This window comes from Geotrypetes seraphini, chromosome 2 (assembly GCF_902459505.1).
Source record: "Geotrypetes seraphini chromosome 2, aGeoSer1.1, whole genome shotgun sequence".
NCBI lineage: Eukaryota > Metazoa > Chordata > Amphibia > Gymnophiona > Dermophiidae > Geotrypetes > Geotrypetes seraphini.
This window is the reverse complement of record NC_047085.1, coordinates 399,714,798-399,786,886: the sequence shown is the minus strand read 5'-3', so window position 1 is coordinate 399,786,886 and position 72,089 is coordinate 399,714,798. Positions and strand designations below refer to the sequence as shown.

At 44.5% G+C, this 72,089-nt stretch overlaps 1 protein-coding gene across 1 annotated transcript; it reads right to left on the bottom strand.

Annotated features, from left to right (window-relative positions):
• Positions 1–18,005: 18,005 nt before the first annotated feature.
• Positions 18,006–54,267, bottom strand: POLR1F (RNA polymerase I subunit F). The gene is made up of 4 exons (XM_033930928.1): positions 53,868–54,267; positions 43,728–43,869; positions 30,325–30,533; positions 18,006–18,373 (listed from the first exon to the last, which is right to left on the bottom strand). The coding sequence occupies exons 1-4, from the start codon at positions 54,191–54,193 to the stop codon at positions 18,142–18,144; spliced, it is 909 nt and encodes a 302-aa protein (XP_033786819.1). The 5' UTR covers positions 54,194–54,267; the 3' UTR covers positions 18,006–18,141.
• Positions 54,268–72,089: the final 17,822 nt, after the last annotated feature.

The following is a 72,089-nucleotide window of genomic DNA, read 5'->3' as shown; positions in this document are numbered from 1 at the left end:
AGTAAAATTGAATCTCTTGTAGCACACCCAGAATTTCTTCGAGGCACACCACTGTGCTATGGCAAACAGTTTGAGAGACACTGGCATAGATTGTCCATAAGATAATACATAGAAATCAAAAGCTAAATTACCCATTAATATTTGCTCTAGTATAGTAGTTCTTAATCCAGTCCTTGAGGCACACCAGTCAGTTAGGTTTTCAAGACATTCACAATGAATATGCCTGTGATAGATTTACCTATTTGATTTGATTGTGAATATCCTGAAAACATGTCTGACTGAGTTCTCTCTAAGGATGAGGTTGAGATCCACCACTCTAGCAAACAACTAAAATCTTGTATTTTATTTCTTAAAAACTGCAACCCTTTGAAGCAGTGCACAAGTAGAGTGCCATTTTCAATAGTTCGTCTAAGTCCAACTTTGGATGTTTCCCGCATGATGCCCAAATGTTTGGGCCGGTAAACATCCATTTTTGAAACGCTAGACATCCAGATGTTTTCTTTGGAAAATTACTTATTTGGTCATTTTGGTCCTTAGGACATCAAACTTTTTTGGCCTTTTTCAAATACAAAGACATCCATGTTCAAAACGTCCAAATCAAGCCCATTTGGATGTGGGAGGGACCAGTATTTTAATGGGCTGCCATGCAGACATTTGAAAAAGGCAGTTAACTTCACAAAAAGGGTGCCAGGTACATATTTCACCATAACCTTCTTTTAGTGTATGGTGAGTCCTCCAAACCCCTCCCCCCCCAAAAAAAAAAAACCTTCAGTATCCACCTGTTTACGACCCCAATAGCAGGTGTCACCTATATGGTAGTACAGTAGGTTTTGGTTATGTTTGTTTAGGCTTTGGTTCCGTCCTGACCCACTGAGCCCACAACAGCGTCCCTCCCTGATGAAGAGCCGAAACTCGAGTCGGGGGGACAGGGATCATAGAATGATTTGATAAGAAAATATCATTTTAATTCACCAGCACCGCTATATGGCACTTGAACACCACTGAGGATTAACATTATTCATCAATCCATCCATTCCAGATAAGTCAAGTTTATTTTCATTGGTGCAGATGATTTATTGATTTATATGGATGGGCAGAGGACAGTGAAGGCAGTGATGGTCCCCTTGTTAACCTCAGATTGGTGTCATCATTGAATCACAGGTTATAAAGTCTGAGCACTTCACTATTAGTTATAAATTTTTTTAAAAAAATTTAAAATTAAACCAGAGCTGTGATTATTATTATTATTTTTTTAAATTCTGTATTCATTTTCAAAATTACAATAAGTGTTATATATATTCAATCACGTTAACAATACATACATCACTTACAAGCTATCATTGGTACATTACATAAACTCTTATCCCTCCCCCCTTCCCACCCCTCCCTACCATATATTCCATTATCATATAGAATGTGATTATTGATATTGTAGATTCTCATCACAGGATATTAGTAGTTATCTCCCTATTAGTTTGAATAGCAAGTCTAAACCTGCCCAGAGCCCATCCAAATGCCACCCATATCATGTTCATCCCAAATCTATGTCTCATCACTTCAAATTTACAGGCACAACTAGTACAAGTAGTGCCTACTTGTTCACTTTTCCATCCTTGAAGTGCTGTACCTACAAGAGATTACTTGATAGAATATTATTATCATGCCAAGCAGGCAAATGGAATAAATGTTTAACCGACTTTATTTCAAACGCACTTTCTTATCAAACTTTTATGAAGTCAATCAAAACTTAACTCTTTGATAAATTTCTCTGACCCCACTTCTGCCTTGATGAATTTCCTAATGACAAATTTGATTAACCTTAACCTGCTAATGTAATTTTGAAAGTTTTCTGTAATATCACCGTCTGTATACAGTCTCTTCCTCTGTAAACCACTCTGAACTGTTTGTGGTGTAGCATATAAAAATTAAGTTATTATTATTAATATTATAACACTCCTCCCAACAAGCCCCTTTGAGCTCTGGATGCTCAGCAGCTTAGAAGGTAGAATATTGGTTTCAAAATTTGGCACTTGTATGTCTTGTTGATTAGGATGTCCAAGTGCCAACTTAGGCAGGTTTTTGAATGTCTGGATGCAGTGGCGTAGTAAGAGGGGGTGACCATCCCAGGCATCATCTTGGTGGGGGCACTGGCACCTCTCTGCCCCCCCATGCCATGCTCATACCTTCCCTTTCTCGACCCCCGTACCTCTTTAAACTTTTGACCAACGCAACTACTCTAGCCTGCTGCTCGTGCAGGCCTTGCTCCCTCTGAAATCACTTCCGGGTCACGGGACCAGGAAGTGACATCAGAGGGAAAGCCAGCATGAACAGCGGGCAGAGAAGCTGCTCGCATTGATGATTTAGAGGTATAGGGTTGGGAAGTGACGGTGCAAGTGTGGTGTGGGGGCGCAGAAGGAGTGGAAGGAGCAGGGGGAAGCGGAGAAGAGAGCGTGGGAGAGCGCTATCGCCCCAGGTTCCTCCCACCCTCATTATGTCACCGTCTAAATGTTTTGATTATTAGCCCCTTAGTTATTTTTCTGTCCATGGAGGGTTCACAATCTAAGCTTGTACTTGAGGCAATGGAGGGTTATGTGACTTACCCAAGATCACAAGGAACCACAGTGGGATTTGCAAGTATCCATGAGTCTCAGCACACTGCTCTATCCATTAGGCTACTCCTTCACTCCATTTATTGTACCATAGCCTAACTTACAGCTGAAGTGACTAATCTACAGCAACTCAGTACTGCAGGATCACTCCCATGGTAAATGAATAACACAACTTTTTAATCAACCTGAAAAGCTGTTGTGTTCTTCTCCCTAGAAGTACTTTGCTCCCAGGGTGCTTTTCTTAAAGGGATCAGGGCACCGACGGAGCCTGGAAATTCTTTAGAACAGTGGTTCTTAAACCTTTCCTGGAGGACTCCCATCCAGTTGGTTTTTCAAGATATCCCTAATGAATATACAAATCTGCCTCATGCATATTTATTAGGGATATCTTGAGAACCTGACTGGCTAGGAGTCCCTCTGGACAGGTCTGAGAACCAATGATCTAAATGGCAACCAAGCCAGAATCAATATAATAATTTAAATAAAAGACTGTATTTTACCTCCAAGAAAAATAGCCTCTGCACATACAGAACACAGCTAGGAGGGGCCTAAAGTTTGGTGGGTGGGGATTCTGGAAGGGAGAGAAACAATGGGGATAAAACAAACATTTTTGGTTTCAACCAAACCTAAACACAGGGTCATTTTTCCATCAAAACCAAAAACATGGCCATAAACCACATATAGTTTCAGATGAAAATGAAATCATGCTGAAATAGGATTTGGGGCCAATTTCAGTACCAAAACCTAAACCCACTGGCATAGTAAGGAGAGGCAGACCACCCCGGGTGCTGTCTCAGTGGGCGCACTGGCACCTCTCTGCCCCTCCACGCCATGCTCGCACCCTCCCTTCCCCGCCAACACAAGCAACTACTCTAGCCTACTGCTTGCGCAGACCTGACTCCCTATGAAATCACTTCCGGGTCACAGGGCCAGGAAGTGACATCAGAGGGAATGCCAGCACGAGCAGCAGTCCAGAGAATCTGCTCGCACTGGTAAATATTTAAAGAGGTACAGGGCGGGAAGGGCGCAAGTATGGTGTGGGGGGCACAGGAGTAGGGTGGGTGGAGAGGAGGGCACAAGGGGCACCTCCTACCCTCGCTTCGCCACTGCTGAAACTCAATAACATAGCCTCCACGTTGCAAGTCAACAACACACCAAACAAAAAGTAAGGAAAGTGTGGCGCAGTGATTAAAGCTACAGCCTCAGCATCATGAGGTTGTGAATTCAAACCCATGCTGCTCTCTGTGACCCTGGGCAAGTCACCTAATCCCCCTATTGCCCCAGGTACATTAGATAGATTGCAAGTCCGCTGGCACAGACAGGGAAAAACGCTTGAGTACCTAAATAAGTTAATGTAAACTGTTCTGAGCTCCCTTGGGAGAACAGTATAGAAAACTGAACAAATAAAATCAGAAGTGACAATAGGACACACACACACAGAGTTGAAAGCACTCTCATATGTCTGCTTTCTTTCAAATAGTAAGCTGAAGATCACAGCGCTAATTTAACTTTTGTGTGTGGAACATGCAGCTGCCACTGGCATATAGACCTGTGTAGGCATACCTTATTTACACACAACTCATTTACATACAATTTGGTTGTTATACCGGGCACACATTTTTTAATAGGTTCCTGGAAGACAAAGGGATTGAGGGGTACAGATAAGAGCAGTGGAAGGTTTAGAGATAACTGTAGAGGTAGGCAATAAAATTAGTCAGGGACCGCTGACCAGGCAATATGCCTGATGGGCCGCCGCGTGAGCGGACCGCTGGGCTGGATGGACCTCTGGTCTGCCCCGGCGGAGGCGACTACTTATGTACTTATGTACTTATGTAATGCATGCATTAGGAAACCCTTCACCGAGCTTTGGTGCAGAGTAGAGAATGACACGGTGACAAAATTCATCACCGTTCCTGTCCCCGCGGGAAACCATCTTCATGTCATTCTTTAAGGAGAGAGGGAAGAATCAGAGTATGAATGGCCACAACCATTGACCCGCAAGCTTTGCTTTGAAGAATGCCGGTGTAGAAGGACTGAGGTTGAAACAGACACTACAGAATGACAGCCTCTGGTATCCAGAGCAGATATTGTGATGTCATAATGCCTCATTCCACCAGTGCCTAAGAGCCAATCACATCAGTGAGGTCACAATGGCTTCATTATCCTTGGCTCCCATAAGAATCAGAGTATGAATGGCCACAACCACTGACCCGCAAGCTTTGCTTTGAAGAATGCTGGTGTAGAAGGACAGAGGATGAAATAGACACTAGAAAATGACATGGGTTTATTTCCCGCGGTTATCCGCGGGGACGGGAACGGTGAAGAATTTTGCCACCGTGTCATTCTCTAGTGCAGAGCTCTAACACACCCCTTTATGCACTGGCCCCATAAGATCAGGCCGAGTCAAGAGTGCATGTTTATCTTAGCAGTGAACAGATCCTTTCAAACATGCACTCATTTTTCCTGAAAGCGTATTTTTAAAAGATAAAAGTTTAAAAGTACATGTAACCTGCTCAAAACTTGATTTATGGAAAATATGGGATTTTAATGAAACTTCTTGGCAGAGCTACTAATAAAGATAAATGAGGAGTTTAATTAGTGAGACAAAATATACATGTGCTCCCATGATGTAACCCTCCTCTTAGCACACATATATTTAAGAGTATGCATAATGCAATGATGACTAATTCAAAGGGCAAGCGGAACTTCGAGAAATTCTGTAATTAGAGAACGACAGAAACAGTTGCCCACATGAAATGTAGAAGAATATAATAAAGAACATCTCAACCAGCATGATATGAAATTAGTGTGTTAATCTTGCAAACACAGGAAGCCTCACACAGTTTGTTCTGCAAAAGTACAGAAATTTTTGTTTGGCTTTAATTAAAGGATCCACCAAGTCTGGCCTTATTGAAAGCTATTCTTGAATATAGGGCAAGCATCAGCTTAGTGGATCGTTAACAGTAAGAAAACATTGTACAGATGCAGTATCTCTATCCGAAAACTCTTCTGGATTTTATCCAAAATGTCCATATCTTTTGAGCAATGCAGGGTCTCAAATTGGACTTGGTACTCCACAGGTTAAATATAGTAAGAACATAAGAACAGCCACACTGGATCAGACCGATAGCGCATCTAGCTCAGTTTTCTGTCTCCAACAGTGGCCAATAAAGATCACAGTACCTGACAGAAATCCAAATAGTAGCAACATTGTATGCTACTGATCCAGGGTAAGCAGTAGCTTCCCCTAAATGTCTCAATAGCAGACTATGGACTTTTCCTCCAGGAACTTGTCTAAACCTTTCTTAAAAAGTTACACTAACCACTGTAACCATTCTCTTGACAAGAAGTTCCAGAGCTTAAATGTGTTTAAAAAGTATTCCCATATAATTTCATATCGCCTGGTTTTTTGTACTTTTTGAAAGGGTGAAAAATTGATTTACTCTTACCCATTCTACACCACTAAGGATTTTGTAGACCTCAATCATATCCCCTCTCAACCATCTCTTTTCCAAACTGAAGAGCCCCAACTTCTTTAGTCTTTCTTCATATGAGAGAGTTCCATCCCCTTTATTATTTTGGTCACTCTTCTTTGAACCTTTTCTAATTCCCGCTATATCTTTTATGAGATATGGTGACCAGAACATAATGTAATTCTCAAGTTGAGGACACACCATGGAGCGATATAGAGGCATTATAATATACTTATTTTCCATCCCTTTCCTAATAATTCATAGCGTACTTTTTGATTTTTTTGGCTGCTGAAGCACACTGGACAGATTTCAGCATATTGTCTTGGGTGCTGACTCTTAAGGTGGACCTTAGTATCTGGTAAATAAGATTTGGATTATTGATGGGGATATTGAGATTCTGTGGTATCTCAATATCCCCACCAGTGGCCCTGCGAGGTCTGTCCCTGTCCAATTCCTGCAAGCTTTGCCTTAACCACACAAGCCTTGAACACTTCTGATTTTAAAGTGTTTGTGGCCTGTGCAGATGAGAACAGAGCTTGCAGGAATGGGGCAAAGACAGAGCTCATGGGGACGGGATGGGGAAAATTTGTCCCCGTGTCATTCTCTATTAGATATTTCAGATGACAAGTATTAATTGGCTTAAATGGTGTTTCCATCAGCTGGGCAAGAACACTGAGGTCCCAGGACACTGCAGGTGGCTTGGTGGAAGGCTTCAATAGAAGCAAGCCATACCTTAGGCACCTGGGCCAACCAGAATCTTAGGCGCCTGGGCCAATCAAGCCTAAGGCACTGGGAAAGGACAGGCCCGCCATTCAGATGAAGGTGGGCCTGCCAATGCAAGGACCCATCCATCCAGCTATCAAAAAAAGGTTAGAGTGGTGTCCAGGGGGTCCTGGGGGAGTTCGGTGGATGGGATGGGCTGCTGGCAATCTATTGGGGGGGGGGGGTTCCGGCACAAGGGATTGGGCATCCCTCCTGCCGGCGATCTACAGGAGGGTGGGGTCCAGCACAGAGATCAGTATACCTTCCACATGATGATATTGAAACATAGTAAATGATGGCAGATAAAGACCTGAACCCTCCATCCAGTCTGTCTAACAGCCATACGCATTATTAATTCATGATTAAATTAGCTCTTTCACAGTTCTGGGACATAGACCATTGAAGTCTGTCTGGCACTGCCCTTACATTCCAGCTACTGGAGTTGCCATCAAAGCTCACTCCAGCCTATCATCCAAGCCATCTGGTCATTTGCAGGATACGAACTGTAAAAGTTTGTCCAGCACTGTCCTCATGTTCCAGTACTGGGATTTCAACAGAAGCCCTCTCCAGCTATCCTAAACCAAATTGTCAGATATGCAAGGCAAACTGTGCAAGTCTGTCCAGTACCAGCCTTAGTTCCCATCTATGCTCCATTCGGCACATCAAACACACATGCAACCATATAGGTTTTTTTTAAAATTCCATTTATAGCAACAATTACACTAAGGTGTACCCAATGGAATTAGTTTTAAGACCCGACTCTCTGTGATATAGAAGGCATCCAAAGCAGTTTCTGGGTGGGGCAAAAAAATAAACAAAGAGATCTATGGTCTTTCCATCATAGCAGATGGTGCGTCCCTTTCATTTAAAACTGTAGGACTTTGGGGGTGGGGTGGGGAGGGGGGGAGACAAGATGGAGTCTTGAGAAGCACACGTAGCTGAGTGCTCTCCGTCTACAGGGCAATTTATTTGAATAAATAAAGTTTTCTAGCCTTGCTCAATGCCCAAAAGATGTGGGAAACAGAGGGGATTACCTCCACTTGCCTCTGTTAGCTTTACTATGCCTCAAACTGTAATGACATCGTTTACAGTCCAACCTACCAGTTCGAGTAGATCTGCTGCTGAGTTTGGGGAAAGACTCAGCTTGGACGGCGACCTGATGCTGAGCCCGAGAGGACCACACATGCCCTCAATGCTTGGAAGAACTTCAGAGGACCGGTCGCTATTGGAGGGCTCCCCAAGTGTAGCGGGTGAGACACTTCCGAGATCCGAAGTTGACTCAGAAGTCCTAACATCAATGCCGACCCCTGCTGTGGAGTCGCAGCAAATTGGGAGCAGTACGCCTCGGGAAGCAAGCGGTGGGGATGGCGAGGGAATCCAGGGTTCGGCACCTGGAGAAAATGCTGAAGAAAAGCTGGCAGTTATTTCCCCCTCAAGCCACTTGAGAAACCTCAGGCTGTTACACTTGATTCCATCTGGACAGCGCTAAAAACGCTATCGCAGCTTAGTAAAAGGAGCCTTAAGAATTTGATTGCTAAACAAGTTTCAGATAAAATGATGTTCCTGAGGAAGATTGAAAACTTGGAGAACAGAAAAGTTTGAACTTGAGACTTTAAAATTTTCCAGTAACCAAGTTTATGTCACCCTGGGAACTCTTTAGAAATTTTATGTTAAGAATCTTTAAGATATCAGAATCTGATCTCCCCCCACTACAAAAAATGTATTACTTAAAGAAAATTCAAAATAAAGAATTAGGAGGTAGGGGTCAGATTGATATATCTGATATATTACAAACATCTGATATTGAAATAGAGGGTCGGGCTACATTATTAGTCTCTCTTGTGTTTCTTCAGGATAAGGAAATGTTGCTGACATTGTACTTTAATTTGAAACAAGTATCCTATTTGGGAGAAAGGGAAGACATGTTTCCCGATGTCTCAAAATCCAGAAGAAAAGAATTTCTATCGTACCGGGCAAAAGGGATTTCTTTAAGGGCAGTTTTTCAGTTAAGATTTCTCTGTGTTTCATTTCCCTTCAGGAAAATAAATATGTATTTCATGAACCTACCCAATTAAATTTCTTTTTAGAAGGTAAAGGAATCTCTACACATCCAGATTGAATCATGATGTGTGTGGTGTTAAAAGATTGGAAGGATGCTAACTGCTCTTTCCCTTAAAGTTCTGTATGATATTTCCCTGCCCCAAGGGTTTGTTTTTCCTCTTTTCTTGCCTCCCTCTCCTATTGTGGACTATATGAGATGAAATATTACTTTTGTAGGGTTTTGTTTTGTTTTTCCTTAGATCATCTTGTACTGATAATTTGTATTTCAGTATTTCCTTGTCATTGTGATGTAATGATAACTTGAAATGATAAATAAAATATATAACATATACAGTAAAACCTTGGTTTATGAGCATAATTTATTCCAGAAGCATACTTTTAATCCAAAGCACTCGTATATCAAAGCGAATTTCCCCATAGGAAATAATGGAAACTCAATTTGTTCCACAACCCAAAAAGTTTAATACAAAATACTACATACTTGTATTGCAAGACCTCACTCGTTTAGAACAGTCACTACACTCCTGCAGCGTCAGAGAGAGAAGAACCATTGGCTCAGTTGTGATGTGTGTATACTGTATGTACTTGCATTGCAAGACATTGCTTATATATAAAATTAAAATTTAATAAAATGTTTTGCTTGTTTTGCAAAACACTTGCAAACCAAGTTACTGTACTTGCAATCCAAGATTGTACTGTATATATTTAAAAAAATGTATGACTTTCTAGTAGAATCCCTTTGGGAAGCCAACAATGTCTAAGAAACACAGTCAGAGAAGCCAGAACTAACCTCAAAATCCAAGTCGTGTGGGCTTGTTGGAATGTAGCAATGTTCCCCAATGCTGAAAGCTCAGTATTAGAAAACATTCCAGCCTATTAAGACTCCTGAATTTGTTCAATATTTGCCTCAGCTAATGTGGGGCTATGAGAATCATGGTTCCCTGTTCCTGTCTGAGTGTCAGAAAAGTTCTTGTGATGAGAAGAATCAAGTGATATACATATATACAGAATTACTTGCTCCCAACAAAATAGGCAGGTATCTGAGGCATGTGTTGCCATCTTGGAATAGAACTGAGGAACCTTCCTGTTAAGAGGAGTGACAAAAGGAACTATCAATGGTGTCCCACTCTATAAAGAGAAATGTATTGGGGAAAACTTTCTTATCTAAAGACCAATCAAGAGGTAGTAGGGCTGGACTCGGTTCATCTTCCAGAATGTTATTCTTGCCTGAAGATTAATGGCCTGAGGGACAGCCGTTGAGAAATGGCCCAATGCTGTATTCTGAAGTCTATCAACATAGCCTTTTTGCATGTTCAGCTAGGCTTATGGCTGCTTGACTGTCTGAATTAAAAGATTAGTATTAACTCTCTCATGTATTTGGAATTGTGGGGCCTAAATTATGGAGATTCCTACATATTTGTAATGTATTGTTATTCTTTCTTTATAAGGCATCTTAAAACCTGATTTTTTTCATAAGTTATTTTAGTAAAATGTACATTATATTTTAATGTCTATTTATTGATTGTATATCAGAAATTGTATCGTGCATCTGTATTTGACTTTGGGCCCATTTTACAAAGCCTTGGTGATGATTTGCGCTGTGGCAAATGCAATGAAACTCAATCAATTGCTATGGATTTATTTGCATTTGCCGCATCAGGAATTACTACCTTGACTTTGTAAGGACCCTATATTTTACATCTGAATTTCTACTGGAAATATTGTCTTTTCTCATCAACCATCACTTAATCCTTCCCTATAAGCAGATGAGATAACTTTGCGTTTTGGGAAAGTGTGGCATAGTGGTTAAAGCTATAGCTTCAACATCCTAAGGTTGTGGGTCAAACCCACACTGCTCCTTGTGATCCTAGGCAAGTTACTCAATCCCCCCCATTGCCCCAGGTACATTAGATTGTGATCCCATTGAGACAGACAGGGAAAAATGCTTGAGTACCTGAATAAATTCATGTAAACTGTTCTGAGCTCCCTTGGAAGAATGGTAGAGAAAACTGGATGAATGAATCAATATTAGAGAAAGAAATAAAAGGACCCTCTAGTCTAATAGCTTGAGTGTCAGTTACTAAAGGTGCACAAAAGGATTTAGCACGCGCTAATATCAAAGTTACTTATCTGTAGCAGGTATTCTCTGAGGACAGCAGGCATATAGTCTCACATGTGGATGGCATCATCCAAGGAGCCTGGTGCAGACACTGCCAAGTGGACTGTCACTTTAAATTTTATTTCAAGTTTATTTAAAATTTCTTATACCGCCTAATCAAGCCTTCTAGGCGGTGTACAAAAACGTTAAAACCATTTATTGGTTAAAATACATTTTAAAAGACAAAACATATAAAAACATTGACAAACGGGAACAAAAGAGAAAGAAGGGCTAGAACTAGTACCTACACCACGCAGTATGAAAGCTAAGACAACTCCAAGGGGAGGAAAGTGATAATATATGCCTGCTGTACTCAGAGAACACCTGATACAGATAACTGCTTTCTCTAGAGCAGGGGTAGGGAACTCCGGTCCTCGAGAGCCGTATTCCAGTCGGTTTTTCAGGATTTCTCCAATGAATATGCCTTGAAAGCAGTGCATGCAAATAGATCTCATGCATATTCATTGGGGAAATCCTGAAAACCCGACTGGAATACGGCTCTCGAGGACCGGAGTTCCCTACCCCTGCTCTAGAGGACAAGCAAGTATAGTATTCTCAAATGTATGACACACTAGCTGCCAGACTCATGAATTTGTAAATAAGGTTAGTAACTGAAGTAGAAAGTGAGCCTGATGAAGAAAAGGGTTGGAGGGCAGAACTGACATTCAAATAGTAAAAAGATTTTACTGATCTGCTTAAACAAACTGGCTATCCTGCCTGAAATTTTGCTCTAGCAATGAGAAGTAATGGGGAAAGCATATAGAAAAATCAAGTACCCCCACACACAATGAAGAAGGAAAGCATTGGGGTTTCTTAATTAGGAGCATAGAGCTCCTTTTACAAAGCCACGCTAGGGTCTTAACGCGCAGAATAGTGCACTTTAAATTAACACATGCGCTAGCCGCTACCGCCTCCTTTTGAGGTAGATTTCCAGCTAGCGCACGCTAATCCAGAGTGTGCGATAAAACCGCTAGCGTGGCTTTGTAAAAGGAGCCCATAGTGTCTGAAGCAGAAGTGGGGAAGCTTCTTGTTCCGAGGAGATGCGCAGAGATCTATCAAAGGCACCCCACTGGAAAATATGGTAAAACTCAGGCGTGCCCAAGGACCATTCATGAGGTTGGATAAATCTGCTCAACTTATCTGCCACAGCATTTTGTATGCCAGCTAAGTAGACTGTTTTGAGGATTATTCCTTGAGAAATCAAAGTCCATATACAGATTGCTTCCTGACATAAGAACCTGTCCCTCCATTTATTCAGGTAACTTAGTTGTCCATGCAAACAAAAAAAACCCGATTTGAGGCGGTGGTTTTGAAAAATTTTGAGGGTGTTCCAGATCACTCATAATTATAGAGTGATGTTCTCTCCTGTTGGGACCAGAAACTTTCTGTATGACAGCCATCAAGATAGGCTCCTCAACCTGATATGGAGGTGATTGAAATTGAGTCCCCGAATGGAAGAGCACCTGCATAACTTGGGCACTGTCTGAAAGCGCATCTGTGGCTTGAGACCATTGAGAGGGTCCATTGAGATAATAATGGCACATGGACAGTTGAAACCATATTTATTTATTTGATTTTCTACACCATTCTCCCAAAGGAGCGCAGTCAATTACTCCAAATCATATCTTCAACTAGTTCAGTAATTGGAGTTCATTTGAGCACTTCTCAATATGATTCAGGGAAGAGTTTTTCTACCTCGAGTGGACAAGATAGTAAGTCTGTCCTGACATTGACATAAGAAACATAAGAATAGCCTTACTGGGTCAGACCAATGGTCCATCAAGCCCAGTAGCCCGTTCTCCCGGTGGCTAATCCAAGTCACTAGTACCTGGCCAAAACTCAAGGTGTAGCAATATTCCATGTTACTGATACAGGGTAAGCAGTGACTTTTCCCATATCTTTCTCAATAACAGACTATGGACTTTTCCTCCAGGAACTTGTCCAATTCTCTCTTAAAACCAGCTACGCTATCCGCTCTTACCACATCTTCTGGCAACGCATTCCAAAGCTAAACTATTCTCTGAGTGAAAATAAATTTCCTCCAATTGGTTTTAAAGAATTTCCCTGTAACTTCATCAAGTGTCCCCTAGTCTGTAATTTTTAACAGAGTGAAAAATCGATCCATTGTACTCATTCTACTCTGATCAGGATTTTGTAGACTTCAATCATATCTCCCCTCAGAAGTCTATTTTCCAAGCTGAAGACCCCTAACCGTTTTAGTCTTTCCTCAAACGAGAGGAGTTCCATCCCATTTACTATCTTGGTCGCTCTTCTTTGAACCTTTTCTAGCGCCACTATATCTTTCTTGAGATAAGGAAACCAGAATTGATGAGGTCGCACCATGGAATGAAACAGGGGCATTATAACATTCTTAGTCTTGTTAACCATCACTTTTTAAATAATTCCTAGCATCCTGTTTGCTTTTTTGGCTGCTGCCGCACATTGGGTGGAAGACTTCAATGTATTGTCTACGATGACATCCAGATGCTTTTCTTGGGCGCTAACCCCCAAAGTGGACCCTACCGGTAACTGTGATTCAGGTTATTCTTCCCAATGTGCATCACTTTGCATTTGTCCACATTAAATTTCATCTGCCATTTGAATGCCCGGTCTTCCAATTTCCTATGGTCCGCTTGCAATTTTTCACAATCCGCATGCTTTTTAACAACTTTGAACAGTTTAGTGTCAGCTGCAAATTTAATCACCTCACTCGTTGTTCCAATTTCCAGATCATTTATAAATAAGTCAAATAGCACCGGCCCAGTACAGACCCCTGCGGCACTCCACTGTTTACTCTCCTCAAGAAAAATGACCATTTAACCCTACCCTCTGTTTTCCATCCGATAACCAATTCCTAATCCACAACTGAACTTTGCCACCTATCCCATGACACTTTAATTTTCTCAGGAGCCTCTCGTAAGGAACTTCATCAAAAGCTTTCTGAAAATCTAGATACACTATATCAACCGGCTCACCTTTATCCACGTGTTTATTCACACCTTCAAAGAAATCAAGCAAATTTGGAAGGAAAGATCTCCCTCAGCTAAACCCATGCTGACTCCAAGTTTCTGCTCAACTATTGTGTCTCTTGGGCCATTAAGGGGGGAGTGTGGCACAGTGGTTAAAGCTACAGCCTCAGAACTCTGAGGTTGTGGGTTCAAGTACACGCTGCTCCTTTTGACCCTAGGCAAGTAACTTTATCATCCCTCACTAGCCCAAGTACATTAGACAGATTGTGAGTCACCAGGACAGATAAGTAAAAATGCTTGAGTGCCTGAATAAATTCATGTAAACCATTGGGAGAACAGTATAGAACATCAAATAAATAAATATAGCTTCAACTGTCCATGTTGTGCCATTAGCTCTTCTCCATTTCCAAGTATGCAATTTGGAGTAATTGACTGCAAACTCCATGAGTTCTAGGAGATAGATGGTGCAAAGGTTTTCTCTGAAACAGCAGTGGCACCAGTCCTGAGCCACAAACATCCCTCCCTTCCTCAAACCCCAAAGCACTAGAAGCGGCGGCAGTCCTGAGCTGCAAACCCCCCTTCCCTCCCCGAAGCAGGCGGCAGTCCTCAGCTGCGATCACCCTCACTCCCTCCCTCTCTTCCTTACCTGAAGCAATAGCCAGTCAGCAGAAGGTAGCGCTCAAAACAGGATGCTGGTGGCCAGCCCCAGCAGGGCCTTTTCTCTGACGTGTCCATGAATAATATGGTCCCATTGTATCAGAAACACTTTTTTGAAGCTACTAAAAGGTTTCTTCTAGAATATGTTGTCTAGTAAACTAGCCACAGTAAAATCAGACAACTAAAATGATTTTAAAAAAATACCCAAAGTGGGTGCTCAAGACCTGGAAATATAAAAAATAAAGGGCATTTCTAAACAAGGGGAGGAAAAAAAAAACCTAGTCAGGGATGCTTAAACTAAAGTGAAACTTTGCAAGTAAAAATGTTAGTAGTAATACTACTGAATTGTTGGTTCAGTCGTGAATTGATGATTGTGACTGTTGGGCAGACTGGATGGCCCATGCAGGTCTTAATCTACAGTCATTTACTAAATTACTAGGAAGAGTACTGCATCACATTGACAAGAACTTACAGTTTTTGTGAAATTTAAAATTAAAATACTACTACTGCTAATAATTTCTAAAATGTTATTAGACATACGCAGCGCTATACATGAAAACACAGAAGAGGCAGTCCCTGCTCTAAAGAGCTTACAATCTAGTCAAGACAGACAAACTGGACAAGAAGAAATACTCTACCACAATCAAAAGCGCATGCAAAGAGCTCCATTGAAAACCAAGACTAGAGGTATCCCGCACAGCAGCAGCAGGCAGATTGTGCATATGCATGGATGAGCTACCCTCAAAAGTCCTGTAACTCAGTGCTTGAGGAAGGCCATGCATGAGGTTCCCTGAGATGACATGAGATGTGTTTGGATTTCTATAACTGGTTCTTCATTTAAAATATACACTAGGAAAAAGAACTATTTTGACTTTTAAGGAGATACTAAATTGTTTCTTCCTCAATTCACTAACAGCTAATTTGTTTATAGCCAGATGGAAGGTAATTTTACAAACCTTCTAATGAGACCTCTTTTAGTTGGACCATTACGGTTTAATAAATATTGTTGGAGAAATAAACCTCATAGGTGGTGTCTCTTTTCCCGTCTGTGCACTCATGCATTTACAGACGTTCCCGCGTGCCTAATTGTGTCCAATGTGCCAAAAAAAATATCAAAACATAATAGCCTTACTGGGTCAGACCAATGGTCCATCAAGCCCAGTAGCCTGTTCTCATGGTTTGTTTTAAATCTACTAGTTAGTAGCTTCATTGGATGTCCCCTAGTCCTAGTATTTTTGGAAAGAGTGAACAAGCAATTCACATTTACCCTTTCTACTCCACTCATTATTTTAGACCTCTGTCATATCATCCCTGAGCAGTCTGTTCTCCAAGCTAAAGAGACCTAGTTGCTTTAGCCTTTCCTTATAGGGAAGTCATTCCATCCCTTTTATAATTTTCGTCGCCCTTCTCTGTACCTTTTCTAATTCCACTATATCTTTTTTTAGAGAATCCCGTATTAGTCATAAACATTTTCAACGATTCCAAAACAAGCTTCCTCGGAAGGAGAATATCCATAATGTAATTCTAAGTTGAACGCTCAACTCTGGACGAGTTTCTCCTAGGCTTCGTCGGGAGGAGAGTAATTAATCTCCGAGAGAGGTCTTGCTGCACAAAATGCATCAAAAAAAAAACTCAAAAAAATGACTTGCAAAACAACAGTTGCAAAGCTTAATAAATATATGCACTCTTAAATCCAATGTAGCAAAAAAAGAAAAATTCCTGAAAACTACTAAAATAATAATAGACCTAGGACTCACCAGCTGAGTCTCTGCTTTTCCCCGCGCTAGCAATGGCACTTCTACAAAGATGCCATGAAAAGTTCAAACTAACTAATGGGGATATGATGTTTAATAGGTCTGGAAATTACGTAATGAAATCATCCTTATGTTGACAACATCTCCTTCACTACATGGGCCAATCTATTTCATGATTTAAACCCTCAGGCTCTATCGTTCCCCATTCATATATAGATCTTTGTTCCCTATACAATAATCATTGGGAGATATCCCCCAATTCAGTATTTAATTGGAGTAAAACCACAACTTCTAATGAATGATGCAGTTGTATCCAGTGATTTGTAAGTGGGGCTTCAATCTTATTGGTCCGAATAATCCTCAGCTATACATGTCTTTAACGGACGAGTTGTTTGATCTATATAATATAGGCCGCATGGGCACATTATACAGTCTACAATAAGTTACATCTGTATGCTGATGCAGCTGAAACCACTTGATACCCCTAGGAATTCTAATAACTGAAGTTTGAATGGCATGCTTACAAAAAATACATTGATAACATATGAAATGTCCTGAATTAAGATCCTTCACTTTTTGGGGGGCTTTTAACATTTCCCCTAGATTCTTATTCCTGGTATATGCAAATCTAGGTGGCTGTATCAAAGAAGAATGCACATATGAACAGGGAATGATAGGGCCCGAGGGAATTTATCATGAAATAGATTGGCCCATGGTGTAGTCAAAATACTCACAACGAGGGAGTCGTGAGGACAGGGTGTCAATAGACCAGCCAAGGGTGTATTGTACCAGTGATCTTGAGTTTCGCTCCTGACACTAGTTTTCATTTTTGCTCTTACCGACATCTCTACAGCACATCTACCAAAACGCATGTATGCACTGTGCTACAATCAAGCCAGACTCTTGATAAAGGCACAGACGCCGAAACACTGCCAATGTCAAGTCTATTGAGCCATTGCGGCTTATTCATCAATAAAGTGATTTTTTGAACAATACACCCTTAGCTGGTCTATTGACATCCTGTCCTCATGACTCCCTCGTTGTGTATTTGCATTTCGTCATTGAGGCCCATCCTTAGCTTCCGATTCAGTAGTGAAAATATTGGCACATCCTGGGAGTGCATTCTAGAGGCCCCGAAGCAGTGGCTTTTATGGCACAAAACGATTCTCAGCCTTTTGTCAAGCATTTTTGTTTAGTATTGTGAAAAGTTTTTCACCTATTGTTTTTCTAACCATAATAGCGAAAGTTTTTTCTGCCGATGATGTGAGGGCGATAGAGTGTGGGTTCACCTTTCCAACGCTCTGAGGCTTTTTCTTTCACTGGTTAAGCAGTGCTTAATAGCACCGGTGTTATCAATGGAGTGACTTTGTTGTTTATTTTGTTTCCCTCCATTCCCCCTTTTTTTTGCCTTGTAGACACACAGCAAAGACTATTGTCAGATAATCCTTGTTCTGGGACATACCTAAAAAAAACGAGTGAAAAAGAATGAACACAGATTCTACCACTCAGATCAACAAAAAAAATAAAATGTGACAACTTGCTTTAAAGTGTCTGAAATTGTGTGCAATACATACCATTTTATTTCAAAATTCTGACCTTTAAACAGTCAGAAATATGTACAATACATAATAATATTTCAAAATTCTATCCAAAAATGAAATACATTGGCTATTTTTATACAGGTGATTTGTCCATTTGCTACTTTCGTGTCTTTTTAGCTTTAGGTTCTCGGTTTGTTTCTAATAATTCGCCTTCTTCTTGAAGAAACTTTCGTTTATGTTTCTTGGGGTTTGTGTGGTCACTTTGGTAACCACTGGAGTCACTTCCTTGAACCCCAGTACTTTGCAGCTTCTCTTTTTTCTTTTTCTTCGGTTTTTCTATATGTAGTCTGTCTATAGCATCCTCAGCACTGACATCTGTGTGGTCCATGCTGTAGTAAGATGCACAAATAAAGTAAAAAAGTAAAATAAGAGCTCAAATTCACAAACTTTTTTTCTCTAAAAAGCAATTCTTATAGTCAGACTCTCAAATATGGAGCAACAAAGGGGTTACTGGGTCTCTCAAAGCACACTAACTTTAATTTTATTAGATAGAATATTTACCAAAATAGAGGAATGAAAATAATAATACAGTTCTCCCCCGATATTCGCAGGGGTTCCATTCCAGGAGCCCCCGTGAATCTTGAAAAACCGCAAATATGGTTTTTCGTGGAGGAGACTGGAGAGGGCAGCGGGAGAGGCAGGAGAGAGCAGCTGGAGCACCGGCGAGTGAAGGAAATCACTCGCTGTATGCTCCGACCGCCTCTTCCTGTACTAAAGTCGGGCCTTACCAATCAGGAGCTGCGTATCAAAGAAGCTCCTGATTGGTGAGGTCCGACTTTAGTACAGGAAGAGGCAATCGGAGCATACTGCATGTGATTTCCTTCACTCGCTGGCGCTCCGGTTGACCTCTCCTGCCTCTCCAGCTGCCCTCTCCTGGTCGGCAGTTCTCGGTTGGAAAATACCGTAAATGACCGGCAACATGAACCACCGACCACAAATTTGCGGGGGAGCACTGTAATAATAATTTTATTTTCTGTATACCACCCAACCAATAGTTCTAGGCGGTTCACACCAAGAGAACTGTTACATTTCAGTGAAAATACAAAAATCAGAGCATACAGCAATAAAATTATCGTACAAATTTTTTCAAATAGGAAAGTTTTCATCGACTTTCTAAATACATAATACTGCAGTTTTAAGTACAACCACCATATTTTCAAAGAGTTCTGTTGAAATATTTACTGTTTAAGCACAACAGTTGTTCCCGCATCCTTTTGGTTTATATTTTTAAGACACTGCTACTATTTTGAAAAGAGATGAGAGGAAAAAATGCACCATCTCAATAAAAGTGTCACTATACTCTATGTAAGGAGAACTGATTTATAACCAAGTGTTGGTCTACTGTAGCACTTCCTGTCAAAATCCGACACATTTAGAAGTCAGTTCAGGTTAAGGCAGAAAAGAACTTCCTGGAATGCTGGTCTTTGTGAAGGAAGACTGTAGTAAGCACAAACTAATGAAATGCTCTACTTTTCAAACAACACATTGCCAAAATGAACTTGTGTCAGGTGGAACTGTTCTTGTGTATTGATATTAGGGGGCAATTTTCAAAACAGTTCACATCAGGACAAAGACTGCTCATACTTACAAACCATAGGCTTTGTACCCATTTCGAACCAAAAGTACACAAGCATTTGACTTTTCTTGCTGCTCCCATCAGTAGGGCCTGATTTACTAAGGCTGTTTTCCCATCCTGTTTCTATTTAAAAGATCTTAGTAAAACAGGGCTTTAATGTGCTACTACATGGCACTGACATCAACCAAGAGCCCTCACCTCTGCCCCCTCCTAAGAATGCTATCAGCCTGTGAACATTTCCTTGTTCTCTATGCTTGAAGTTTTTGCCTTTTGGTTTTATCACCATGGCCCAGAACCCACCCTCTCTCATTCTCTTCCTCTCCCACCCTGCCACACCCCTCACTGAGTCTGTCCCTTTCTCCCTCATTACTGTTCTGTTTTGATTGAGATGTCTAAAGGAGGATAAATTGCTGCACTATTAAGTTCCTTCCTGTTGTCTGTCAGTGTTAGAGTGATCTTATATCCTCCCCCATCACTATCTTCCTCCTCCCATCCCATCCCATCTCTCCCCAATTGCTCCCACTCAGCTATCCAGCCTGAACCAGCTGAATCTGATAGATCAGAGCTCTGCCCTTACTGGCAAAGGATATAAAAAGACCTGAAGCGGTCCAGAGGAAGGTGACAAAAATAGTAAGGGGTTTGAACAAAAAGAAGTATGATAAGAGACTGGAAGACCTAAATATATGTGTACTCTGGAGGAGAGGAGGGCAGGGGAGATATGATATAGATGCTTAAATACCTGAAAGGCATTAATATAGAACCAAATCTTTTCCAGAGAAGAAAAAATGGTAAAACTAGGACATAATTTGAGGTTACAGGGAGGAAGACTTAGGAGCAATGTTAGGAAATTCTTTTTCACGGAAAGGGTCGTAAATGCCTGGAATGTCCTCCCCCAAGGGAAGTGGTGGAGAGGAAAAAGTGATGGAATTCAAAAAGCGCGGGATAGAGGATCTCTAATTAGAAAATGAAGGATGTAAATTGAAGAACTAAGGCAGATATTGTACAGACCTGCATGGTCTGTGTCCCATATATGGTGATTTGGTGTACGATGGGTATCAATAGGAACTCCACTAATTTGGAACATGAGAATGTTACTTGCCAGACTTTAAGGTGGATATCCTGTAAACAACAGGATGGATGAATTGGCTGGAGTGAGCTTGGAAGGCAACCAAGGATAATACCAGGTGGACTTTAGTCTATGGCCCAGAAATATCAAAGAAGAGACAAGTTAATTTAATCATGTATTTTTTTTATGGGTATAATCTTATGGCAGATTGGATAGGCCGCTCAGGTCTTTATTGGCCGTCATTTACTATGTTACCTCTAATGCCGTTCAGCTGCTTCACTACAGAAAAGTGGCTTTCTTCTCATCTGCACTGCACCACTGCTAAGCTCTTAGTGAATTTAATCCATAATATGCAGCAGAAGAGCTTGTTGATCTCACTGCTTCCATTCTTGTGCGATTTAAAACCACAAGTTCAACAAGTTCTTCCATCACCACATGGCTCGAATTCATTCAGAATTCAATGGTAACATGATGCAGATGTCAGGAAAGCCTGTTTAGTAGGGGAGCAAGAAAGGCTTGGAGGACACGAAATCCCCTGTGCCAGGATCTAATTACCAGGTGCCATGGTGACTTGGCACCTGGAATTTGTCAATTCTTGATTTACAGCACCCAGGTACCTCTGACTATCATCTAAGAAATATTCCGTGTTTATGAAATAGGGTGACTTCTTCCCTGGGAACATATGACAAGGAAGACGAGGGGGGAGTGTAAGACGCAGTAGAGCTAACTAGCAAGGTGCTAGGTAGAAGCAAATGGCAGAATATAAGAACTAGAGAATAGCATGGGAAAAGTTCTCCCCGTCCCCGCGAGTTCTTTTCCTGTCCTTTTCCCATTCCTTAAAGCTCTATTCTCATCTGCACAAACCTCAAACACTTAAAAATCATAAGTGTTTCAAGGCTTGTGCGGTTAAGACACAGCTTACAGGAATGGGGCAGGGACAGCAACAAAATTCACGGGGACGGAGAAATTGAGTTCCTGCGGGGATGGGGACAAATTTATCCTCGTGTCATTCTCCAATAAGAACATAAGAATTGCCATACGGGGACAGACCGAAGGCCCATCGAGCCCAATATCTTGTTTCCAACATCGGCAGGACCCAAGTACCCAGCTAGATCCCAAGTAGTAAAACAGATTTTATGCTGCTTATCCTAGGAACAAAACAGTGGATTGCCCCAAGCCATGTCAATAACGGCCTTCTCTTTTTAGAAATTATCCAAACCCTTTTTAAACCCCGTTAAGCTAACTGATTTCACCACATTCACCGGCAACAAATTCCAGAGTTTAATTACATGTTGTGTGAAGAAATATTTTAGACCAATGGTCCATCAAGCCCAGTAGCCCGTTCTCATGGTTTGTTTTAAATCTACTAGTTAGTAGCTTCATTGGATGTCCCCTAGTCCTAGTATTTTTGGAAAGAGTGAACAAGCAATTCACATTTACCCTTTCAACGCCACTCATTATTTTAGACCTCTGTCATATCACTGCTGAGCCATCTGTTCTCCAAGCTAAAGAGACCTAGTTGCTTTAGCCTTTCCTTATAGGGAAGTGGTTCCATCCCTTTTATAGTTTTCATCGCCCTTCTCTGTACCTTTTCTAATTCCACTATATCTTTTTTTAGATATGGAGACCAGAACTGCACACATTATTCAAGGTGCGGCCATAACATAAAGCGATACTAGGGCATTATACCATTTTCATCTTTATTTTCCACTCCTTTCCTGATAATTCCTAACATTCTATTTGCTTTCTTAGCCACCACTGCACATTGAGCTGAGGGTTACAACATATCCTCAACAATGACACCTAGATCCTTTTCCTGGGCAGTGACTCCTAACGCAGAACCCAGCATCATGTAGCTATGGTTCAGGTTCCTCTTTCCCACATGCATATCTTCTCACTTGTTCACATTAAACGTCATCTGCCATTTTGACGTCCAGTCTCAGAAGGTCCTCTTACAATTTTTCACAATCCTCCTGTGATTTAACAACTTTGAATATCTTTGTGTCATCGGCAAATTTAATTATCTCACTAGTTATTCCCATCTCTAGGAAGGCTTACAATGACAAGAAGGCTGAAGAGAGGGTAGAAAGTTGTTACCTCTAAATTGCTGCATCCTGATCCGAGAGTTACCTTCGAAAGCTAATCATAAACTACATTACTTTTTTTTTCTTTATGTTTTGGTTCTCTTTATATATTTACAATACAATAAGCCTATTTCTAGACCACATAACCAGGTAGTTCAATGTGGTACACAAAAGAGTTAAAAAAAAAATACAAAAGAATAAACAGGTAGAAAAAAAACTAATTACCTATAAACTTATTAAAAAGATAAGTTTTTAGTTGCTTTCTAAAGTGAAGATATGAATGAGACAGGGAAACCAAGTGCCTGAGATCACTAAAAAGCAAGAACCCTAATACTATATGTATCTACAACTCTGTAACCCCCCAAAATTAATTAATGCCATCCTAGGCAAAAGTATTGTCTGTACTTTCCAGTTGCCCATTTATATAGGCAGTCCCCGGGTTAAGAATGAGTTACGTTTTTAAAGCTGCTCTTAAGCTTGATTTGTATGTAACTCAGAACTTGTAGATTTTAAGATTCTTGCTGCTTACCTCTGCTCCCAGCTGACAAAAGGGCCAACTGTCCCTATCAGTGTTCCCTCTAAGGTACAGCATGCACAACCACACACTGTTCTTAATGTGGCCCTGCATCATTCTGGAATCTGCTACAGGAGAAGTTTAGGAGTCTATGTCACTGGAAATACTGCAAAGTGAAATCAAATGAAGACACAACCACATTCTTAAGTACGAGTTGTACTTAAGTCAGGCGTCTGTAACTCGGGGACTGAATGTAGTATGAAATTGTAACCCATTCTAGGCTGTTTTGGGAGGATGGGCAGAAAACCAAATAAATAGATAAAGTACCATTAGATCTCCATACCTAATGGTACTTTAGGCATGGAACTCTGCTAAAGATATCATCTTTGACAGGTGTAATAATTTTGATACAAAGGTTATCCAGTTTGGTAGCAATTATGTGGCACATTTTCGTATGTTCAGGTATTAAGCTTCTTTTACTTCATAAAAAATTAAGTTGTTTGCTGACCTTTATTATGGGTCTGCCTAATTTTCTTAGTTCTTTTAAGGGGAAGATCTTAATGGGGAAAGGAAGAATGGACAAAAAACTGGGACTTAAAGGAAACAGGGCAACAAAGGAGAAAGAGGGATCCCAGGCTGACAAGCAGCAGACCCAGGATCAGGAAAGGAATGGAAGGATTCACTCTTACATACCTCCTCTGGATACCAATTTCTTCTTATAATCAACACACCTATAATTGTACCCATTTACTTCACACTCAACTCCTTCCCCATCCTTGCTCTCTCCCTACCACCCTCTGATCCTCCTACTCTCCTTTCCCCTCTTCAACCTCTCCATCTTCTCTCATCCTGCCTAGGAGCTAGGAGGACACTAGTTACATAGCGTTTCTCTCCTCTCCTGCCTGAGACTGGAATGCAGCATTTCTATATCCTGGACCCAACAAAGAGAAGAGGATACAGCTCAAGATGCTGTCCTGCCACTGTCTTCCTGCAGAATGGAAAGGCAAGAAGTGGACCACAACTACTCTGACTTCTTCTTAAACCTGAGCCTCATCTCCCACTGCAATTCCATGGGAACTAGCCACTTCTGAGTTAAGGGTGAATTTTGCAGCTCTAACCATAGTATAACAGCATAATAGCATATATAAACAAACAATGAAACTGAAGAAAAATAAAGCTTCTCCTGGTATTTTTTCAAACACTGAAAAGTATAAAGAACCAGATGTCTCATTTAACAACTTTTTAATGTTTATATTATGGTAAAGCAACTGTTGAAATTATAAGAAAGCATTTTGTAAAATGTTGGAGCAGTATCATTTTCCAATCATGCTGAAATTAAGGGCAACTGCTGATAATGGGATGCGCTATACATTTTCCAGTTTCGATGATTTTACACGTCAGCAGTTAGAGCAATTTCTTCTAACTGCTGGAATTCTTGTGGTTCTTAACTCACCAAGTGCCACCATTAGAAAATGTACTCTTGCCTTGTCCCTTGACTTCAACTTAAAAACCAAAAGGAATAAACTCGGATTGTTTTCCTCTAGGGCAGTGCACACTTGAGTATTCACAATACTGAAACTATATTTCTAGTACTGCAAAAACAGGAGACACAGTAGTGGAGAGAAATGGAAGAAAGACGACTCAAAAGAAGAGAAAAGATAGGTGGGATAATAACATAAGAATGGTGAAAAAGGTACAGAGCAGCAACTGCAAAGGTCAAATTTACATCAGTTATGGATATTACATTACATTATTATTTCTATACTACATTACCTTTCAGTTCTATGGGGTTTACAACGCAAAGAAGCTGGGACATTCTCAGGAATTACGGATCATCGTTTATAAGAATTTGTCAAATAAATACATTTTCAAGAGCTTTCTGAAATGTGTATAGGATGCTGCACTAGCTATTAACTGGCTTAATTCTTTGTTTTTGACTGCTGCCTGAAAAGAGAATAATCTAAACTAAACTAAACCTTAGGTTTGTATACCGCATCCTCTCCACAATCGTAGAGCTCGGCACGGTTTACAGGAGCTGGAATAGAAAAGGAGCTCCAATGAAGGGTTATAGGCCTTAGTATAAAAGAATGTTTAGAGGAGCTTAGCATACCAGAGAGGGAGGAAGTATTACATTTTTGAGAATAATCTATTCAAGTACCTTTTGTATCAACAATCCTTGACAGAAGGAACGGCAAAGAATGTCAAAATTCGTTGGGGGCATTTTGAAGTGGCCAATACTCATATATTCCATGTATTAAAAAAGGGAGAAAAAAAAAAGAGCAGCAAGCATGGTTAATAAGTGAGGGGAAGGAAGCTAACAGAGCTAAACAAAAATCCTTCAGAAAGTGGAAGAAAAGATCTGACTGAAAATAATAGGAGTGTAAACACCAAAAAGTCCAACAGGGTATAAAACAGTACAAAAGGAAGTGGGAACGGACAATGAACGCTCCACTGAAGATCACTGATGTAAAACCAACTTGTTTATTTCATAAGCAGAAGCTGTGGACCCAAATAATAATAGGAAACAGTATAAAGAATAGCAAGTCAAATGCAAGGCACTGATGAAGAAGGCAAAGAGAGACCTTGAAAAGAAGATTGTGTTGGAGGCAAAGACGAATGGTAAAATCTTTTGGGGGTATATTAAAAGAAAAAGCCGGGAAAAGAATCAGTTGGACCACTAGATGACCAAAATGTAAAAGGGGTGCTCAGGAAAGACAAGGCCATAGCAGAGAGATTAGATGAATTCCTTGCTTCATCAAAACCAATGCCAGAAATGGTATTCAATACTGATAAGTCAGAGAAGCTGATGCTGGAAGATGTAAATGAGGCAATTTGACAAACTGAAAAGTTGTAAATCGCCTGGGCCTGACGGTATACATCCCAGAGTACTGTTAGAATTGAAAAATTAACTTGCAGTTATTGTTAATCATTTGTAATTTATCTTTAAAATCCAGCATGGTACCAGAAGAATGGAAGGTGGCCAATGTAGCGCCAGTTTTTAAAAAGAGTTTGAGGTGATTCGGCAAATTATAGACTGGCTAGTTTGACGTTGGTGCTAACCAAAATAGTACAGACAATTATAAAAAACAAAATTAGAGCATACACATAAGCATGGATCAATGAGACAAAGGTATCATAGATTTAGTTGCAGGAAATTTTGCCAAGCCAATCTACTACATTTCTTCGAAGGGCTGTATAAACATGTATGCCATTCAATATTGTCTATCTAGATTTTCAAAAACATTTGACAAAGTGCCTCATGAACGACTTCTGAGAAAACTAGAAAAGTCATGGGATAGGAGATAATGTCCTATTATGGATTAAGAACTGGTTAAAAGATAGAAAACAGAAAGTAGGGTTAAATGGTCAATATTCTCAATGGAGTCTGTTATGGCGTCGCTGCTTTTTAACATATTTATCAATGATCTAGAGATGGGAATAACTAGTGAGATAATTAAATTTGTTGATAACACAAAATTGTTCAAAGTTCTTATGTTGCAAGAGGATTGTGAAAAATTATCTCATACCATGTCAAGTGGTCCAGAACTCCCCCCTCAACCAACTCAGAAATTGCTGAAATTTTTTCAGGGACCTCTAATGAAGATATCCAAAGTTTTGGGGTATAGTCTCAACCAGGTCGAGTTAGAAGCCCCTTTATTTGGGCCACTTTTTTGTATCCGAAGAAGATGTTAAGTGTGGACCCTTCTTGAAACTAGGCCAGTTGACTAGCAGATGACATTTAATGTGAGCAAGTACAAAGTGATGTACGTGGGAAATAGGAACCTGAACTATAGCTACGTGATGCAGGGTTCCACATTAGGAGTCACCGCCTAGGATCAACATTGAGGATATGTTGAAATCCTCAGCTCAGTATGCAGCAGCAACTAAAAGCATAGAACGTTAGGGATTATTAGAAAAGGAATGGCAAACTAAGATGAGAACGCTATAGTGCCCTTATATTGCTCTATAGTGTGGCTGCATTTCACATATGTGCAATTCTAGATGCTGCATCTGAGAAAGAAAAAAAAAAGATAAGGTGGAATTAGAAAAGGCATAGAGAAGGATGACAAAAATGATAAAATGGATGGCATGATTTCCTTATGAGGAAAGGCTAAATAAAGTGTGGGATAGGCACTAGAGAATGACAAGGTGGATTTTACCCACTGCTAGCCACGAGTAGCCGCAGTTAACCTACCAAAACGGTGGAGGGGGGAAAGGTGCTCACTGCAGGTATGGGAACAAGGCCATCCACCGCCCCGTGGAGCGGTGAATAGCCTTGTCCCCGCAGTTAAAGGAGGGAACGCGTGTGGTCAACGATCGCACGCGGCTCCCTCCTTCTTCCTACCTACCCGAATCTATCTATCTCCCTCCCTCCCCTTACCTTCACGGCGTATTTTAAGGTTTGAGACTTGTTGAAAGACGCCGGAGCGTACGTGCAGTCGCGTGCGTGTGCGGGCAGAAGCTTCTCCTCCTTGGGATCTAGCTAGGTACTTGTGACCTGGGTTGGCCACTGCTGGAAACAGGATACTGGTCTTGATGGACATTTGGTCTGTCCCAGTATGACAACTTTTATGTTCTTATGATAAACTGGGAAACTAAACTAAACTAAACTAAACCTTAGGTTTGTATACCGCGCCATCTCCACAAGCGCAGAGCTCGGCACGGTTTACAGAGTTAAAAGGAAAGGAACTACAATACGGGATAAAGGAGAGGGACTAAGAGGAAAGAGAGGGACAGAATACTGGAGAATGGGAGGTGATTAGATTTTTGCCAAGAGCCACGTTTTCAAGTGTTTGCGGAAGGATTGGAAGGAGCTTGAGTTTCTGAGTGGGGATGAGAGGTTGTTCCAGAGTTCTGTGGTTCTAAAGGGGAGAGATGTTCCAAGTTTTCCTGCGCGGGATATACCTTTTATAGAGGGGAATGATAGTTTCAGCTTTTGGGAGGGTCTGGTGGAGTGTGGTTTTGAGGAATTCCAAAAGAGTGGGATAACGGGAGGAAGGATGCCATGTAGGATCTTGAAGGCTAAGCAGGCACATTTAAAGAGGACTCTGGAGTATACTGGGAGCCAGTGAAGCTTGGAGAAGAGTGGGGAGACATGATCAAACTTGCTTTTTGCGAAAATAAGCTTAGCCGCGGCGTTCTGAATAAGCTGAAGTCTATGGAGGTTTTTCTTAGTAAGGCTTATATAGATGGAATTGCAGTAATCCAGTCTAGAGAGGATAGTAGATTGAACGAGGACGGTAAAGTGAGAATGATGAAAGCAGGATCTCACCTTTCTCAACATATGAAGGCAAAAGAAGCATTTTTTTATCAAAGAGTTGAGGTGATCGTTGAAGGAGAGAGAGGAGTCTTTACAAACAACAGAAGGAGAGATGTCACAAAACTGACCAAAGAAAAGATCTTACTAGTCTTTCAATCTAGCACTTTTAAATATTCATCCTATATAATAAAACGCTAGCCGCGCATGCGCACTCCAACTTTCGTGATCTGTAATCCCTGTTCCATGTTCAGTAGGTCCGAGGCCAAGCAGGAGTGCGCATGCTTAAGTCCCCAGCTCCTACTTACACTTGCAGCACTGGCCACCATTGCTGGACTCCCTGCTCTTCGGTAACAGCAGTGGATAGAAGACACCGCTGATCTCCTTTCCTCCGTAGGGGGGGGGGGTCTGGGAGGAGAGGGATCGCGGTCACTCAACGCCCCCACCGAGGAGCCCAGCAACTTTCGCGCCGAAGCAGTAGGCAACAAGTCGACGACTCCCCCCTCCCGCACCAACCGCTGCCACTCCTGTTTGAAGCGGCCTGATGAGGTTCGCGGCCGGCTGTAGCAAACCTCGCAGGCCACTCGCCACATGAAGCATGTTCCCTCTGACGCGATCGCGTCAGAAGGAACATGCTACCATATGGAGAGCGGCCTGCGAGGTTCAATACAGCCGCCCATGAACCTAAGCAGGCCGCTTTGAACAGGAGCGGCAGCGGCGGCAGGAACCATGGATGGATGGAGGCAGGTAAGAACGGGAGGGGAAGCCGAAAAAGAAGGGCTATGGAGCAGGCAAAAAAAGGAGCTGTTTTGGTGGGAGGGTTGTGCTGAGTGCACGAAGCAGGCAGGCAGGGGGAGAGGCAAAGGGGGCTGCTTTGGGGGAATGGTTGTGCTGGGGGCCGACAGCAATCATGGGGGGGAACAGAAGAGGGCCACGGAGCAGGCAGGCATGGCAAAACAGGGGGCCAGAGGGAGAGCGAAAGGGGGCTGCTTTGGGGGGAGGGGTGTGCTGGGGGCAGATAGCAATCAAGGAGGGGGAGGAACAGAAGGGGGCCACGAAGCAGGCAGGCATTAATTATGGGGGAGAACAGAAGGGGGCCACGGAGCAGGCAGGCATTGCACAACAGGGGGAGAGAGAAAGGGGGCTGCTTTGGGGGGATGGTTGTTCTGGGGGCAGAAAGCAATCATGGGGGGGACATTAGGGGGCCATAGAGCAGGCAGGCATGGCACAACTGGGGGCCAGGGGGAGGGAAAGGGGGCTGCTTTGGGGGGATGTTTGTTCTGGGGGCAGACAGCAATCATGGGGGGGAACAGAAGGGGGCCAAGAAGCAGGCAGGCATTGCACAACAGGGGGAGAGGGAAAGGAGGCTGCTTTGGCAAGCAGGAGGGCCAGGGAGACAGACAGAAAGAAAGACGCACAGACAGGGGACCAGGGAGAGACACAGACACAAAGAATGACAGACAGACAGCATCCAGAGAGAAAGCGAGAGAGACAAATAAAAAAACAAAAAACAGACATACAGACATCTACTCTAGCACCCGTTATTGTAACGGGCTTAAACACTAGTTTAATAAAATAATTTTCTTTACTTAGCTACTTTGTTAATCTTCAATTAAATCATTTGTAGTTTTGGTAGGCAAACACATTGCTCCTTTGTACATTTTCTCCTAACCTTTAGAATTTTAAGAATATAAACTTAAGACACCTCAGTGCTTTTAAGGAACCAACAGAAACAGCAAATGATGACACGATTTTGAAAACTGTTTCTATCACTGGACATTACCTTTCACTAATTAATTTCCCCCGAATGCAAAATACACCAACAGCGTCAGAGTCTAATTTGAACACTTCAAACTCCAATTCATCTCCAATGTTCAATCCAAGGTTCTGCCAGTCCTCAACTGACATCGGAGGTGGCTTCGGTATGGAAGCATTGAAACAGCCATGAACCAAACAGCCAATGTGAGTTAAAGCCACTTTGTTGATCACACCCTATGAACACAAAAAATTACCTTCAAATTTTGAGCAGGAAAATGCATAACAAAACCAAGAAGAAAAAAAAAGAAACCATCCTCTTGAATGGCATGGCAACTTCAAATATGTGTGTTTTAGAGGCCAGCTGAATTTCAGTTTCCGTTTTAGTTATGGTGCCAAAACTGGCCCAAAATCCTTTTTCTGCCTGGTTTCGGTTTCAGTCAAAAAGCTGTGGTCATGGTTTTGGACAAAACTGACCACGTATTTTCAATAGAAGCTGAAAATGTATGCTTTTGTCCTGTTTGTCTCCCTCCCCTCTGAATAGAAGTTGCCTTTCTCCCTTGCCTACCCTCAGACCTATCATACAATTCTTGGCAGTGTAGGGATTTAGTCAAGGTAGGAATGATCCCTAGGCATTCTTGCCCTTGCTGACTCTGCTCTGAAAACAGATGTCAACTCCAGTGGCAATCTCATTGGTTTGCTGCCGAGAGATCACAGCAGCCATTTTGATACTAGAGTCAACATGGGCAAAAGCGACTGAGGATCACTCCTGCTCCAACTATACCACAAGGGATTGTAAGGTAGGTGTGTGTGTCCATGTGTGCAGAGGATATTTTGCTTGGAGGTAAATATGGATTTACATTATTATATATTTCTGGTTTGGATACTATTTGGGTAATTCTAAAGAATTCCCAGGTTCTAATAGGTATGATGAAGATGAAGCATTTTTTAATCAAACTTGGGCCATACAGAAGCAAGATTCTATGAGAAAGGAACCTGCAGTGATTATTTTCAAGCACAAAAAATTGGTCAGCTCATAGTATCAGTGAAAAAATAACATTACAATGAAATATAGTTAATATATGTATATTAGAAAATAATTCAGAAATGTATTACTTTTGATTATAGTTTTTAAGAGCATTTAGTCCTCATGTTCAGTAGGATATTTAACTATATCAACATTGGCTTGGAAACCTAAACATGCCAGACTTGTTGCAAAGTTCTTGTTAAAATGGCTCTCTGTGATCAGCCTTCAGGTGCCTGCAGTTCCTGGAAGTGGACAGCAATTTCCTGTGGGTTTAGCAGAGGGTTGCAAACTGCAAGCTCTGACATTCCCTGGCAGACCTCATTGATTCACATTCATACGACAAACTTTAGTTTTCAGTTTTGGCCAAAACCAGGCGACAAGATTCAGCTGAAGTTTCAGTTTCAGCTGAAAGTAATCAGACAGTTTCAGCAGATGTTTTGGTTAAAAAAGCAATTCTGGTTGGCCTCTAGAGCAGTGTTCTTCAACCTTTTTACACCCGTGGATCGGCAGAAATAAAAGAATTATTTTTTGGACCGGCAAACTACTAGGTCTAAAATTTAAAAACCCTGTTTACGCCCCATCTCCGCGAGCTCGGTCCCCGCAAACCATCTGATCCCATCTGCACAAGCTGCAATTATGATTTTATATTGAATGTATTTTATTAAAGTATAAAAAGAAACAATATTCTGAACAATTGTGATTTTATAAAGCACAGTTACTTACCGTAACAGGTGTTATCCAGGGACAGCAGGCATATATTCTCACATGTGGGTGACGTTATCTACGGAGCCCCGATGCGGAAGCATTTTCAAGCAAACTTGATTGAAGATTTAAGTTTGCTCTGCTGCTCCAAGCATGCGTGCCTTCCTGCTCCACTAGGGGGGCCCATCCCCTCGTGGTCTCCAGTTCACTTAACTAGCAAAGAAGCCAACCTCGGGGAGGTGGGCCAGTTGTGAGAATATATGCCTGCTGTCCCTGGATAACACCTGTTACGGTAAGTAACTGTGCTTTATCCCAGGACAAGCAGGCATGATATTCTCACATGTGGGTGACCTCCAAGCTAACTGAAAAGGGATGGAGGTAAGTTGACAATTTAAGCAAATAGATTTTGCAATACCGATTGGCCGAACCGGCCATCGCTTCTGGACAGTGAGTCCAGACAGTAGTGGGAGGTGAAAGTATGAACCGAAGACCACGTGGCAGCCTTGCAGATTTCCTCAATAGGTGTGGACCTGAGGAACGCTACGGAGGCTGCCATCGCTCGGACCTTGTGTCCCATTACTCGACCATGCAGCGCGAGACCAGCCTGAGCGTAGCAAAAGGTGATGCAATCGGCCAACCAGTTGGACAAGGTGCGCTTGGAAACTGGGTGGCCTAACTGGTTTGGGTCGAAGGACAAAAACAATTGTGGGACTTTCCGGTGTGGTTGAGTGCATTGGAGGTAAAAGGCCAACACTCTCTTGCAGTCAAGAGTGTGAAGCGCCACCTTTCCGGGGTGAGAGTGGGGCTTGGGAAAAAACACGGGCAAGACGATGGACTGATTGAGGTGAAAATCAGACACTACTTTAAGCAAGAACTTTGGATGTTTGCAGAGTACCACCTTGTCATGGTGGAAAACAGTGAAGGGTGGGTCCGCTACCAGAGCCTGGGCGGAAGTGAGTGCGAGCAGGAAAATTACCTTCCACGTGAGGAATTTAGGATGGCATTTGTCTAGGGGCTCAAATGGAGGTTTCATTAGTTGAGCCAGAACCACGTTAAGGTCCCAAACCTCCGGAGGGGGTTTGAGAGGAGGGTGGACATTCAGAAGACCCTTCATGAAGCAAGAGACTAAGGGGTGGAGCGAGAGGGCTTTTCCTTCCAGGGGCTGATGAAAGGCCGCAATCGCACTGAGATGTACTCGAATGGAGTTGGTCTTTAGGCCGGAGTGAGATAATTGAAGTAGATAGTCAAGGACCAGAGGGACGGGGACCGACACCGGATCCTGGCTGTGAGAAGAGCACCAGGCTGAGAATCTGGTCCACTTTTGAGAATAGCAGGTTCTCATCAAGGTCTTTCTAGAGGCCTCCAATATCTCCTTGACTGATTGAGACACAGGGAGAGAAGTCAGGGGGAAAGAAACCAAGCATTCAGATGAAGAGATTGAAGATTGGGATGTAACAGCGAACCCTGACTCTGTGATAGTAGAGAGGGAAACCGAGGCAGAGGCAGTGAATCTCTGACACTGAGTTGAAGTAGAAGGGAAAACCAAGGCTGGCGTGGCCAGCGAGGAGCAATCAGGATCAGGGTGGCTTTCACCGGTTTCAGGTGGACCAGCGTCCGCAGGATCAGAGGAAACGGCGGAAACGCGTACAGAAACCTTCCCTCCCAGTCGAGGAGGAAGGCGTCGGCCTCGAGTTGGTCCGGGGAGTGTATCCGGGAGCAGAAGAGGGGCAGTTTGTGATTGTGGGGGGATGCGAACAGATCTATTTGAGGCGTCCCCCACTGTTCGAACACCTGTCGTAGGGTCTGAGAGTGCAGCGACCACTCGTGTGGCTGGAGGAGGCGGCTGAGTCTGTCCGCCAGACAGTTTTGTTCTCCTTGTATGTACACCGCTCGAAGGAAGGTGTTGTTGGAGATTGCCCATTTCCAGAGGCATATGGCTTCCCGACAGAGGGACCAAGACCCTGTCCCCCCTTGTTTGTTTACGTAGTACATTGCTACCTGGTTGTCGGTTCGGATGAGGACCACCCGGTCGTGAAGCAGATGTTGAAAAGCTACAGCTGCAAGATAGATGGCCCGGAGTTCTAGCACGTTGATGTGACAGCGGCGGTCTTCTGCCGACCACATCCCCTGAGTGCGGAGGCCGTCCAGGTGGGCTCTCCAAGCGTACTCCGACGAGTCCGTGGTGAGTACCTTGCTGTGAGGAGGGGCGAGGAAGAGCAAACCTTTGGAAAGATTTGAAGAGTCGGCCCACCAGCTGAGCGGCAAGGAAGGAGTCACTGTCAAGGGACGATCGATCGGGTCCCGGTCTTGACGCCATTGAGAGGCCAGGGTCCATTGAGGGATTCTCAGATGGAGGCGGGCGAAGGGTGTGACATGGACAGTGGAGGCCATGTGGCCCAGGAGAGTCATCATCTGTCGAGCTGATACCGAGGTCAGCAGTGAGATCCTTCGGCTCAGACTTACTAACGCCTCTAGACGCGGAGGGGGGAGGAAGGAACGGAGGCTAACCGTGTCCACCGTTGCCCCGATGAATTGTAGGGACTGTGAGGGGCGTAGTTGGGATTTTGGGAAGTTTATCTCGAACCCCAGACTCTGTAGGTAGATAATCTGTTGGGTCGCTGAGATAACCCCTTCCCTGGACGGGGCTTTGATCAGCCAGTCGTCCAGGTAGGGGAATACCTGAAGACCTTGGGAGCGTAAGGTAGCTGCGACCACCACGAGGCACTTGGTGAAGACCCGAGGTGACGATGCTAGGCCGAAGGGGAGGACTCGGTATTGCAGGTGCAGGTCTCCCACCTGAAAACGCAAGAACTTGCGGTGAGCGGAGTGCACTGGAACATGTGTGTACGCCTCCTTCAGATCGAGGGAGCAGAGCCAGTCGCCCTCGTCGATCAGGGGGTAGAGGGTCGGTAGGGAAAGCATCCAAAATTTTTCCCGTACCAGAAATTTGTTGAGGCGTCTCAAGTCTAGTATTGGGCGAAGGTCTCCCGTTTTTTTCGGTACCAGGAAGTAACGGGAGTAGAAGCCCTTCCCCCGTTGGCCGGGGGGAACCTCCTCCACTGCTCTCAGGTGAAGCAGATCTCGAGCTTCGGAGAGGAGTAGGGGTAGCTGCGTCCGGTTGGGAGGGCAATTCCTTGGGGGGTTGGCTGGAGGGATGGCCCGAAAGTTGAGAGAGTATCCTGATGAGATCATGCCAAGGACCCATGCGTCCGACGTGACTTGTTTCCAGCGAGGGTAAAAGACTTTGAGGCAACCCCCGATGGGAAGGAGGCCTGGAACTATGGCGGAGGGGGCCCGCCCCCTTCCGCGTATCCCGTCAAAAGGACGGGGATGGTTTGGTAGTCGCAGGCGGTTGGGACTTGGGCAGAGCCCGATGGTGGGCTTGCGGACGCCTGGGCGGAGGCCGCGAGAAGGCAGGAGTGGATTTTTGTGGGTAGCGGTGCGGAGGGGCCCTGAAAGGCCTGGACGGGGGCGGTTTAGGCTTTTGCCGCACGAGGGAGGCAAACGAGCGTTCGTGTTCGGAGAGGCGTTTTGTAGCCGCCTCAATAGTGTTATCGAACAGTTCTTTACCCACGCAGGGGAGGTTAGCCAACCGGTCCTGTAAGTTGGGGTCCATGTCGACCAGGCGCAGCCAAGCTAGGCGGCGCATGGCGATAGCAAATGCTGCCTCTCTGGAGGAGAGTTCGAAGCCATCGTAGGCCGCGTGGAATAGATGGAGGCGTAGGTTGGAGAGGGACTCTGAAAGCAGGTTAAACGCTCCTTGGTGGGAGGCCGGTAAGTCAGTCTCAAAGGCTCTCAGTAGTCCAATGAGGTGTTTGAGGTAAGATGTGAAGGTGAAAGTGTAGCTTTGCACCCTAGAGGCCATCATCGCATTTTGATATAGTCTCCTGCCGAACTTGTCTAGGGTTCGGCCTTCTCGGCCTGGGGGGACCGCCGCTGAGACCCTGGAGGGGTGAGCCTTTTTCAAGGAGGATTCTACTAACAGCGACTGGTGTGAGAGCTGCGGTTGTTCAAATCCCGGGAAGGGTACTGTACGGTACTTGGCCTCCATTTTGGAGGGTACTGCTGTGACCATATAGGGGGTCTCCAGGTTCCTGAAGAAAGCCTGTTGGAGTACCGGGTTAGGCGGTAAGCGAAGGGACTCTCTGGGCAGTGATGGCATATCCAGCTCCGCTAGGTACTCCTTAGAGTATCTGGAGTCGGACTGGAGGTCCAAGTCCAAAGCGTGGCCCATGTCCTGGACAAAGCGAGAGAAGGATGGGCGGGATGTTCCCGAGGCCCCGTGCGGGGTCGGTGAACGAGACCTCCGTCGGGTGGAGAAGGATGGGGAGGCTTCCCTCGAGTATCGAGGCTCCTGCTCCGATCCACGCTCCGAGACCGGGGAAGCACTGTGAAAGTGTTCTGGGGTCGTGGATCTCTGACGTCTCGAGGAGCCCCTCGGAGACGATGCCGGGGTTCGGGGTACCAATTGATGTCGAATCGGTGACCTCGAACCGGACTCCCTCGGTGAAAGCCTGAAACCTTGGATCGGAGCCCCGGTCCGAGGGGGAGTTCAGAGGATGCGCGGGTTGGAGAGTGATAGCTCCATCACCCTCAGCGGTCCTGTACGAGGTGTAGGTGAACGGCCTCGTAGAGTGGGAGAACCCCGGGCCTTCTTGGAGGTACGGCGGTTCGAGGTTTCCGTCGGTTTAGCACGACGTTTTGCCCCGCGGCGGTCTGTGGAGGGAGAGCGCCTAGGGTATCTCGGCGAGGAGTCCGAGGAGGATGGGATGCGGCGAAGCTTGTGCGTTTTTCCCCGGGGTGGCTCGACGCGAGGCTCAGGCTGGTCTGGCACATGCGGGGTCGAGGTCGAGGCCGGTTGTAGGTGGGCCATTGCAGCGGACAGCTCCGATGAGATCATCGCTCGGAGTAGGTCCTGGAAAACGAGCACGGACAGCATCGAGGGCATGTCCACTGCCTCGGTGCGCTCCACCGGGGGCGACCTCGTATCAGAGTATTCCCGTGTGGTGGAGGCACGGCCCGAAGGCTTGGAGGGCTTCGCTGGGGCTGTAAGCATGGGACTTCCGCCATGCGTCGCCGGTGTCCCCGAGGCTGGCTTCTTCGCTGTTACGGGACCTGAAGAGGGAAGAGGGGACTTACCCAGAGCCGAGGCTTTCTGTTGTCCCGAGGACTTCGGATTCGAGTCTCGAGGCGATGCCGAGGTATTCGGGGCCGAGGTCAAGGCCGGGGCCGACCTCGAGGCTGAGGTAGAGGGTTGGTCGGCGGCGAAGAGATCCGCCATGCGGGCTTTTCTTCGGCGGAGGGCCCGGTTCTGGAAAGTAGCACACTGGGGGCAGGAGTCGGTTGGATGAGCGGCCCCCAGGCAGAGGATGCACCGGCGATGCGGGTCTGTGATGGAAAGAAGCCGCTCGCACCGGGTGCACTTTTTAAAGCCGGTCAAAGGCCGGGACATAGAATCAAAACTGGCTGCGGCTCGAGTAGCCACGCGGCCACGGGGACCCGGAAGCCTCTGGGTCGGTCAAAAACGAAGCAGGAACAAGTTGAAACAAGAAAAATTTGCGCACAGCGACTTAATCGAGAAAAATAAGAAAAAATCGCGGTGCTAGAAGGCAGTTGGGGCAGAGCCTGAAAAAACACGACTTCTAGGCTCAGCGGAAAATTTTGGAGACCACGAGGGGATGCGCCCCCTAGTGGAGCAGGAAGGCACGCATGTGTGGAGCAGCAGAGCAAACTTAAATCTTCAATCAAGTTTGCTTGAAAATGCTTCCGCATCGGGGCTCCGTAGATGACGTCACCCACATGTGAGAATATCATGCCTGCTTGTCCTGGGATAAATATAAATATATAGAGCATGGACCAACAAAACCCCTGTCTCCCCTCCCCTTCACATATATCCCCTCTACTATCAAGAAAACTAAACAAGCCAAGTTATTATAGAATGCTACATAGAAATATCATGCTAACAGAATACTGCAGTCCCCAGTTATGTCTCTAGTAGGATATATATTTCAAATCTGATATATTCTAATGACAAAAAAGAAATAAAATTATTTTTTTCTACCTTTTGTTGTCTCTGGTTTCTGCTTTCATCTTCTTTTCACTCTTTTCCTTCCAGCATCTGCCCATTCCATCCAATGTCTGCCCTCTCCCCCTTCCATATGTATCTGACTTCTTTCTATGCCCCTCTTCCCTGTCCATCCAGCCTGTTCCTCCTCTCTCCTTTTTACATCATTCATTCCAGCTTCACTGCCTTCTTCATTTTTATCTCTCCTACACCATATCTAGCATCTTTATCCCTCTCTCATTTCTCTGCTGACCCCCTTTCCAGCATCAATGTCTCTCTACTTTCTCATTCCTCTCTCTCCCCTTTCCCTCATCTGATCTCTCCATTTCACCCTGACCCCTTTCCCCTCCTGTAATCTCCCTGTCAGCTGTTTCCTTCCTTTTTTCTTTCTCCCTTCCCTCCTCCCTCTATCCAACATTAACTCTCTTCCCATCCCTTTCCCTCCTCCCCTCCCAGCAGCATCTCTCCTTCTTCTCCCTTCCCTCCTCCCTCTATCCAACATTAATTCTCTTCCCATCCCTTTCCCTCCTCCCCTCCCAGAAGCATCTCTCCTTCTAACTCCCTACAAGTCCAGTAACAGCTCTCTCTTTATCCAGCAGCTTCCCAGCCTCCTACAGTGGCTCCCTCCCCTTCCAGCAGTTCTCAGTACTTGCCTGCAGGAAGTTGCCGGTAAAGCACTGCCCTGGCAAGTAGGAGAGCTGGTGGGAGGGGAGACAGCCACTGTGAAGGCTCCCCAGGATCTTGTTCGCACACGCTTACCATCTCCCTCCACCTGCACCTGAATCTGCAGCTCTCTCCGTTCTACTCGCAACTTCCCCGCGGCTCTCTTCAGCAACTCGGCAGGGGCGGCGATCGAGACAGGCTGCCGACGTCGGGACCTTCACTCTCCGAGTCCCGCCTATTTTGTTTCAACTTCCTGTTTCCGAACAGGCGAGACTCAGAGAGGGAAGCCTGTCTTGCCTGACGTCGGCAGCCTGTCTTGATCGCCTGAGGCTGGGAGGAACATTAGTCGAGAGGAACCGCAGTCGGCAGGAAATTTAACTGCCGACTTGATCTCGCCAGCCCTGCGCGAACCGGCAGAAATTTTCTGCGGACCGGCGGTTGAAAAACTGTGCTCTAGAGAACATAAAAACATAAGAATTGCCGCTGCTGGGTCAGACAAGTGGTCCATCGTGCCCAGCAGTCCGCTCCCATGGCTGCCCTTAGGTCAAAAACCAGTGACCTGAGTCTAGCCTTACATGTGTACGTTCTGGTTCAGCAGAAGGTGTTTCCCCCTATAACAGCCTCCTGAATCATAACAATTCGTGTACCAATTTGGGCTTCCTTACAGCATAGCAACAGAAATATGGCAACTTAAGCCACTTTCTCTTTCTGTGCAGCTTGAGGTTAGAGTTTGAACCATGTGGCACTATGGAGTCCCATACAGTTCAAAGGCACATACCAAACCTCAGTTGCACAGAAAAGGAAGCAGCCCAAGGCACTGTGCTACTCCAGCTTTGTTAATGCTGTAAGAAATTCAAAGTCATGCATGTGGTGATATCTCTACACCCTCTCCCTACCACTGTCTTAAGTCTCCTGTGGCAATTCAATAGTGAATGGAAATTTTGTGAGGAGGACTGGGATTTTTCACAGAATTTCTCAGGGAATCATGAGAAGCAAGTCTGTCTAAATGTAATGGCCACAAGTTGGGCCCTAGGTATTCAGGTTGGGCCAGCAGCTGAATAGAAAGTAGAGTGAATTCTGATGATGATTTTTTGTTTGCTTGTTTCTTCAACACCACAGGCCATACTGATAAAGGACCGCATCATCGATCACCTTGACGGACACAAACCGATGAGGACTAGCCAGCATGGTTTTAGCAAAGGAAGATCTTGCTTGACAAACTTGCTGCACTTATTCAAAGGAGTAAATAGGCAGATGGAAAAGGGTGACCCGGTCAACATCGTATGTCTAGATTTTGAGAAGGCGTTCGAGAAGGTCATAGAAACATAGAAGATGATGGCAGAAAAGGGCTACAGCCCATCAAGTCTGCCCACTCTGCTTACCCACCCCCTGTCTATGCCCTAATGACCCAATTTCCTTATCTTGACCCTAGTAGGGATCCCACATGGGTATCCCATTTATTCTTAAAGTCTGGCACGCTGTCTGCCTCGATCACCTGCACTGGAAGCTTGTTCCAATGATCAACTACTCTCTCTGTGAAGAAATACTTTCTGGTGTCGCCATGAAATTTTCTGCCCCTGAGTTTGAGCGGGTGCCCTCTTGTGGCCGAGGGTCCCTTGAGAAAGAAAATATCATCTTCCACTTCGACACGTCCCGTGAGGTACTTAAATGTTTCGATCATGTCTCCCCTCTTCCTACGTTCCTCAAGAGTGTAGAGCTGCAATTTGTTCAGTCTCTCTTCGTACGAGAGACCCTTGAGCCCCGAGATCATCCTGGTGGCCGTCCGTTGAACCGATTCAATTCTGCGCACATCTTTACTGTAATGTGGCCTCCAGAACTGCACACAGTACTCCAGATGAGGTCTCACCATGGCCCTGTACAACGGCATTATGACTTCAGGCTTTCGGCTGACGAAACTTCTATTGATACAACCCAATATCTGCCTTGCCTTAGATGAAGCCTTCTCCACTTGATTGGCAGTTTTCATGTCTGCACTGATGATTACTCCTAAATCTCGTTCTGCTGAAGTCCTAGTTAAAGTTTCTCCGTTCAAGAAGTACGTCCTGCATGGATTTCCGCTTCCGAGGTGCATGACCTTACATTTCTTAGCATTGAAGCCTAGCTGCCAGGTTGAGCACCAACTTTCCAATGTAAGCAGGTCCTGCGCCATATAATTCTGTAAACTGCATTCACTTATTATATTACATAGTTTGGCGTTATCGGCGAATAGTGTTATTTTACCTTGAAACCCTTGAGTCAGATCCCCTATGAATATGTTGAAAAGGAGTGGACCCAGGACCGAGCCCTGCGGCACTCCACTGGTCACCTCCGATGTTTTAGAGAGGGTACCATTAACCACCACCCTCTGAAGTCTGCCACTCAGCCAATCATTGACCCATGCAGTTAGTGTCTCTCCTAACCCCATCGATTCCATCTTGCTTAGCAGCCTGCGGTGTGGGACACTGTCAAAAGCTTTCCTGAAGTCCAGGTACACGACGTCCAAAGACTCTCCCAAGTCCAACTTTCTTGTTACCCAGTCAAAGAAGCTGATGAGATTGGATTGGCAGGACCTACCCTTGGTGAATCCATGCTGACTGGGATCCCGAAGATTCCCTTCATTCAAGATCTTGTCCAATTTGCTTTTAATTAGTGTTTCCATGAGTTTGCACACTATTGATGTGAGACTCACCGGTCTATAATTCGCAGCCTCTGCCCTGCAACCCTTTTTATGCAGAGGAATGACATTAGCTAATTTCCAGTCCAGGGGAACTTTCCCCTTACTTAGGGAGAGATTGAATAGCTCAGCCAACGGTTTCGCCAGGACATCGTTCAATTCTCTGAGCATTCTTGGGTGCAAATTGTCTGGTCCCATGGCTTTGTTCACCTTGAGTCTTGCCAGTTCACTGTAAACTTCACCTGGTGTGAACTCAAAATTCTGAAACGGGTCTTCTGTGCTTTGTGTTGCCTTCAACTGGGGACTGTGTCCCAGTGCCTCACAGGTGAAGACTGAGCAGAAGTATTCATTCAGTAGTTCGGCTTTATCGGAATCTGCTTCCACATAACTTCCATCCGGTCTTTTAAGGCGTACTATCCCGCCTGTGTTCCTTTTTCTGTCACTAATATACCTGAAGAAGGATTTGTCCCCCTTTTTAATGTTTTTTGCCAGAATTTCTTCCACTCAAAGTTTTGCCTCCCTAACTGCCATTTTGACCGCTGTAGACCTGGTCCTATATTCTACTTTTGCCTCTCTTTTCTCCGTGCGCTTGTAGGAGAGAAACGCTTTTTTCTTCTCCTTAATGAGGTGCGAGATCTCCGCGGTGAACCATTGGGGTTTATTGTTTCTTTGTCGTTTATTTACTGATTTTATGAAGCGGCTATACTTTTTTATTTACTGATTTTATGAAGGTTCCGCATGAACGTCTACTTTGAAAAATTGTGAGCCATGGAATCGAGGGTAATATACTCACGTGGATTGAAAACTGGTTGGTAGATAGGAAACAGAGTGATCCGGTCGACACTGTATATCTGGATTTTCAGAAGGCGTATAACAAGGTCCTGCATGAACGACTACTTTGAAAAATTGCGAGCCATAGAATTGAGGGTGAAATACTCACGTGGATTAAAAACTGGTTGGCAGATAGGAAACAGAGAGTGGGGGTACATGGACAATACTCGGACTGGAGAAGCGTCACGAGTGGAGTGCCACAGGGTTTGGTGCTTGTGCTCTTCAACATATTTATAAACGACCTAGAAATTGTCACAACGAGTGAGGTGATTAAATTTGCGGATCATACAAAGTTATTCAAAGTAGTGAGGACACAGAAGGATTGCGAAGACTTACAACGAGACAAACACACTCGAGGAATGGGCCGCAAAATGGCAAATGAGGTTCAACGTGAATAAGTGCAAAGTGATGTCGGTAACAAAAATCATATGCACGAATACAGGATGTCCAGTGCTATACTCGGAAAGAGCACTCAGGAAAGAGTCTTGGGAGTACTTCTAGACAAGTCAACGAAACCATCTGTGCAATGCACAGCGGCGGCGAACAGGGCAAACAGAATGCTAGGAATGATTAAGAAGGGGATCACAAAAAGATCTGAAAAGGTTATCATGCCATTGAACCAGGCCATGGTACGCTCCCACCTGGAATACTGGGTCCAACACTGGTCGTTGTACATGAAGGACATAGTACTACTCAAAAGGGTCCAGAGAAGAGCAACAAAAATGGTTAAGGGACTGGAGGAGTTGCCTTACAATGAGAGGCTAGAGAAACTGGGCCTCTTCTGCCTTGAAAAGAGGAGACAGAGGGGACATGATAGAAACATTCAAGATATTGAAGGGAATTGACTTAGTAGCGAAAGAGAGATTGTTCACCCTCTCCAAAGTGAAGAGAACGAGAGGGCATTCACTAAAATTAAAAGAGAATAGTTTCCGTATAAACGTAAGGAAGTTCTTCACACAGAATGGTAGCAATCTTGAACACTCTTCCAGAGGCTGTTATAGAGGAAAGCACCCTTCGGGGATTCAAGTAAAGGTTGGATATGTTCCTGCTGGAACAGAACATACGCAGGCAAGGCTAGACTCAAATGGGGCACTGGTCTTTGACCTAAGGGCCACCGCGTGAGCAGACTGCTGGGCACGATGGACCACTGGTATGACTCAGCAGCAGCAAATCTTATGTTCTTATGAATTCTCCACAGAACTGCCTACCCATGCTAGCATGCAAAAGAAATCTGTTACATGTAACTAATCTTTGCAAGGCTTGCCTGCCACTGATCAAAGATTGTTTTTCTGAATTTCAATTTGTTCCACTAATGAATTAATTTTGGACAGATTAAATACCCCAAAATAATTATAAAATTTGCATAACATACTATTTTTCAAGATATAGTTTAGTATTCATCTACAGTCTTCCCTTTTCATGCCTATTATCAGATCACAAAAACTAGATGGCAACCAAGCTATGACTCACCACAAGCCTGTGATGTTTCTTAGGGCGAAAGATGACAAAATCTGCTTCAATACTGAGATGAATATAGCCTTGATCATCGTAAATATCCCCCAGTTCGCCTACTATTTTGACGTTGTCGTAAGCAACTGGAACACCTTTAAGTCTACAGTTTGAAAGAAATAGATAAAATTTAATCATAATGTTTCAAAACATTTCATTTAAACCCCTAATATGCTATAAAGTCATACATTTTTCTCCCACACTCCACCAGAAGATACCATATCTTACAGCATACTAAATACCGTATATACTCAAATATAAACCGAGGTGACCTTTTCCCCCTCAAAAAGGGGAAAAAAGGTTGACACAGATAGAAACAGATTAGAAATTTGGGTGATCCTGGTGAGCCAGTCTACAAAAACTAGGCATCTTGCCATAAGTTTTAAAAAGGTTTTTTAAACTTTAAATATTTTTATTACCACAAAACCACACATTTTACAGCAACAGCAGTTTAAACAATAGGGGGCTCATAATCAAAACAAAAATACGTCCAAAACCACGCCTAAGTCAGCACCTGGACAACCTAAAAGACAGGACCGTCCGAATGCCGATAATCGAGGTTTTGAACATATCCAGGGATTTTTTTTTAGGCCCTATCCATATCCAAAGACTTTTTAGGCCTCAGAATCCCACTGTGTGCCCAGAGCTGAAAGGGGTGTTTTTGGAGAAGCGTTTAGGGCAGGATGTGTGTACCGACCTAGACTTAGTCATCCTGTAGCGATAATCGAAGGTTTGACAAGACTTCCTGGACGGAACTTACATATTATGACTTAGGCGATCCAAAATCGGGTATAAGTGCCCAAAATGTATCAACAGATAACTACTGCAGAGACCAGGTAAAGACCTCACACACATTCCCCCAGTGATTATTGACCCCCCACACTGCCATAAAAATCAGAATAAAAACGTATATACCTGCCTCTGGAACATAAGCATCTAGCATAGGAAAGGTGCACAGAACTGCCTTAAGTAGTCTGGGAGGTGGGCTAGTGAAACATAGAGGAGGACTCAGGCACATAAGCCACTCTAACCACGACATTCATGGTAGAAAATGCAAACCCACCCCAAAAAAACTCAAACCCTACTGTACTGCAACATAGTTGCCACCTGCAGCCAAAAGAGCTATTGGAGTTGTAGACAGGTGAATATAGTGGGTTTTGGGGAGCTCATAATGACCTGCCAGAGAGTTTTGGTGAGATGTTTATGTGGCACCCTTTTTGTGAAGTTCACAGCAGTGCCCTGTAAGGTGCCTCACTACTCTGTTACCATGTCTGGGTGGCCAGTCCATCACTTTGCTGGCCCCTCCCATGTCCAAAAGGCCTTGTTATGGGCGTTTGGGACTTCAACAAATTTTTGGACGAGAATGTGGTATAAAGATAGACGACCTGGCGGTCTGGAAGATCAAACAGCTGGATGTAGAAGACGATTTTCAAAAAATATATATATTTGGGACGTATTTTTTTGAGAAAGGACTTTGCTGACTTTGGGCGACTAGCACCTTAGGCCCAAAACGGACTTAGACGTGTCTTTTGATTATGCCCCTCTATCTGTAAATCTGTTTAGATAAACAGTCCCCTCAACCATAACCTCCCTGTGGCAGTTCAAAATTGGAGAGAAGTAGAAAAATGAGTGTAGGAAGGTATCAAGTGCCTCGTTCCACCAAGGAAATCTAAACATGTAAGAAGTGTAAGAGCTGGGCTGCCAAATTAGGGACTCAGAGGGGAGCTGGGTCCTCTTCCCCACATGTCATGGAGGAAAAAGGAAAGGGCAAGGAGACCTTTTCCCTGAAGGACAGTGAAGCATCAAAGTCAAAACTTAGCTTAATACCACAGTGCACAAGGTGCCATAAGAAACAGATCCACCAGCACCCCTCACTCACACCCCCTTCCCCAGGTTCACCAGCACCCCCTACTCTTACCCTGTCTCCAGGTCTAGCAGCATCCCTTACTCTCATCCTCTCCCCAGGTCCCAACAGCACCTTTCTCTCACATCCCCTCCTCCTGACCTAGCAGCACTCCCCATACTTTCACCCCCTCCAAATATCCAGCAACATCCTTCACTCGCCCCCTCCCCCACAGTCCAGCAGCACCCCTTGTTCTACCCACTCACACATCTAGCAACAGCCCTTACTCCCCCCCCCCCCAGGGCCAGCAGCACTCCTTCTCAACCTCTCCACCCTCCCCCCCCCCCACTCCAGCAGCACTGCATCTTGGGAACCTCTTCCCAAGATGATCTGTGCCTTTGCCATCCATGCGGCTGCCCCCCTTTGCTGGCATCACACTTACCCATTCAGTGTAGAAGAAAAGCTGCTGCCACCAATTCTGCATCCTGATCCAGTGTGGGGCCTTCAACATCTGTGCATGTTCAAGGTCTGCCAGCTCCCACAGTCTCTGAGAATCTCAAGAGGGGCAGAAGCTGACAGGCTTTGAACATGCATGCACAGATGCTCAAGGCCCCACGCCAGATCAGCATACAGCATTGGCGGCAGCAGTTTTTCTTCAAAAACCAAATGGAGCAGGGGAACACGAACGGAGGGCAACTGCAAAAATCATATTGGGGATGGGAGGATTTCGGTGCCAGTGTTCATCAGGGAGGAACACAGGGGGTATGTAACTACAGTGCTGGTGGTTATCAGGGGTTAAAGAGAGGTCAGCAGGCTCAGTGATCGGGTGGTGGCTCAAATATAAACACAGACCCACTGTTTTTGGGCCAGTTTAAACACCACAATTTATTTATGTACTACCTACAGTCTAGGTGGGTTCCAGTATCAAAAACATTCATATAGTTCCATAAAATCAACAAACATTCATTATCTGCATATCTATAAATATATGGACACAAACAGCATTCACAGTTTACATGTATATGGCGGGCACATGTTCAAAGCAACATGAGAATTGTTTCTACCTCTTAAATATAAGTATCAAAAAAAAGTTGAGTCTTTCAGCTAAACACATCTGGATTTAAATATTATTAATCTCCTTTCCAACACTAGGTCAAATGCAATTCAGGTACGGTAAGTATTACATAAGAACATAAGAATAGCCTTACTGGGTCAAACCAATGGTTCATCAAGTCAAGTAGCCCGTTCACACAGTGGCCAATCCAGATCACTAGTACCTGGCCACAACCCAAGGAGTAGCAACATTCCATGCTTCCCCCATGTCTTTCTCAATAATAAGACTATGGACTTTTCCTCCAGGAAATTGTTCAAAACTTTCTTAAAACCAGCTACACTATCCGCTCTTACCACAACCTCCGGCAATGTGTTCCAGAGCTTAACTATTCTCTGAGTGAAAAAATATTTCCTCCTATTGGTTTTAAAAGTATTTCCCTGTAACTTCATTGAGTGTCCCCCTAATCTTTGTAATTTTTGACAGAGCGGAAAAAAAAAAAAAAAATGACCCACTTGTACGTTCTATTCCACTCAGGATTTTGTAGACTTCAATCATATCTCCCCTCAGCTATCTCTTTTCCAAACTGAAGAGCCCTAACCTTTTTAGTCTTTCCTCATACGAGAGCAGTTCCATCCCCTTTATCATCTTGGTCGCTCTTCTTTGAACCTTTTCTAGTGCCGCTATATCTTTTTTGAGATCAGGACACCAGAAATGAACGCAATACTCCAGATGAGGTTGCACCATGGAGCAATACAGGGGCATTATAACATTCTTAGTCTTGTTAACCATCCCTTTTTTAATAATTCCTAGCATCTTGTTTGCTTTTTTGGCCGCCACCACAAATTGGGCGGAAGGTTTCATTGTATTATCTAAGATGACACCCAGAGCCTTTTCTTGGGCGCTAACCCCCAAGGTGTATCCTACCATCCTGTAGCTACGATTCAGGTTATTCTTCCCAATGTGCTTCACTTTGCATTTGTCCACATGAAATTTCATCTGCCACTTGGACGCTCAGTCTTCCAATTGCCTAAGGTCTGCCTACAATTTTTTCACAATCCGTATGCGTTTTAACAACTTCATCTGAAAATTTAATCACCTCGCACATCATTCCAATTTCCAGATCATTTATAAATAAGTTAAATAGCACCAGTCCCAGTACAGACCTCTGCAGCACTCCATTGCTTACTCTCCTCCATTGAGAACAATGACCACTCGCTCCATTAAATAAATAAAATAATAATTTTAAAATGGTTTTGTGTGTTTATTCAGGTTCCCTTCTTCTAACACAGTATTACATTGTTTAAAGATCAGAAACCATTCAGTGTTATATTTATGTAACAGGAAAAATCTAGAGGGTGTTTTTTTTTTTACATAACAGTACAACAAAATATCCACCACACACTGAGCCCTTCTCTGAAAACTCTATGAAATCCACCCATTCCCATCTGAACATAATACCAGAATGTTTATTTATATCCTCATCTCTTCCAGTTTAGACTATTACTGTAACCAGTCTTTTCTGACTCTGCTGCAAACTTATTTTCCTCACGCACCATATGATCACATACCACATATAAAATGGCCCAAAATCGGGGTCTTGGTTTTTATTAGAGTTTCTCCCCCCCTCCCCTCCTGACCTGCATGCTGCTGTCCATGCCTCCATCTGCACACTGCTTTTCACCCCCCCTCCTCTCATCCGTCCCCAAAATGACCAGTGCTGCGTTTTGCACCCAGACAACTACACCTCCGCCCCCAACGGGAATTGCACTCCCCGGCAGTGAAAAAGCTGCCAGTGATCCTTCATATTTGGTCGTTTTGGGGCCTTGAGCATCTGCATATGCTCAAATCCTGCCAGCTCCTGCCCTGAGAATCTCAGAGTCAGCGGGAACCAGCAGTCCTTGAGCATGCACAGATGCTCAAGGCCCCACACCAGCCCGACCCAGAGGATTATTGGCAGCTTTTTCAGTGGCAATAAGTGTAATGCCAGTTGAGTAGATGTCCAAGTGCATGACAGCCGTCTGGTCATCTTGGGGGAGGAGGTGTGGAAGGGGGGAGGACAGCATATCAACCTTTTGTGGACAAGATTTTTCTAGCTTGAGTTATAATGTGATATTGATGGATACACTCAAAATCTTGAAGCTAGTTCTCATTCTCCTAGTTCACTGTGTGGTCAAAGAATGGCCCAATTTCGATTTTTATTATAATTCAAGATCTGTGTGTCTTGAATTTCCAGAAGCCACAGAACCACAAAATGCATGAGCAAACGCTGTTGCTTCTTGTATAGGCAGTGGACTGAAACAGCACAGAAAAATTCCAGGGCAGTGACAGATGAGACAAGGAAACAAACTGCAGTGCATGAAAGGAATAGATAAGCATGCACTAAGTGGCTATTCAAATGGGGTAAGCACCGAGAGCTTTGCTGTTTGAAAACTTATTGGCTCATGGTATTCTGGATTAGAAAGTTATATGCGAGTCTTAAACTAGATCAAGTTAGTACAGTATTCTGTTTATGAAAGGTTAAACAGAGAAAAGAAAGCTAGGACAAAAGCGGCTCTCAAGAATGTGTTACTATTCTATAATTTGACCCTATTCCTCAAAATGGGACCACAAAGTTTTCTCATCACCCTGGTACATTTCCATAACTGCTTTTCAATGAAACAAAGTTTGAGCTTGCTTGAGAAAATGATCAGTGGGTTAACAGATACCACACTTCTGATTAGACCAGTGGACTCTGCTCCACCCATCTTGTCCCTATCTAACATCTGTACTTATGGCAAGGACATCTATTCTTTGTATAGTGGCTCATCATGACAGCTCAAATTTCTATCCTTCGTTTATATTCAAGTCAACCTTTTTTCTCCTTTTTTTTGGGGGGTGGGGGAGGGAAATGTTACCCTGGTTTACATTCAGGTTGTTTTATATTTGAATGTATACCGTAATCCCTTTTCTTTAATCAGATCTCCGTTTCCCTAGCCAATTCTACATAAAATTTGAACTAAAAATGCATTCACTTTGCAGTCCCTCCCTCTCACATTTCCCCTTACAACTTTCTACATAAAAATTTTTCTCAGTGTGCAGGCTGAGGTTAAGAGTGGCCTAGTGATAAAGCTGCTACCTCAGCACCTGAGGTTGTTGGATCGAATCCCAGAACTGCTCCTTGTGTCCTTGGGCAAGTCACTTAATCCTCCACTGGCCCAGATTCAAAATAAGTACAGTCAAACATCGGTTTGTGAGTAACCCAGTTTGCGAGTGTTTTGCAAGACGAGCAAAACATTCTCGCAAAACTTGTCTCGCAAACCGAGTGTTGACTCAATTTGCGAGTACCCCCTCCCCTCATGCGAACCGGCACCCCCCGCCCGAACAACTTGAACTTACACCCCCCCCCCCCCCCGTCTGGCACCGGCACGCAGCCCACAGGACGTGCCGGTGCCGCTTGAAGATCTTCCTGTCTTTGCTGGGCCTTGAGCATGCTTCTGCGTATGCTCAAGGCCTTCTAATTCTCCCTCTCGCCGAGAATCTCAGCGAAAGGGAGAATTAGAAGGCCTTGAGCATGCGCAGATGTATGCTCAAGGCCCGGCAGAGGCAGGAAGATCTTCAAGCGGCACCGGCACATCCTGTGGGCTGCGTGCCAGAGCCAGATGAGGGGGGGGGGGGTAAGTTCATGTTGTTCGGGCGGGGGGTGACAGTTCACGGGGGGGGGGGAATGTATCAAACCGAGTTTCCATTATTTCCTATGTGGAAACTCACTTTGATTTACGAGTATTTTGGTTTACGAGCATGCTTCTGGAACGAATTATGCTCATAAACCAAAGTTCCACTGTACCTGTATATATGTGAACTGCTTTGAATGTGTAACAATAAAAAAGGTGGTATACAAGTCCCCTTTCATACCCTTCCCTGTCCATTGCTAAATTTTAATTCTGTTTCCTGGCTTGCCAAACACCCAGAATAGCCTCCTGAATGCATATACCATTCCACACACCATCCCTTTTTTAATAATTCCTAGCATCTTGTTTGCTTTTTTGGCCGCCACCACAAATTGGGCGGAAGGTTTCATTGTATTATCTAAGATGACACCCAGAGCCTTTTCTTGGGCGCTAACCCCCAAGGTGGATCCTACCATCCGGTAGCTACAATTCAGGTTATTCGTCCCAATGTGCTTCACTTTGCATTTGTCCACATGAAATTTCATCTGCCACCTCTTCCCTGGTTTAAATGTAGCATCTCTCCAGGGTCACTTCTAAAACTTAAAATCTATTCTTTCCAGATATGGCTATATTTTTTGCCCATACAGTGCTCCTCTAGAGGAATTTTCACTGGCCAACTGCTTTACCTTAAAGATTATGGGGTCTTTATGGGCTCCTGGCCATTTAAAAAGCTTGTGCAGGACTATCCAAGAATATTCAGTGGCACTTAACCAGTGCTGAATATTCCCTCTAACCACCTATGCTAGTTTGCGAGTTGTCTGAGGGTGCAGTTATATCCAGATATTCAATACCAGGAGCCACGCATGCCCTAGAATTAAATATCCAGGGTTAGTTTGGCCCACAGATAAAAGCAGCTGCCAGCTATTTACTACCATGAACTAAGTATCAAGCTCTATGTCTTTTCTAGGCTTTTCTCCCATCTACCTTATCCTATATAATAAAAGGCTAACTCGCGCATGCGCAGTCCTATTTTCGTGTTCCGTGCGCTGTAGGTCTGTGGCCGAAGGAGTGCGCATGCGCGCGAATACGTCACCACCCGATCGCCTCCACAAGCCGGACCGCAGCCAGACGACGTTCTCCGTTTCTCCTGTCGCCGCCGCCGATCTCCGTTTCTCCTTTGCCGCCCACCCCCTTCTCTTCCCGCGGGTCCGAATGGCGATTCAAGCAGCGTGTACATCAGTCTCCACACGCTGCTTCGGGCCCTTCTACTGCCCTGATTTGCTCTGCCGCGTCTCTGATGATGTCATCAGGGACGTGCCAGAGTAAATCAGGGCAGAAGGGCCCGAAGCAGCGTGTGGAGACTGATAAAAGCGCTGCTGGAATCACCACCTTTGTAGTCCGGCCCGCGGGAAGGGGAAGGGACAGGGGCGGGTAGAGGAAACGCTAATGCTGCTGCACAGGGAACTGGTGGGGGGGGGGAGGGAAATGGAGGGGAAGGGAATGCTGCTTTGGACGGACAGACAGACAGAGAGAGGAAGGGAAACACAAAGAAAATAAGAAATACACAGGGGCAGGTGCTCAGGGAACTGGTGTGGGGGGAGGGAAATGGAGGGGGATGGAATGCTGCTTTGGACAGACAGAGAGAGGAAGGGAAACACAAAGAAAATAAGAAAGACACAGGGGCAGGTGCACAGGGAACTGGTGTGGGGGGAGGGGGATGGAATGCTGCTTTGGACAGACAGACAGAGGGAGGAAGGGAGACAGAAAGGAAAGAAGAAAGACACAGGGTCAGGGAGATACACAGAAAGACAGACAGGCAAAGGGGGCCAGGGACAGACAGACAGAAAGGACAGCGGGAGGTAAAAGGAAGGGAAAATGGACAGGGGGAGCAGGCAAGGGGTGGTGATGGACAGCCAAGGAAAAAGAAAGGCAGAAAGAAAGAAAGCGGCTAAGGAGAGAGAGAGAAAAAAAGACAGACACACACACATATGTTCTAGCACCCGTTAATCTAACGGGCTTAAAGACTAGTTCTACTATAAACTTCAAGAGTCAAGAACAGTACTCTATAGTATGTCTGTGAAGTGCTGCATTTATCTCTGATGGCGCTATAAAAAACAGTAATTTGATTTAACTCACTTCTCTTGTTTACAAGACTCCAGAGCTATATGGTAACTATAAATTACTCTTTGGCACCTTATATTATCCTTCTAGCTTCATAGAAGATAATGGCTTGGGAGCTGGCTGAGCGGTCAATTTCTGGGAGAAGTTAGTTAATTGGGGAGAAGAGGGATAGTGGGAGATAACTGAAGGGGAGAGAAAAGACAAGGTGGGGGAGCGCGAGACTAAGTGATCACAGGTTGGGAGAATGGGCAGGGATGGCCTTACAGTGATGTTTGGAGGGCCAGATTCGCTAAGCTCATTTTTTCCCCAGATAGCACTAGTCATCTAGAAACCTGTATTCCTGATAAGCTGCGACACATTTTACTGAAACCATATAACAAATATCCAAACATGACTCTGCACATATCCCTTCTAAACATATGAAGAGCTGTAAGGTCTCAAACACTCTTTGGATATTTTTCTTTTTTATCGGTCAAATTGGAGGAGCCAAACAAACTAGTATAAAGTTCTCTAGCAGTAGTTCCCAACCATGTCCTGGTGGACCCCCAGGCAAGTTGGATTTTTAGGATAACTCTAATGAATATGCATGGAGCAGATTTGCATGCCTGGCACCTCCATTATATGCAGATCTCTCTCATGCATATTCATTAGGGATATCCTGAAAACCCAACTGGCCTGGGGGTCCTCCAGGACAGGGTTGGAAACCACTGCTCTAGCAGATCTATCAAGCTATTGAGGTCCAGGGAAGAAGTTGTGGTGTTTTTTTTTTTTTTTTCTTTTTACCAGTCCTTGTTCAGAACTTGTAAACCAATGTAGCTTACTATTAGTAGTCCCTGAACACAATACTGCAGGTCCCATAATGCATCATGGATGATTGTTTTACAGGAAATCCAGAAACATATTAAAATCTCTCCTGGAACTCTGTAACTGTAGCTCTGTTCTAGTTGCTGCCGCTGGAGTAAGATGTTGGGTCAGTCATATACCTCTAGTAACTCTACCCATTCCAGTATGAGTTCAGTGTAAAGTATTACACCAGGGGCCGCAATCCAGTCAGGTTTTCAGGATTTCCCCAATGAATATGCATGAGATATATTAGCATACAATGAAAGCAGTGCATGCAAATAGATCTCATGCATAGCCATTGGGGAAATCCTGAAAACCCAATTAGATTGGCCCTCGAGGACCGGCATTTGACACCCCTGTATTACACAATTACGGTAGCCAGCTTAGATCTATCTAATATATACTGATCCAGTCCTGGTTTTATGTCACTGCAAGATTAGCGTGAAAAGTTCCATTTTTTAAAAAAAGGGAAAACTACAAGCGGATCCCACATGCCAGTGGTATAAAACGAAGCCTGGATCAGCCTAATTTGCTGCACTCCTCCCACTCGGATCCGTACTTGAGATACCACGGAGGGTGCTCGCCCGCCTTACCCGTTCGAATAGCGTAACAACTCCGCATCCAACTCCTGCCGCACGCCCGTCCGCTTGGTGCGCAGATGCCGAGGCGGCAGCGCCAGGTGGCGACGGTGCCTGTGCAGCACCAAACACGAACCACGATGATTCAGCAGAGCGCAGGCGGCCGCGAAAGAAGGCACCTCCAGATATTGGGGCAGAAGCCCCCCAGCCGACCGCGCTGTACCCCCCGGGCCCCGGTTCTCCTTCGCTCCGTTGGCCATGCTGTCGCCTTCCTGCGTGACGTCACTCCAACGCGCTTCACGCACACAGCGTCGCGGGAAAACAGACGCGTTACGGCGCATGCACGGCTGCTGTCGCTGACTGCTTCAGCCCCGCCTATGCCTCGCGGAGCTATGACGCAAGGAAGCTGGAAGGCGGATGGTCACTGTCTAACAGAGTTATATAGATGCTGGAATATAGTGTGTTTGACGAGCGTACGCTGTAAAAAGAGTGTTGAGACTTTTTAAAGTATGAACAGCTTAGGTTTAGCAGAGCAGGATCGAGTCCAGTGTAGTTCAGTAGATGGAACTTACGCCCTCTGGTGGAGAACAGTGTTATAAAGCTGGGCCTCAGTAACAAGCTTTTAAGTGCTCGAGGGCTGGGGTAATGTTAGTGTGGTTTTCGCAACAAGAATGCAAGTAAATTGAGGAATTTAATAATTACGCACAATATGTGCAGACACCACAGTTGAGCAGTAATATATTACTTTTAAAAGTAATGAGTATCTGTAATGAATACTGTCTGCAAACGTAATGAGCAAATATATATTTTTCATTAATGAGTAATTTTCAAGTAAACTATGCTTCTGAAGTAACACCATTATAAACCATAGGCATCAGAACATTTTTTTGGGGGGGAGGGGGAAACTCCACCCCTGACTCCACCCCCATGATAATAGTACAAATTGTAATATCATTTTTCCATTGATTTTTCATATATACCCACAATATAATCTTATTTACAACACATAATGGTTAACCACAACATTAAACTACACAAAGGCCCTGATTCTGTATAGGACGCCCGGGAGAGGTGTCCTATTCAGAATCGGGCCTACACTAAACCCCGATTCTGTAACCGGCGTCCATGTTACAGACGCGGGTTAGATTAGACACGGCCCGCTACACTTATCGCGGCAAGGGATCTCTCTGCCGCTATATGTATAGCGGGCCGCGGCCTCCTGTCCGATTGCAGGCAGGAGGGTGCCCAAAACCTTATGCTGAAAGATGCTCCCCCCGACACTACCGACCGCCCCCCCCCCCCCCGACATTACCTATCTCCCTCCCACCCCGACACTACCGATCTGGCAGGAGGGTGCCCAAACCCTCCTGTCAGAAGATGCCCCCCCCCCCGACAATATCGATCGCTGGCAGGAGGGTGCCCAATCCCTCCTGCCCGAAGACGCACCCTCCCCCCCCCCTAACAGCCCCCAAACCTCCACCCCACCAAACTAACCTTTTCTTTTGGCCAGACGGGTCTTGCCCGTCTATCCGGCAGGCCCACTTCGTCGAAATGAGGCGGGCCCGCCCCTTCCCGGCCCATCCCGCCGAAGCCTAAGGCCTGATTGGCCCAGGCTCTAGAAGCCTGGACCAATCAGGCCTTAGGCATAGCGGGTCCACCCATCCCCACTTAATCAGGCCTTAGACTTAGTGGGGATGAGTGGACCCGCTATGCCTAAGGCCTGATTGGTCCAGGCTTCTAGAGCCTGGGCCAATCAGGCCTTAGGCTTCGGCGGGATGGGCCAGGAAGGGGCGGGCTCGCCTCATTTCGACGAGGCGGGCCTGCCGACCGGCTGGACGGGCAAGACCCATCTGGCCAAAAGAAAAGGTTAGTTTGGTGGGGTGGAGGTTTGGGGGCTGTTAGCGCGGGGGGGGGGAGGGTGCGTCTTCGGGCAGGAGGGATTGGGCACCCTCCTGCCAGCGATCGGTAGTGTCGGGGGGAGGGCCATCTTCTGGCAGGAGGGTTTGGGCACCCTCCTGCCAGCGATCGGACAGGCGGCCGCGGCCAGCTATACATATAGCGGCAGAGAGATCCCTTGCCACAATAAGTACAGCGGCCGCGTCTACTTACAATGTAGACCAGCATTTTGTTGGCCTACATTGTAAGCGTCTTTTCCTCTACTAGGGAGACGCGTAGGGCCGCCTAGGTTCGCCTAAGGCCCTTACGCGAGCTTAGGCATCTTGCGGGCCTCCCTAGGCTCCTGGAGGCGCCTTCAATATAGGCGGCCTGCCTGAGGAGCATTTTTTAAAAAACGTGCATCCCGATTGGCTGATTAGACAGCTGTAGGACGCCTACAGCTGCCTAAAATTGGGACGCACTTTGTAGAATCAGGGCCAAAGGGCTCCTTTTATCAAGCTGCAGTAGGCGGTTAACGCGTGGAATACCGCGCGTTCAACCGCCTGCCACGCTAGTCGCTAACGCTTCCATTGACGAGGCATTAGTTTTTTGGTGTGCCGTGGGGGTTAGCGCATGATGAAATGTCCAACGCGCTAACCCCCGTAGCGCACCTTGATAATAGGAGCCCTAAGCACACTATGCTTCTCAACATTTATTCCAACTCCTGCCAGAACACCTGGCCTTGGTCACACATGCTTGCAGGATACAGATGACCCCTGCGCAAATACAGGACCACAAACTAACACTAATACAAACAAAACTCTAGCCAGACTCTACATGCAGTACACCTTAGAAATAGAAATTAATTTCTTCCTGAACAGTGCAAAATATAGATAGCAAATATAAATTTTCAAAACTGACACGTCAGTCACTAAATTGAAAATAAAATCATATTCCCTACATTTGTTGTTTCAGATTTTATTTTTAAAGTTTGTATTCCCAGCATTATGTCTGTCTTGCCTGTTTAGATTGTAAGCTCTTTTGAGCAGGGACTGTTTTCTTACTCTTTGTGACTCTGTACAGCGCTGCGTGCGTCTGGTAGCGATATAGAAATAGCAGTAGTAATCATCTATTGGATCCCTCCTATAGAGGCCTTTTTATTTATGAGACTTTTTATTTATGTGGTTTTATATGTATTATAATTTGAGGAAATAAAGATTGTTTGTCTCAAGGTTGTCATGTTCTGCCCCACTCCCCATGTGTTTTTCTTTCGTTTGATTTTACGTGGAGTTTCTGTTCTTGTTTTGTTTGTTTGCTCATATCTCAAGAAGAGATAGTCTTTTGCTTGTCCCTCTTTTTTTCTAAATTTTATTTTTCTAGTCATCTTTTCCCAGTCTCTGGTTGCACGTCTGTGTTCTTAACTGTGTTTCCAGGTCTTTTTCTATAATAACGTTATTTTTTTCATGGAAATAGTGCATGTACATTTGAAAATTCCGCCCAGATGTATTTTTTTATCCACTTCTCTAAACATCCCTCTGAGAACACCTTATCTCAATGCTGCTTAAAATACCTATGCTGTAGCACAACATGTACAAATTTTTAGCCACACTAAGAACATCTTGCAGATGATTAAAATAGGTAAGATGTTTTTTAGCCATGTAAATTGCTTTGAAAATTGCCCTCCAAATACTAAAACGCTCGTGACAATTTACATAAGGTGCAGAATCAAGCTATACTGTATATTTAAATTGTGTTAATCTTCCACATAGTTTTAAATGCTGATTGCTTCCTGATTTATCGATTGAAAGTAATGCATTTCTTGGCATACCTACTCTTTAAATAATGAAGTACTGAATATATTTCCATCAAGAAATGTAAAACTTTTGTATTTGAAAAAAGCTGCTATAGACCTGCCATGGTGTGAACTGGAATTGGAATTGCAATTCTTGGTTCTAATGAAAGTGCAGTAGTTTGGATTATAAAAGAGAGGTTTTGTGAGGATTTCTGTTTATTATATGCTCTAGCACAGAATGGGCACAGAATGACACAGTATAAAAAATACTGTATTCCAGATATAGTATGGAAGCTTTTAATTTAGTGATACATCCCCGTCACTAGAACATTTTCTAAGATCTTAGGTATATTATCTTGGACTATTCATTGTCATTCCTGGATCAGATAAACTTCCTGATGAAAAAGAGTTTTTTTAGTTTGCTCATGCTAAGGAAAGTTAGAGTATTATTCCATCAGCAGCATTTCCCAGTATTGGTAAAATCGTTTTGGCCCAGCTGGATTATTGTAATTCAGTTTATTTAAGCCTGAGCAAAACCATTTTACAACGGCTTCAACTTACACAAATTTCTGCAGCTAAATTGATTTTGGAAAAAGAAAATTTGATCATGTCTCCCCATTGTTGGAACAACTCCATTGGCGTCCAGTCTTTTATAGAATACAATTTAAATATGCGTTTATGATAAAAAGTGACATATTTGATTGAGGCCTATTTTGCCTGCCAGGTATACTCTATTTTGTTTTCATTTGTTTCTCATTATATAACTAAAGTATAGTAGTACTTGGCTCCATTAATGTGGACTGGAATTGATGTTCTTTTTTCCCTGATTAGATTTTGTTTTATGTATGACATTGTTTATTTTCCTGTATTTTGTTATCTTTTAGTAACAAAAAATCAATATAGTACAAATAAATATGCCGTGTATAATGTTTAAACTTTTATATTCCACCTTTCTATCTTTTGTTTCATTGTCTGTAAATGCTATGCGGTTGCTTGATTCAAGAGATCTGCATAAATGTGAACTTTCTTTTTTCTGTCACTGAAAGGTATAAAATCTGTTGTAAAGTTGCATCAATCCTTCTCGTTCAGACTTACTGAAATCTGGAATGGTCTTCGAGCTTCTGTTAGAATGATTACCTCTTTCCAAGTTTTTCGTAAATCTATAAAAACACTATTATTCCAACGATATTTAGATTCTCGATCTTGAATAACAAAATAATATGGGGTTCATAATAAAAAAAAAAAAACGTCTAAAAAGTGTCCTAAATGGCTACTTGGACGATCAAAAAGCCTGATCGTCCAAGTACCCATAACCAAAGCTGGTTTTTAGACGTATCTAAAAACAGCTTAGGCCTTTCCCCTGCCTCTAGACGCACAGAGAGAAAAGAAGCATGTTTAGAGGAGGGGAAAGGGTGGGCAGTGGGCGGGAGGTGGGCCGACCTACACTAGGCATACAACAGGTATAACCAAAACATTTTACAGGTTGCCTAGTCGGCATTTAGACCTTTTTGACTTAGATGAAGTCAAACCAGATCTAAGTGCCAAAAAAGGGGCCGCTGAGCTGATTGTGGCTGCTGTGATCAGCTCAGCGGCCCCAGCAACCTGCCTACCTCTCCACTGCAAGCATCACGGCAGGAGAGATGCCTCATCTCCCCTACCGCAATGCCATCACTCCTCTACCGAACTGCCGCAACCCGCAGCAGGAGAGATGCCCTAGCCGGGGGGGGTCACGGGTCGGCAGGGGGGCTGATTGGGGGTTCTGGAGGAGCGGTCGTTGGGGGGAAGGGGGTTGTGTTGAGGGCAGGAGGGCCTGGGATCCCTCCTGCCCGTAGTGTAGTAGGGGGTGGGGGTAGGGGGTCGCCGGGGCCAGGATGGCTTGGGCTCCCACCTGGCCCAATCCAGTCGGGGGGGTCGCCGCGGCCAGCCGGGCTTGGGCTCCCTCCTGGCCATATCGAGTCGGGGGGAGCACGTTCAACGGGGCAAGAGGGCTTGAGCTCCCTCTTGCCCCGATGCCATCAGGGAGGTCGTGGTTCGACGGGGCAAGAGGGCTTGGGCTCCCTCTTGCCCCGATGTTGTCGGTGGGGGGGGGGTCGCGGTTCGTCATGGCAAGAGGGCTTGGGCACCCTCCTGCCTGGATCGTTGGGGGGGGGGATTCTGTAACCGGTGCTGTTTTTGACAGACACCGGTTACAGAATCCAGCTTTTAGGCGAAGTACTGGCTCCTCCTTCGCCTAAAAGTCCTTCTGTTGGATGTTTGGGGCGTTGGTGTTTTTTGGGTTCATTATGGCCAAAAAGTGTAGACATCGTGGGGGTGTACTTGTAGACGTAGTGGTGATCTGGGCGTTTAGTAGAGGCAGGCCATAATCAAAACAAGGACGTTTGTTTTGGTTATGGACACTTTCCCTGCTTCTGCTTTGAACGTTTAAGGACTTAGGCCAAAAAGGGACTTAAGACGGTTTTTTTGATTTTGCCTCTCCGCATGTATTCTCTCCACACTTTCTTCTTTCTATTTATTGTTAACTGGTATACAAGTTTAAGCTTTAGATTAGATTAGAACATTTATGTGAGGGATTTTTTTTGTAGATGATTATGCTGTTGTGGAAAAAGTCATCTGAAGTATGAAGAGAAAGTTGTACCTTAACTAAAACTTTGGTTGAACATCCATGTTTTTCCAAGTTTGATGGAGACTCTTATAGGTCCTTTTACTAAGTTGCTTTAAAAAGAGGTCTTATTGTACCCTTACATGAATCTTTCTTGTGCGCTAACATCATTTTTATTACAGCTTTTTTTGTGTGTGTTAATGGCCATGCACTAATGTTCTATTCCCATCCAAAAAATAGACTGATGCTAGACCCGAAAATTCATACACTTAATTTGAATTGAATATATTTGATGAAATAGGATCTCAAGCACTCGCAGTTAAGAGCTAACAGAACTAGTCTCTGCTCGTAACTATTTTGCGAGCTATCATCGGTCCTTACCTCTTTTTTATTCAATTTAAAGTGTATGGCTTATTTAGTACCATTTCTTGAGTTAATTTTTTTATCCTTATTTTAATTTTATAATGTAAATATGATGATACTTAGCTCGGGTGTATATTTTCATACCTGGCCCTCTGACCACAGTAACGACGGAAGATCTCCGTTTGGCTCTCGTTTATACTAAGAGAGCTTCATCAAGGCCAGAGTGGTTAAATCAATTAATACTGTCCGGCTCGCCCTTTATAAGGTATTATGATTTAAGCTTTCTCAAGGACTCATGAAAAATAATTTTTTCGGAGCTGTTTTCAAGGCGTCTTACGTCACTTCCGGACTAATTTTACTGGAAGGGTCGATCTTTGCTAAGGATCGTAAACCCTGCACTAATGTTGCCATTAGCGCTCGACCTTTAAAAAAATATCATTTGTGTACTTACCCATTTTGTTGGCAGTAAAGGCTCATACAGTATCCGTGCTTTAACCAGTTAGCACTTGATAATATTTATTATCACAGGACAAGTAGGCAGCCTATTCTCACATACGGGTGATGTCATCAACGGAGCCCGGATGCGGAAGCCTCGCAAGCAGACTTGCTTTAAACTAGAAGTTTTGAGACGACCACAGCGCGCATACGTGAGTACCTTCCCACCCAGCGTAGGACGCGTCTCCTGAGTTCTCAGTTTTCCGCGGAGCCGAGAAGTCAGTCTTTGACTCTCTGCATTTAACTTCGTTACTTCGTGCCTTCTCTCAACCATGGTTTGTGTTTTTTTCTTCACGAATCGCTGTTTATACTACTTTTATTTCTTTAAAAAATATATATACATATTTTATTATCTTCCGTTTGGCTGCCGGGGCAGGCCGCAGCCCAGGAGCTTCGATTTTGCGGTGGCTATTTTTTCTCCTATGTTCCGGCCAACTACGGGCTTCAAGAAATGTAGCAAGTGCCAGCGTGCAATTTCCCTTACGGACCCACACCGTTGGTGCCTCAAGTGCCTTGGGCCGGACCATCAACCGAAGTCGTGCGAGCGCTGTGCTACTCTTCAACCTCAAGCCCTTAAACGTCGTCGTCTTTTGGTGGACAAGGTCTTCGGGATGGATTCTTCCTCCGATCCCTCGACTTCGAAGGCAGCTTCGACCTCACCTTCGACTGAGCATCCTCCTGCTTCGACTGCTTCCACCTCGAGCCTCATCAAACCTTCTTCGTTTGCAGCGGCTCTCTCGTCAACGACTCCTGCTGTGTCTTCCCCTGTATCCTCAGGTCAGGTAACTCAGCAGAAAGTTCCAGCAGTGGTTCTTAAGGTGCCTAAGACTTCCAAGTCGACGCACATTCCCATTGCCTCTATGGAACTTCCAGCCAAGGCAGGTGGGCCGGTTTCAGACATGGTACCCTCCTTGCCGGCTGCTTTCCAGATCATATTAGAGAAGCAATTCATGCAGTTCCTTACTAATATGGGATCGCAGCTTCTCCCTCTTATCCAGCCTGGGCATTTTGCAGACTCCCACGAGGTCGAGCCGCTTCCTTTGCCTCAGTCTGAGCTTCGACACTCTTTGCAGGGAGCAGAGTCTCTGCAAGTGTCTGGTCTGGCATCCAAGCATGTCATGCAAGGAGCAGATTCTTTGCCAGTGCCTCGACAGGAATCTTCACACTCTATTAAAGGAGCAGAGTCTTTGGGAGTGTATCGAGGTTCCTCCACCAAGCCTCTGGAGCTTCACTCTACAGCCTTCAGTCCTATCCATTCATTGGTAGCATTGGCTGCTTCTGTCTCCAAGGCAAAGTCTCCTCGATTATCGAGATCTGCTTCCAAGCACCATTCTCACAACCAAGCCTCGACCTACTCCTACTTCTACTAGACCGCCCACTCCTCGATCGAGGTCTCCACTTCCAAACCTCGAGGATGTCACGGTTTCGATTGCTTCGTCCAAGTCTCCATATTCATTTGATACTTTTCTTCCGACCGAAGCTTCAGCCTCGACCCAGGCTGCTTCGTGAACCTCGAGTCCCTCTCGAGGCAAAACATTGGTCGATCAACTTTTCATCCTTTCTTTGTCAGATGGCTGTGGACCTGGATCTTCAATTAGATGCTGGTTTCAAATACTCTAAGGAGTATCTCGAAGTTATGCATGTTCCTCAACCTCCAGCAGAGTCACTTAAGCTTCCTCTTAACAAGCTCTTGTCTCAGACTTTTGCAGATGCCTGGAAACTCCTTTTACAATTCCAGCAGTTCCAGGCAAATTGGACTCTCAGTATACAACTCTACATCGCAAAGGGTTCGACAACTCACAGTTATCTCACCAGTCCTTGCTTGTGGAGTCATCCTCAAAGTGGTCCCATCCTTCCAAGGTTTATGCCACCGTACCTCCTGGAAGGGAAGGGAAAACTATGGACAAATTTGGACGTCGCATCTATCAAAACGCTATGATGTACTCTAAAGTCCTCAATTATAATTTTAATTTTGTTACTTATTTTGAGTTCCTCATTAAGCTTTTGCCAAAATTTTTGAGTTATTTAGACACTCAAAAATATTTTGAATTCCAAAAAGTCATCACTTCTCTATCTCAACTCAGACTACATCTCCTTCAATCATCCTATGATGCCTTTGAGTTATCTGCTAGGGCGGCTACTTGTTCTGTAGCAGTGCGCCGCCTTGCCTGGCTTCGTACTATTGACATGAATTCTAATCTTCAGGACCGTTTGGCTAATGTTCCTTGTGAAGGCAATGACCTCTTTGATGAATCTATCGAGTGTCACCAAGAAACTGTCTGACCATGAAAAATCTTTTGCTTCTATAGTAAGACCTAAGCCAAAGCCAGCTCCAGCTAAGCCTCCACGTCCTACACCTATATATCAGAGGCGTTTTGCTCCCAGGACTGCTCTTTACAATCGCCCTCCTCCTAAGAAACAGCAGCCTCAGAAGCAACAAAAATCTCAGCCTTCTACTGCACCTAAGGCTACTCAGTCTTTTTGACTGTTTACAACAGAACATAACCTCCACCGTTCTGCCTGTCTTCCCTTCTCCCTATAGGAGGTCGTCTCCATCATTTTTACCACCGATGTATGACGATTACATCCGACCTCTGGGTCCTAACCATCATCAAGGAAGGATACTCTCTTCATTTCACTCAGGTTCCACCAGAGCTTCCTCCAAGAGAGTATCCTCCAGTCCATCCCAGACCGCCCTTCTTCTTCAGGAAGCTCAAGCTCTGCTTTGTTTCCATGCCATCGAACCAGTTCCTTTGAACCAGCAGAACAGGGGTTTTTAATCCTGTTACTTCCTTGTTCTGAAGAAGATGGGCGATCTGCGGCCCATTCTGGATCTCAGGGCTCTTAACCAATTTTTGGTCAAAGAAAAATTTTGCAGGTTGTCCCTGGCATCCCTTTATCCCCTTCTCGAGCAGAACGACTGGTTATGCTCTCTGGATCTCAAGGAGGCCTATACTCATATTCCCATCCATCCGGCCTCCCATCAATACCTCAGATTTTGGGTGAGGAATCTGCATTATCAATACAGAGTGCTGCCCTTCGGCCTAGCTTCATCTCCCAGAGTGTTCACCAAGTGCCTAGTAGTGGTAGCAGCAGCTCTACGGAACCATGGTCTTCAGGTATTTCCTTACCTCGATGACTGGCTCATCAAAGATTCTACTTCTCAGAGGATTATTGTAGCGACCCAACAGACTACGTGATTCCTACAAAGTTTGGGGTTCGAAATCAACTCTCCCAAATCCCAACTTCAGCCCTCACAGAATCTACAGTTCATCGGAGCTGTTCTGGATATTGTCCAACTCAGAGCATTCTTTCCACAACAACGTCTGGGAGCTCTTTTTCAACTCTGCCACACAGTGTCTTCCAGCTCTTCCATCTCAGCGAGACACATGATGGTACTCCTAGGTCACATGGCCTCCACAGTACACGTGATTCCTTTTGCCAGACTTCATCTCAGAATTTCTCAGTGGACCCTGGCATCTCAATGGATGCAAGTTTGCGACCCATTTTCTCCTCACAACAGATTCCTCGACCTATGCTTGAGGCACTCATCTCAATGGTCTCCGTACTCAAGGCCACTGGACCAGTACGGATCGTCGGTGTCATATCAGTCTGTTGTAACTCAGAGCGATCCTCATGGCTCTCAACGCTTTTCAACATCTTCTTCATGACTAGGTAGTCCTCATTTGGACGGACAACCAAGTCGCCATGTATTATATCAACAAACAGGGAGGGACGGGATCTGCCTCCCTTTGTCAAGAAGCTCTGAAAGTTTGAGACTGGGCAATCTGCCACAACACCTTCCTCAAAGCTGTCTACATCCAAGGGGCGAAGAATTGCTTGGCGGACAGCTTGAGTCGTCTTTTGCAACCTCACGAATGGACACTCCTTTCATCCCCTCTTCATCAAATTTTTTCTCAATGGGAAATGCCTCAGCTAGACCTCTTTGCAGTTCCCAACAACTACAAACTGCCTCAGTTCTGCTCCAGGATATACTCTCATCGCCTCGAGGCAGATGCTTTTCTTCTGGAATGGACAAATCTCTTCCTCTATGCATTCCCTCCATTCCCTCTCATTCTCAAGACTCTGGTCAAGTTGAAGAACGATCATGCCACCATGATTCTGATTGCTCCTCAGTGGCCAAGACAACCTTGGTACTAGACAACATTGGTACTCCCTTCTACTTCAACTCAGCAGCAGGGAGCCATACCTTCTACCAGTTTTTTCCTTCTCTACTTACACAGAGTCAAGGGTCTCTTCTTCATTCCAACCTGCAGTCCCTATACCTGACAGCTTGGTACCTCTCAACATGACTCCTCTTCAGTTTTTTTTAATCTGTAAGAGACGTTTTAGAGGCTTCTAGGAAATCTACCACTAGACAATGCTATCTCCAAAAATGAACTAGATTTTCTACGTGACAAGGAGCCTCAACATTCCTCAAGATTTTCTACGTGACAAGGAGCTCATGACAAGGAGCCTCAACATTCCTCCTTATCTGCTGTTTTGGATTATCTTTTGCACTTATCCACTTCTGGCCTCAAGTCTACATCCATTCGAGTCTATCTCAGTGCAATTGCAGCTTTCCATCAGCCTGTTGAAGCAAAACCACTCTCTGCTCATCCGGTGGTTTCCAGATTCATGAAAGGACTTTTCAATGTCAAAGCTCCTCTCAATCCGCCTCCTGTGGTTTGGGACCTCAATATTGTTCTTGCTCAATTGATGAAGCCTCCATTTGAATCAATGTCTACGGCTCATCTCAAGTATCTCTCTTGGAAAGTGGTGTTTCTCATTGCTCTTACTTCTGCTAGAAGAGTCAGTGCACTGCAAGCTTTTGTTGCTGATTCACCTTTCACTGTCTTCCATCATGACAAGGTGGTCCTCCGTACTCATCCCAAATTCCTACCTAAAGTAGTTTCAGAATTTCATCTCAACCAATCCATTGTTCATCCAGTGTTTTTTCCTAAGCCTCATTCTCATCCTGGAGATCAGCTCTTCATACTCTGGACTGTAAATGTGCTTTGGCCTTCTATTTGGAACGCACCAAACCACACAGAACTGCTCCTCATCTTTTTTGTCTCCTTCGATCCAAACAAGTTGGGACATCCAATTTCTAAGCGCACCATCTCCAATTGGATGGTGGCTTGTATCTCATTCTGCTATGCCCAGGCTGGATTACCCCTAACCAGTAAAGTCACAGCCCATAAAGTCAGAGCCATGGCAGCTTCAATAGATTTCCTCAGATCTACACTTACTGAGGAAATTTGTAAGGCTGCTACTTGGTCCTCGGTTCATACTTTCACTTCTCACTATTGTCTGGATGTTTTCTCCAGGCAGGAGAGACAGTTTGGCGAAACAGTATTACAAAATTTATTCTCTTAAATTGCCAACACTCCCACCATCCCATTCTGGTTAGCTTGAGGTCACCCATATCTGAAAACAGGCTGCCTGCTTGTCCTGGGATAAAGCACAGTTACTTACCGTAACAGGTGTTATCCAGTGACAGCAGGCAGCTATTCTAATCTAATCTAATCCTTAGGTTTGTATACCGCATCATCTCCACGTTCGTAGAGCTCGACGCGGTTTACAGTAGGAGAAATAGGAAGGAACTACAACAGAAGATTAGAGGTAGAAGTGTGAAGAAAATTTAGAGGACTTGGGATGCCAAGATATAAGAGTTTCCTTGATTCCTAAGTTGAAGGGAGACTTACATTTTTTGAGAAAAGCCAGGTTTTCAGATGTTTGTGGAAAACTTGGAGAGAGCTCTAGTTCCGAAGAGGGGTTGTAAGGTTGTTCCAGAGCTCAGTGATTTTGAAGTGGAGGGAGGTCCCTAGCTTTTCTGTGTGGGAAATGCCTTTTAGCTAGGGGAAGGAAAGTTTTAATTTGTGGGAGGATCTGGTGGTATTAGGGTTTGAGGAATTCCAAGAAAGAGGGATAAAGAGAGGGAGGATACCATATTCTCACAACCCACCCACCTCTCCTGGTTGGCTTCTCTGCTAGCTATCTGAACTGAGGAGATGCGCCCTATGCTGGTCGGGAAGGCACGCTGCGGTCGTCTCGAAACTTCTAGTTTCTTCAAGCAAGTCTGCTTGCAAGGCTTCCGCATCCAGGCTCTGTTGATGACGTCACCCATATGTGAGAATAGCTGCCTGCTGTCCCTGGATAACACCTGTTATGGAAAGTAACTGTGCTTTTTGGACCGTTTGCAAGGCTTTTCGGTGCTGCAGAGCATAGGCAACGGAACACTTTTTAGTTTGAGGGGGCATAAAAGCTGTGCCCTAGACCCTGCCCAAGCTCCGCCACAGACCTGCCCAGGCTTCGCCTCAGACCCCACACAAGCTCTGCACCAGATCCCGCCCCCATAATAATAGTACTGATTGTAAGTCCATTTCTTCCATTCATTCTTCATATACACACAATATAATCTTATTAACAATACATAATGATTGCCACAAAATTAAACTACACAAAGCACACTATGCAGAGAAAATTTTAATTAACTATCATTTATATTAAGTTTTTTTCAGAGAGATCAAGCAGATGATTTTAAAATATGCAATGTCACCTCAGTAACTGCCATAATGGCAATTATATATGAATTGTTGCTTAGTGCAGCATCCTAAAACATAAGAATTGCCGCTGCTGGGTCAGACCAGTGATCCATCGTGCCCAGCAGTCTGCTCATGGGGCGGCCCTTATGTCAAAGATGAGTCCCTAACTGAGATTAGCCTTACCTGCGTACGTTCCGGTTCAGCAGAAACTTGTCTAAGTTTGTTTTGAATCCCTAGAAGGTGTTTTCCCCTATAACAGACTCCGGAAGAGCGTTCCAGTTTTCTACCACTCTCTTGGTGAAGAAGAACTTCCTTACGTTTATATGGAATCTATCCCCTTTTAACTTTAGAGAGTGCCCTCTCGTTCTCTCTACCTTGGAGAGGGTGAACAACCTGTCTTTATCCACTAAGTCTATTCCCTTCATTATCTTGAATGTTTCGATCATGTCCTCTCTTATCTCCTCTTTTCAAGGGAGAAGAGGCCCAGTTTCTCTAATCTCTCGCTGTACGGCAACTCCTCCAGCCCCTTAACCATTTTAGTCACTCTTCTCTGGACCCTTTTGAGTAGTACTGTGTCCTAGCATCCTAGCTTTTCAGTTCTAATTTTACCTATCTTTGAAGTAGAGAGTTGCGCGGGGACAGAAATTCCTTCCATCCCCACCAGTATCCTGCCCATCCCCGCAAGAATCCCCTCTATCCCTGCCTTTTCCCGCCAGAATCCCCTCCATCCCTGCCTGTTCCCATAAGGAATCCCCTCCGTTCCAGCCTGACTCCGTGAGGAATGTCCTCTGTCCCCACCCGTCCCCCCATAAAAAGCAGCAATTAGTTCTGACAGTTTTGATTTTTTTTAAAGCCTTAGTTTATTTAAACCGACAATAAAATACAATATAAACAAATAACAGTGAACAGAAATAAGAGAGACATACATCACCGGAAAGAATTAGAATAGACATTAAGTCATGTGACTGTAGGGTCCACCATTTCTTGTTAAAAGAGTTGGATTTTTTGGTAATATAAAACTCATCTGTAGAGCCCAACCCCTCCTGCCCTGGCGACCCCTCTACCCCTCACCCCCACTAAGATATGCAGCCCCCCTCGACCTACCCCCCAAACACCCCTCCCACCAGCCAACCCACGAGACCCCCGCCGATCCTGTGACACCCCACCCCCGACACCCCCCTTGTACCTTAAAAAAGTTGGACGGACGGGTCCCAAGCCCGTCCGGCAGGCCCGCCATCCGCAGAATGGCGGGCCTTAGGGCCATATTGGCCCAGGCACCTCAAACCCTGCCCACAGAAGGGGCCTTAGGCGCCTGGGCCAACCAGAATTGGCACATGGGCGTGGCCTTAGGCACATGGACCGGGTTGGGGGTGAGCAGGTTGCTGGGGCCGCTGAGCTCATCGCAGCAGCCGTGATCAGCTCAGCAGCCCCTTTTTCAGCACTTATACGTTTTGACATGGTCTAAGTCAAAGCATATAAGTGCTGACTAGGCAACCTGCCTAAAGTTTTGGTTATACCTGCTGGATGCCTAGGTCTAGATTGGCCCACCTCCCACCCTTTCCCCTCCTCTAAAAAAATGCCTCTTTTTGCTCTATGTGTTTAGAGGCAGGGGAAAGGCCTAATCTGGTTTTAGATATGTCTAAAACCAGCTTTGGTTATGGACGATCAGGCTTTTTGATCGGCCAAGTACCCATTTAGGTCACTTTGAGACATTTTTTTTATTACTATTATGAGCTACATAGCCTGCAGTTCCCCTCCTCACTCACCCACCCACCCATACACATACACACACCCTGAGAAAAACTTATTGCTTCACAGTCTTTGTATGCATTTAAAACTTTCCTTTATTTCAAAAGTTATTCAAAATATTCTAACAATATACTTGTATCCACCAAGTGGTGCTGTTGCTTCGGTCTTGAATTCTGCTTAGTCTTTTCACAGTACTTCTGCTCAGAGTGAAGTCATGTGACTATAAGAATCATCTTTCTCTCAGGTTTTGAAGCCTTTGGAGTCTTTTCTTTTTTTTTTTCTAAGATGTGTTAACAGATTTAGTGCATTCTAGCTATTAGCATGCACTAAATTCTGCGTAGCCCATTGTATACGTATGGACTGCATGGTTCTTAATGCACACTAATCCATTAGCGCACCTTAGTAAATGGACTCTGTAGTGACTACACAAAGATTTCTGGGTAGCATTATACAATGATAGTTCAGATGAAACTGCATACTTGCAGCAAAGATACTTACCTGTAGCAGGTGTTCTCCGAGGACAGCAGACACACAGTATATTTTCACATGTGGATGACATCATCCAAGGAACTATGCATGTACACTACCAAGTGCACTGTCACTTTAAATCTTTAGGCAATGTTCATACCACACATGTGCTCAGGTAGAGAAAAGATTTGTAGAATTACTTGTCCAAACTAGAGGTCTGCATGGGAACGGGGATCGCGGGAATCCCCCCTAACCCATGGGACTCCTATGAAGACCCCTCCTCTAGCCAATGGGACTCCCATGGGGATGGAAGGCTTTGGAAGCAGGATTCGTCCATATAATATAATGGACACGTCAGCCTTAGTAAAAGAGGGGGTTTATAAGTTAATTACCTGAACAGAAAACAAAAAAAGGGTTCCAAAAAAGAGATTCCACAAGGAAAACAGCAGCGCAAACACAAAAGAAACTGTGGAATTGATGATCCTGTCAGAAGTAATTGCTGCTTTTTATGGGGACGGGCGGGGATGGAGGTAATTCCTTGCAGAGATGGGTGGGGACAGAGAGGATCCTGGTGGGGACAGGTGGGATGGGTGGTATTTCTGTCCCTGTGCAACTCTCTAGTCCAAACTGACTGCCTCTTCTGGAGTTTAGTTCCACACAGTAGTGAGAAGTAAAGGTATTGCTTGAGGAAAAAGTAGCCACTTTGCAGATGTCCTCAATAGATGCAGCAGAAAAGCAGTGGGAATGGACAATGAGCAATCCAAAAGAGCCAGTGGTATGAGTCAAAGCCTTGTTTATTTTAATCCAGGACGTACAGTAACATGGACCAGACACAGTACTGATTTTCGGCAAACATAAACGCCTGCGTCAGGGGTCACTGTAAATTGGAATTCACAAAGCAAAACAGCTTCTTTGTTGATGCATAAATCCAATCCAACAGAGTACAAGGTTGTTTGGATGCACAAACCATGTTCTCTGTTGGATTAAAATAAACAAGGCTTTGACTCATACCGCTGGCTCTTGTGAATTGCTCATTGTCCATTCCCACTGATTTTCTCCTGCATCTATTGAGGACATCTGCAAAGTGGCTACTTGTTCCTCAAGCAATACCTTTACTTCTCACTACTGTGTGGAACTAAACTCCAGAAGAGACAGGCATCGGTCTGAAGATAGGTTAACATCTGGGTTTTCGTAGTAACCTGGATATTCAATGCCTGAGGCCAGACACACCCCGACATTGAATATCCAGGGTTAATTCAACCTATGACTGTAAGCATCTTACAAGGTGCTTACTGTTGTGGGCTGAATATTCGGCTTGCTTTATTCAATTTCCTATACCATTCTCCCAGGGGAGCTCAGAACGGTTTATATGAATTTATTCAGATCTGAAGCATTTTTCCCTGTGTATCCCTATACACAATCTATCTAATGGACCTGGGGCAATGGGGGGATTAAGTGACTTGCATAAATTACATCCACATAACTCAGCATAAATCACAGCAAGTGATCATTTTAAGAGAGGAAAAAGGGTCTCAGAAACCTACTGGAAATTCAAAGGCTTGAGTCTTATTGGTTACACATATCAATCATAGACCCTGAAAAAATCATCAATAAATCCAAAACGCCTAATATACCTATTTATAGTGTGCTTAAAACATTGAAGTCTTTAATCAATTTGTTGCTTAATAATTGCATATGAACAAATTAATTGGCACTTATCTTTGTTCTCTGTATTCAGCCTAATCACTTGCTGTGATTTATACTGGGCTATGTGGATGTAATTTATATCTAGTTACACCTGGTATCATCTTTTTTGGGGAAAATGGGATTAAGTGACTTGCCCAGGGTCACAAGGAGCAGTGTGGGATTGAACCCACAACCTCAGGGTGCTGAGGCTGTAGCTTTAACCATTGTGCCCAACGTATATGTATATTCAGAGCCAAACTTATACTTACACATGCAAAATATCAGCCCGATTTAAAAAAAATTAAACTCCCCTCCCTCTCCCGACAAGTGCCCCTTCCCCTCTCCCTCCCTAAACCAAAAAATCGACCCAATGCGAGGGTCCCACTCCCGACCAGCTCACCCCCCCCCCCCCGACTGGCCAATCAGGGACTTTCTTAGACTTCTCCCTAAGGAAGTCCCTGATTGGCTGAGATGCTCCAGGCCCCTCCCAAGGGAGGTGCCCAAGGCACCTCAGTCAATCAAGGCCTTAGGCCCCTCTCTGTGCATAGGCCTACGGAGCAGAATGAACTGAGCACCCCTCCTGCTCCCAACATTTGTTAAGGTATGGGGAGAAGGGTGGGTCTGGCCGGCCTGACCAGGGGTGGGCCGGTCAGGGGTGCGGT

Coding starts and splice junctions, on each gene's coding strand:
- POLR1F (XM_033930928.1), bottom strand. CDS start 54,193: ATGCGCCGTAACGCGTCTGTTTTCCCGCGACGCTGTGTGCGTGAAGCG. Junction 43,870..53,867: donor TTGTTACGCTATTCGAACGG/GTAAGGCGGGCG, acceptor TTCAAACTGTAG/ACTTAAAGGTGTTCCAGTTG. Junction 30,534..43,727: donor AGAAACATCACAGGCTTGTG/GTGAGTCATAGC, acceptor TTGTGTTCATAG/GGTGTGATCAACAAAGTGGC.